Source organism: Gymnoscopelus microlampas (assembly GCF_963454915.1).
Source record: "Gymnoscopelus microlampas genome assembly, chromosome: 7".
In the NCBI taxonomy this organism is placed as follows: Eukaryota; Metazoa; Chordata; class Actinopteri; order Myctophiformes; family Myctophidae; genus Gymnoscopelus; species Gymnoscopelus microlampas.
This window is the reverse complement of record NC_139944.1, coordinates 14,719,191-14,772,748: the sequence shown is the minus strand read 5'-3', so window position 1 is coordinate 14,772,748 and position 53,558 is coordinate 14,719,191. Positions and strand designations below refer to the sequence as shown.

The 53,558-nt window shown below is 40.2% G+C and overlaps 2 protein-coding genes across 5 annotated transcripts; one reads left to right on the top strand and one right to left on the bottom strand.

Moving 5' to 3' along the window:
• Positions 1-11,834: 11,834 nt before the first annotated feature.
• LOC311048875 (uncharacterized protein) lies at positions 11,835-16,387 on the bottom strand. 3 transcript variants are annotated; one of them, XR_014601129.1, is made up of 5 exons: positions 16,165-16,387; positions 15,958-16,067; positions 12,614-15,670; positions 12,407-12,516; positions 11,835-12,119 (listed from the first exon to the last, which is right to left on the bottom strand). XR_014601129.1 is itself a non-coding variant. In XM_084062200.1 (3 exons), exon 3 carries the CDS (start codon positions 15,083-15,085, stop codon positions 13,004-13,006), a length of 2,082 nt encoding a protein of 693 aa, XP_083918326.1. In that variant the 5' UTR covers positions 15,086-15,670; positions 15,958-16,067; positions 16,165-16,387; the 3' UTR covers positions 11,835-13,003. The 3 variants fall into 3 exon arrangements, 1 of the variants encoding a protein (XP_083918326.1); XR_014601128.1 differs by having other exon boundaries at positions 12,407-15,670; XM_084062200.1 differs by having other exon boundaries at positions 11,835-15,670.
• A 21,419-nt stretch (positions 16,388-37,806) lies between these two features.
• Positions 37,807-51,286, top strand: LOC311049239 (nuclear GTPase SLIP-GC-like). Of its 2 annotated transcripts, XM_084062744.1 has the most exons (22): positions 37,922-37,992; positions 38,164-38,223; positions 38,449-38,533; positions 39,082-39,304; positions 39,419-39,634; positions 41,424-41,633; positions 41,717-41,892; positions 42,115-42,211; positions 42,420-42,513; positions 42,639-42,760; positions 43,056-43,223; positions 44,210-44,370; positions 44,489-44,606; positions 45,568-45,676; positions 45,766-45,899; positions 46,726-46,807; positions 46,927-47,008; positions 49,378-49,438; positions 49,526-49,621; positions 49,723-49,797; positions 50,437-50,488; positions 51,190-51,286. In XM_084062744.1, the coding sequence occupies exons 1-21, from the start codon at positions 37,932-37,934 to the stop codon at positions 50,479-50,481; spliced, it is 2,475 nt and encodes an 824-aa protein (XP_083918870.1). In that variant the 5' UTR covers positions 37,922-37,931; the 3' UTR covers positions 50,482-50,488; positions 51,190-51,286. The 2 variants fall into 2 exon arrangements, with proteins under 2 accessions (XP_083918871.1, XP_083918870.1); XM_084062745.1 differs by lacking the exon at positions 38,164-38,223 and having other exon boundaries at positions 37,807-37,992.
• The last annotated feature ends 2,272 nt before the right edge of the window (positions 51,287-53,558 follow it).

Here is a 53,558-nt window from a genome sequence, read left to right as displayed (position 1 = left end):
GATAATACAGACGCTAAATAGTCTCCGGAAAGTACACTCACATTTATGTTTAAAAAATAAGCTCAACTACGCCGCATCAAGGATTTTATTAGGACGGACCTATTTTGGGGCGACGTCTTTCCGGATTGTCGCGATCCGGTCGCCTGATGACGCGGATGACGCGCCTGGTGACGTAGGGCTACTTCCACTCCCGACCGGATCATAGACCCGAAAAGCTTTGCTTCCCAGGCTAGGCCCTACTGTATGTTACAAGCAAATGTGTAGTTTATAAATATGATATACATTGTATTTTGAATCTATATCTGTCATTTTGAAGTAGTTTAGTTTCTCCACCTCAGGCCTAGGGTAAACATATTTTATCATCTACATAAGGCTGTAGGTTTATTATAATCAGCTGACTTTCATGTTGGTATTCTTAAACTTCTTGAGCTTCTTGAGCAACATGGAAGGAGATGAGAATGAAAGTATTAAATAATATCTGTTTAGATATCATGGAAGGGTTAAGTTCTAAGAATAATCACATCTATCCCTATACAGTTCTATATCATAACCAGTGGTGTAGTGGGGATTTTTTTTTACAGGGATAGCGCTTTTTTAATGTTGCACATACACACACACACACACACACACACATTCACACACACGCACGCACACACAACGCACGTACGCTTATGGAATGTAGCTTCATGAACTGTTCTCATAATTGTGTTTATGCTTTCTGCTGCTAGCATAAAAGGCCTCTCCATCTTAATGTCTTAATAATATCCAACTTAACACATTAAAACCGGGAAAGCATCCGTGTCATTTTAGATTTGAGCTATATACTGTATAGCAACATACGTTTCTCAGAGAACTCTTAGGATTTAGAACAGTGGTTTAGAACAGTGGTTCTCAAACTAGCAGATCTACAAGCTCACAGAGCGTCACTTTGTGCCGCGCTGCAAGCTTGTACATCTGCTATCTTTGAAAAATCTTGAAAATGTTCATTTGTTCCAAAAATCATTTTGGGGGTCGTTGGCCCGAAAATATTTGAGACCTACTGGTTTGGAAGGAATGTGTAGAATTGGCCTCAGGTCTTAATGGGTTAATGTCCCTGTATCACCTTCTATGTGACGTTTCCTCTTTCAATGACAACTTCGCTGTTCTGTAGAGTCTTTGCAACATCAGTTCAGCATGTGTGGTTAACCCTCTCTCTCTCTCTCTCTCTCTCTCTCTCTCTCTCTCTCTCTCTCTCTCTCTCCGCCACTTTTTCTGAACAGGAAATGAAACGTGTATCTGATGCTGTGAGTGTGACTACAGTTCAACTACAAAACAACTAGACTAAATCTCAATCTACAGACAAGGACCGTTGACAGACAGAACTCATTAAAAGGTGAAACTGAACCAGAAAATCAAACACAATTACATTGTACAATAGAACTGTATATGACTTTATAGTTTAAGATGATGCTGGTGAAATATTTTAAAATGTTTTCATAAGAACAAAAGTCTATTGAAAGCAGTTTGTGAAGACAAATAATATATATCAGGTGTTTCACTGGGATGGGTGTGGCAGTGTGTGATACTGAATAATATAGACTGGGATCAGTTTGCTCTGCAGGGAGCTGATCCTCTCTGGGTCTGTAGAACGGATAAGGAAACAGTGGTGCATGTACTGTATGTGTGTGTGTGTGTGCAAATTACAGGATACAGTAGGCAGGCTCTAGACCGGATCAGAGCTCTGAACAGTAAATAGAAACTAGTCTTTCCACAACACTGCAGAAAGCCTGGTGACATGAGGTTAGAACAACAAGGCAGACATCGAGGCCTTGAGGCCTGTGAGGCACAACCCAGTGAGCTGCTGTCTGAGTTGCATACTGATGGGTGGCAGAATCACTTATAATATAACTTTTAAATGTTATCATACTAAGTACTTGAATATTGATAAATGTATTTTTGATTCAAAAACATCAACATGATTCAATTGAGCTAACTTAGCTTGACGAGAAGGATCAAGGAGAGTCAATGGGAATAAACATGTGTGTGAGGGGAGTTTCCCTGGGCAGTCCATGTGTGAAACTCCTGGTTTTGTGACTTGCCTAAAATGTATCTAAAGGCAAGTCACACCATGGTGGTTGATCAGATCTGTGTCAACTTTTCAGTGTGATCTGTGTACAGTGATTATGTGACGGTGGCCAGGCTGTCACATGTGACTTGCCACTTCTCTTTAGAATGCTGGCACCCTTTACTCTTTCTTCAATAATAAATAACAATCCACATTAAACTCACAATAATAAAATATCAATTGCACAATAAAGTGCGGGGTACGTAATTACTGTGAGAATAATAATGGTGATCAAAATACTGCAAGACTACGCCACCCTTTTGTATAAGAGGTAGGGTCCTCTGTAACACTCTCTTTCTTTAGGCTATTCACAGGTTCGAGTTTACCCAGGTAAGTATAAACACTTTTACAGGAGAACAACACTTGAGATATCCCTTGGAGAAAACTGGACAGAAACGGTTTGTATAAAAAGGTAAGTACTTTTATTATCCTATTACAGCGGCATCTGTGCCATAAAACAATTGAAAACATAAACACAAAATAACACTATACTAATAAAACCCTCAACCTCCTATGGCGCCCACTAACTAACTAAAATACAAATACACAGGTCACTTCCAACAATAAAGGCATAAATCACAGGGCTTGTGCAAAATATAGCAATAATATAAATTTAGCGATAATGGCCCTCATTTATCAACGTGGTGCAGCCCGAATAATGAGCGTACGGCGTAATCACCGCAATTTTCGGCATTTATCAATATATCCTGACGTCGGCTTTATCCTACGGTACGCTGAGATCTCACGTCTGGTCGAGACCAGTTGTTGACGTTGGCTGCACCCGTTTATTCCATTCTAGACCTGCGGAGCACCATTGTCTGACTGTCTGACAAGCATCTGGACACATATTCCACTCCTAGTGTATATCTACACTAAAAGCAAAGCAAAGCAAAAGCAAAGCAAAGCAAAGCAAAGCAAAGCAAAGCAAAGTTTGTTGTTTACCCAGGGTGTCGGACTAAGTACGAAACTTGTTTCCAGCCGGACCCTGCATGGAAGCCTTGCTCAAGGGCTATTCAGCGGTGATTCATGATTGATGTGATGAATTGGGGAATCGAACTAGGGACCTTCCGGTATCAAGGCCGCCCCTCTAACCACTAGGCCACCGCTGCCACTAATAAATAATGGCTGTGAAAATATATCATTTTATAAAGTAATTTAAACAAACTGCTTTAACAGTCATTCAGATAAGATTGTAGATCTGTCTGTATTGAAAATAGCAGATCTACAAGCTCACAAGCCAGCGACTGTTTCTTATTGGCTTTTCATGTCTTTTGTCGTATTCTGGTTCGTCTTCATGTCGTAAAATCGGGGCGTTTTGAGAATATTTTAAGGGCGTGTTATTTAAATGACGCTCTTTCAGCCGTGACATTTAGCAATGCTGGGACCAAGTGTAAGCTCGGATCAGCTGTGTAGGATGCGTTGATAAATGTGACTTCGACGTTGGTGTACGGCCGAATATATGGAAAAATATACGCCGGTTTATACGCTGCGTTGATAAATGAGGGCCATTGAGAGTGAGGTTGTGAGCACTCAAGAAGACAGCAGTCTTAGCGCCAGTCAGGAGGGGGAGGGGGGGAGTGGTGCAAGGGGTGAGGCTGGAGTAGAAGGGAAGGTGGCAACGGATGTGGACATGGGTGGTGGAGAGGACAGTGTAAAGGTGGTGGGAGGAAAAAGGAAGGCAAAAAAAATCTTGTCTCCACCAAAACCAAAAAAGGTGACAGAGGATAGAGGTGACAGTCTGGCAGAAAAGGGAGATGTCATTTCTGATGAAAGTTCAGACACTGAGGTTGGGGGGTGGGAGAATGAAGCATCAGAGGAGGAGCCAATTAACTATAAGTTAAGTTGAAAAAAACAAAAAATATGAGGGGGGTTAAAGTGGCAAGTTTTTTCCCTCGGAAAAAATCATTCATTGAATCAGCCAAGTCCAATATGAAAATATAGCTGCAAGCAGCGATAATACGGGGCCAGGAGAGAGAAAGAGAAATGATAATTCCTTTAACAGGTCAGTTCATGAAAGTCCTTGAAAATCCTCCTGTGAGCAATTAGGGGTTAAGAGTCTTGATCAGGGACAAATTTCATTTGACCTGGCCTGGAATCGTACCTGGGTCAACCAGAGCCTCTCGGGCTCACTAACCACTCAGCTATGGCCGACCCTCACAGAGAGAGAGAGAGAGAGAGAGAGAGAGAGAGAGAGAGAGAGAGAGAGAGAGAGAGAGAGAGAGAGAGAGAGAGAGAGAGAGAGAGAGAGAGAGAGAGAGAGAGAGAGAGAGAGAGAGAGAGAGAGAGAGAGAGAGAGAGAGACGGAATAGATTGAAGAGACAGAGAGAGAGAGACATGGAAACGGAATAGATTGAAGATAGAAACGGAATAGATTGAAGAGACAGACATGGAAACGGAATAGATTGAAGATAGAAACGGAATAGATTGAAGAGAGAGAGAGAGCCATGGAAACGGAATAGATTGAGTTATGTTTTTTGCAATTCAACTTAAATGAATCAAGTGAATCTGCATCAAGTGAGGCTTGAACCGGCAACCTTGCGATCGTTAGGCACTCTTAGGTAGCTGCAACACTACCTATAGTGCTATAGCTTTGTCCAGGCTGATGTTGTCTGTTGAGGATCACAAACTCTTGCCATCTGTCATGACCCAAGCCCCTGTTTCACTAACACAAAGATCACTCGTTGACAAACCATTTACCAATGAAGAAATTGTACATCTCCTCAGAACCAAAACTAGTGAAAGTAGCCGATCTACAAGCTCACAAACCATTAAAAGTTGTCAGATTGTACATCGGCTATTTTCACAATGAAGTATGTTATACATTGAAAAAACATACTCTCATTGCTATCTGAAAAGTTGTGAGATTGTAGATCAGCTATTTTCACAATGAAGTATGTAAAAAACACTCAATTAAGTATTTCATGTTATCTTTAACAATTGCAAATGTATTCATTGATAGTCATGTTGGGTGAAATGCAACTTAGATGAAGTCTGCACCAAGTGAGGCTTGAACCTGTGACCTTGAGATTGTGAGACATACACTTAAGCGGGACGCTATTGGACCAACAGACAAACCTCTGAAAAAAGAGATCAGACTGATCATACAGTTTCACGCAAATAGCTGAAAAATCCTGGGTTTAAGTGTTTTTCAAACTGCTCAAGATTGCGGACAATCTAAGGGTGGTGCTTACTGGTCAACGTGATAGATGTGTTCCTCATTAGTCAAGGCACATGTGTAAGCAGGTCTAATGGCTGTCGGCCAAACGAGGCATGACTTTTGCCTGTTTAAAGTTTTAATTTTCAAAAAATTGCTATAGCGCCCCCGTTTGACCAATTGGAGTAAGATTGGTTTCAGTGATATTTGGAATGGCCCTTTACATTTCTGCAAAGTTTCAAAGAATGGTAAGTCTGCATGTATGTGTTAGGGGCAGATGAATAATTGTCATAAAACTGCAATATTCATTGGCTCATTAAAGCTTCATTTTTTCACTTATGGAAAATATTTTGCAAGCGTTTTTTGGCATAGGTCCAAAGTTCATGTGTAAAAAGTTTCGTGCAGATTACTCATAAATCCCAGGAGGAGATAGGTTTTAACTGTTTTTCATATAATTCAAAATGGTGGGAGATCTAAAGGTCAGAGGTCAAAAGTCAGAGGGTGAAAGTTGTTAGGCATGAGGAGACGCATGTGTGCATTGAAGTTTCATGGCTGTAGGTCAAACAGGGCATGAGTTGTACCTGTTCAAAGTTGGCATTTTCAACTGAGTGCTATAGCGCCACCTTTTGACGAAAGATTGTGAGATTTATTTTTTGATCGTTTTTCATGACCATCTATCATATGGCCGAGTTTCGTAAAAAGCGTATGCACGGTTCAGCCAGAACTGGCAAAAACGGCAGAAGAAGAAACGGAAATATAGCTGCAAGCAGCGATAATATGGGGCCAGGAGAGAGAAAGAGAAATGATAATTCCTTTAACAGGTCAGTTCGTGAAAGTCCTTGCGGTCTTGTTTCCAATGAGGGCCTGTGAGCAATTAGGGGTTAAGAGTCTTGCTCAGGGACAAATTTCGTTTCATCGACACATTTGCTGACCTGGCCTGGAATCGTACCTGGGTCAACCAGAGCCTCTGGCTCCCTAGGCGGGCTCAGTAACCACTCAGCTATGGCCGACCCTCAGAGAAAGAAAGAAAGAAAGAGAGAGAGAGAGAGAGAGAGAGAGAGAGAGAGAGAGAGAGAGAGAGAGAGAGAGAGAGAGAGAGAGAGAGAGAGAGAGAGAGAGAGAGAGAGAGAATAGATTGAAGAGACAGAAACATGGAAACGGAATCGATTGAAGATAGAAACGAAATAGATTGAAGAGACAGAGACATTGAAACGGAATAGATTGAAGATAGAAACGGAATAGATTGAAGAGAGAGAGAGAGCCATGGAAACGGAATAGATTGAAGATAGAAACGGAATAGATTGAAGAGAGAGAGAGAGCCATGGAAACGGAATAGATTGAGTCATGTTTTTTGCAATTCAACTTAAATGAGTCTGCATCAAGTGAGGCTTGAACCGGCAACCTTGCGATCATGAGGCACTCTTAGGTAGCTGCAACACTACCTATAGTGCTATAGCTTTGTCCAGGCTGATATCGTCTGTTGAGGATCACAAACTCTTGCCTTCTGTCATGACCCAAGCCCCTGTTTCACTAACACAAAGATCACTCGTTCACAAACCATTTACCAATGAAGAAATTGTACATCTCCTCAGAACCAAAACTAGTGAAAGTAGCCGATCTACAAGCTCACAAACCATTAAAAGTTGTCAGATTGTACATCGGCTATTTTCACAATGAAGTATGTTATACATTGAAAAAACATACTCTCATTGCTATCTGAAAAGTTGTGAGATTGTAGATCAGCTATTTTCACAATGAAGTATGTAAAAAACACTCAATTAAGTATTTCATGTTATCTTTAACAATTGCAAATGTATTCATTGATAGTCATGTTGTGTGAAATGCAACTTAGATGAAGTCTGCACCAAGTGAGGCTTGAACCTGTGACCTTGAGGTTGTGAGACATACACTTAAGCGGGACGCTATTGGACCAAGAGACAAACCTCTGAAAAAAGAGATCACACTGATCATACAGTTTCACGCAAATAGCTGAAAAATCCTGGGTTTAAGTGTTTTTCAAACTGCTCAAGATTGCGGACAACCTAAGGGCGGTGCTTACTGGTCAACGTGATAGATGTGTTCCTCATTAGTCAAGGCACATGTGTAAGCAGGTCTAATGGCTGTCGGCCAAACGAGGCATGACTTTTGCCTGTTTAAAGTTTCAATTTTCAAAAAATTGCTATAGCGCCCCCGTTTGACCATTTGGAGTAAGATTGGTTTCAGTGATATTTGGAATGGCCCTTTACATTTCTGCAAAGTTTCAAAGAATGGTAAGTCTGCATGTATGAGTTAGGGGCAGATGAATAATTGTCATAAAACTGCAATATTCATTGGCTCATTAAAGCTTCATTTTTTCACTTATGGAAGATATTTTGCAAACGTTTTTTTGGTATAGGTCCAAAGTTCATGTGTAAAAAGTTTTGTGCAGATTACTCAAAAATCCCAGGAGGAGATAGGTTTTAACTGTTTTTCATATAATTCAAAATGGTGGGAGATCAAAAGGTCAGAGGTCAAAAGTCAGAGTGTGAAAGTTGTTCAGCATGAGGAGACGCATGTGTGCATCGAAGTTTCATGGCTGTAGGTGAAACAGGGCATGAGTTGTACCTGATCAAAGTTGGCATTTTTCAATTGAGTGCTATAGCGCCACCTTTTGACGAAAGATTGTGAGAATTATTTCTTGATCGTTTTTCATGACCATCTATCATATGGCCGAGTTTCATAAAAAGCGACTGCACGGTTCAGCCAGAACTGCCAAAAGTGGCAGAAGAAGAAGAAACGGAATAATGCGAATAACAATATGGGTCCATGCTGGAAGCCTGGCCCCATAATAATGCCAATAACAATACGGGTCCATGCTGGAAGCCTGGCCCCGTAAAAAAGAGGTAGAGGGGCTTTCACAGACCAAGAAATGTATAGGGTAAGAAAGTTTCTACAGAAAGTGAATCACGAAATGGTAAATGATGAAAAGAAAACAGTCTAATTTTGTTTTTGTTTTTTTTATTAGTTGGTTCATACTGTCAATTTGGGTGGTTGCCGTTTTTTCTCAAGCAAGAGATTTATTGGTTAAGAAAATTGGTGCAGAGTGTTAACACAGATTTGGAAATTGGACATTTATTACCTAAAAACATGATGGTGGTGATGCCTTTGGGTTCCTTCGCTGTGCTGGGTCCTCTTTTTCATTTAGTTTTGTCTGTAATGGACACGAAGATGCGTTTTTCTGGTGGAATGTGAGGAGGTGGCCAGGTGAGGAGGAGGCTTTTTCTAAGGCATGGACTCCGGTGAACTGGATAATGATGGAGCCTTCTATGTCTCTATGCTGGGGCTGGATGACTGGAGAATGGTGGAGCTGGCCACATGCATACTGTGGTTTTTGGAAGGACCGCTGGTTGGTGGGGCCAATATGGACCCATAACACAGTCCAACAGCAGGACTCACTCACAGACTGTGTGACAGCGGTCAGTGGAGTGGAACTGTTGGATGTACTGTAGCTGGTCAAGTCTCGGTGGATGTGCGAGCAGTAGCTGATCTGCTGGGGCTGATATCAGTTTACTATATGGATTGTGATACGAGGCAATGGTTTGAAACCGCAGATGAGGAGAATCCTTTCCCAGAGAAGGAACTGTGTATTGACTCAAAGGGCTGCTGGGGAGGCCTAATGGATATACAACGGTGTCAAAACCTTGACTTATACTGTACTGTTGATGACAAGCTACTGTGTCAAAGGACGGACTGGGTGTGGAGGAGGACTCAGTGTAGGGAGGGAATTCAGAGGCAGTGGCATCATTCTGTAACCCTCTGTATCAATGTTTATTTTTTCTATAATGTGACAGGATTGATCTGATTTAATGTTGGTGAAATGTTGCAGCGTTTTTAAGGAAAAGTGCCTGAAGCATATTTTTTTTTATTATTATACTTTATGTGAGAATATTTGAATGAATATATTGTGTGTGTAAACACAAGGCTTGTTAAAATAAAGGTTTTATAAAAGTCTCTCTCTCTCTCTCTCTCTCTCTCTCTCTCTCTCTCTCTCTCTCTCTCTCTCTCTCTCTCTCTCTCTCTCTCTCCGCCCAAACCACACTTTTTCTGAACAGGGAAATGAAACTTGTATGTTGCCGTGTGACTACAATCTACAGACAACGACCGTTGACAGACTGAACTCATTGACAGGTAAGGACTGAACCAGAAAATCAAACATGTTTATTGGTGTTACATTGTACAATAGAACTGTATATGACTGTATATTATACTAGTATAAGATGATGCTGATTAAATCTTTTAAAATGTCTTATTTAAGTGCAAATGTAGTCTCTGGAAAGCAGTTGGTGTAGAGTAGACAAATAATATTAGGGTTGTCCGATATTGGCTTTTTTACCGATAACCGATATACCGATATTGTCCAACTCTTAATTACCGATACCGATATCAACCGATACCGATATATGCGGGGATTATTGTGATTAGGGTAAGCTCAAATTTCATATCACACACACCATATACAGTAAGAACTCCTGTAACTTATTTATAAAGCAAAAAAAAAAAAAAAAATTCTTTTTCCAAAAACCGATACCGATATTTTCCCGATATCAATTTTTATGCTAATATCGGCCGATAATATCGGGAGGCCGATAATATCGGACATCCCTAAATAATATATATCAGGTGTTTCACTGGGGTTCATGGCAGTGCACGCTAGAGCTCTTCACGGGCCCCCGATTCCGAAAATACCCTACAGGACCCGAGACCCGTACGGGTCGGATCTGTGTTTTATCATAATCACTTGGTACCGGGTCGGAAAAGGCGCTATTACTATTATTAATGAAGTGCTGTTTAACTTGTGTGTGATGTTTTAGACAGACCTAGGATCAGGTTAGTGCAGCAGAGACATGAATGGCTGTGCATCTTGTGTGATGTTTTAGGCTGGTTTAAGATCAGAATACTGCAGCGCCAAAAAAACAAGTTGAGCTACGCAATGCATGCGCACCACCATACTGCAAGGCAAGCCAGCTGACAGGCTGATTACAAAACAAGTGTGCAAATCATGGATTCCTCTGACGAGGTAAAATGGTCATTGGTCAATAGGTCTGCTAGTATTTCATAAAGTCCACATTTATTTACAAAGAAAACCTTTTGTCAAGCATATTAAATTAATACCTCTGTGCATATGTATTTATTTATTTTTGTAGTTTCATATGCGCTTCTTTTAAGGGGTGTCTGGGTCGGGTCTGTCTCGGAATCTGGGAAAAAATCGGATATCGGAACAAATTTCACGGAGCCAATTAGGGTCCAGTTCTGGAAGAAAATCGGACCAAATTGTCATGGGTCCATGGGGTTCGATTCCATTATTTGAAAATAATTTTGGAACGGCTCGGAATCTGACCATATTTCCTGGGACCATTTTGGTTCGGTCCATTTTTTTTGATCCGTGAAGATCTCTAGTGCACGTTACTTAACCATATAGACTGGGATCAGTTTGCTTTGCCAGTCTGGGTCTGGAGTTCATACAGAAACGGTGCAGCATGTACACTGTGTGTGTGTGTGTGGTGTGTGTGTGGTGTGTGTGTGTGTGTGTGTGTGTGTGTGTGTGTGTGTGTGTGTGTGTGTGTGTGTGTGTGTGTGTGTGTGTGTGTGTGTGTGTGTGTGTGTGTGTGTGTGTAAATTACCAGATAAAGGTATGCAAATCTTTGCTTCGGGGGGTCCATGGAACAAAACACATCCGCGGCCTAATCAGTATGTTGCTATACAGTATGAAGTGGTGCTCAAATTTTTCCATGTCAAGGACCCCCACAATTATATATAATGGGCTGCAGACCCCCATCTCAAAATATGTTAAGGAAATAAAAGAGTAAAAAAGAAAACAAACAAAAGAAAACCAAGTGTCAACGATGCTACAAGAAGAGAAACATTTTTAGCTTTGCATCAATTGCACAGAAATAACTAAAAACAAAACAAAAAAGGCAATAAATACCATCTACTAATTGTTATAGTGTATTTATAACTCGTTTCATATTTATAATAATAATTTATCACTATTACTATTTAGTAATAATAGAAATAATATGTAATACCCTATGACATGATATATGTGTAATGTGATGAATTTGCATAAAGACAAAACCATTATAAAACAAATACAAAACAAATACCCCCACTACCACGTTTTACATGAAGTGGTAGTTTCATATATATAAATATGTTCATTGTTTATATTAAATTTAAATTGAAGATAATTAGATTCACATAAATATTAGTATACATACACACATAATATTAGTATACGTGTGTGTGTGTGTGTGTGTGTGTGTGTGTGTGTGTGTGTGTGTGTGTATGTGTGTGTGTGTGTGTGTGTGTGTGTGTGTGTGTGTGTGTGTGTGTGTTTTGACAGCAAATGACAAATGACAGCAGCAAAGGTCTTTAATCTGACCACCTGCATTTTATTTACATTAAATGTCTTATAATACAGAAGATACTTTGAATGTATAATTATACATATTGCCATTTACATTTGCCTCATTGCAGAGCAGCCGGTGGCCACAAACATCGACGAGCGCAAGACCTCATATCTGAATCAATCGTGAATTCTGGTAAAAAAAAAAACACTCTCCTAGAGAGTGTGTGTATATATATATTTATATAAATACGCTTTATATAAATATGCAAGTGTTATATAAATACACCAATGTGTTATCAGACGTTTACATTTCAATGACCCCTATAACCCTGAGAATGTACAAACCAAATGGACCCACAAGGGTTCATTTGGTTTGTACACTGTAAGCGCCCTCGATGTAAATGATGAAGCGGATTGGTTTCAACGGGTGTTTTTATTTCTCTTTGAAGCACCATGGATGAACACCGTGAAAACTATGAAAGAGGAGAATAAATACTTTTACAAATGTATCAAAAATATTTCATAGTTTCTCAACAATAAAAGCAGTGCATTTGAAATAATTACTTCAGTACAATTCAACAATAAAATACTTCATAGTCGATTGTATTCAGTGATTCAACACAAGCAAAGTCATTTAGCATAAACCCAAGCAGACATAAAGCAAAATGCACTAACCAAAATATCAAAGACCCAACAAAACAAACAAAGTAATTAAACCCAAAGTAAATAACAAATGAAACCCAAAACAAACAATCCTAACCTTGCTCCGGCTATCGAGGGGCTAATAAGTTGTTTGAACGCCACCTGGAACCTTCATTCATCATCGTCACCCATCATAACAGTTGCCTGTCAACACTGATCACAGCGGCACTGTGGAAAATACAAACTGCTCAGTACACTGAAGCTACACATGTCTGGATTCAACATTTATCGAAATAAGATGCGAGGCATTTCTAAACAAACATACCGTGTTGCTTTGTGCTAGGAGCACACACGCCGTCTTCCTCTCTGGACACAGACTGAGTGTGAAAGAGTGGAGGCGTGTGAAGAGAGCTAGTTTAAGTGCGTGCCGGTGCGGTGACAGGACGTTTCAAAATAAAGGTAACCAAAAGTACAGGAAGTGTCAAAGTAAAGGTATCCCAAAATAACGTAAATAAACAGAACTTCAAACCACAAATAATTGAAGTTAAAACAGCAAGTGTCCCCGACACTTACACTCCCCCCAATCATGTTACGGGGTAACTCATTCTGAGCGAAACATGATTCATAACAAAACCCATCGTTTACAGGCTTTATTTATTTGAAAAGCCCACTATGCTCCACCCCAACACGGTTCTTTTGGGCGAAGGGATTGCTGTTATTGTCTCAGGTGATGACCTTGAGAGGTGCCAACGCTATTGGGCAGTAATTTCCAATCAGGAGGCCGACTTTGCAGTCTTGAAGTGGCTCTCTGTGGCTCCTCTGTGGATGACATGAGAACGGGAACAATACTTGAAGTGGCTGAGGCTCTTTGAAACACAGTGTGCGTTGTAGCAGTATGGACCTCCTGATCCGAATGATTATCTGTGGAGGTGGACTCCGTCGCCACTTCTCCCACAGATTTCTTGACTCTGTCGTCATGTAGGCAGGTCGGATGTCGTCGACTACACACTCTGCAAGTATGTCTCTTCGTACATTCTTTACTGCCATGTCCCCGCCTTAGGCATCCGAAACAGAGATGGTTCTCAAAAATGTATGCCTTTTTCTCTTCCATTGGTTTATTTGCAAACACGGGACAGGTAGCGATGCCGTGCGCTTCCTGGGCACAGATGGGACAGGTGAATGAGGGTTTGAAGTTTGAGTAGTTATTCTGGGTACTGGTATGGAAAGCCCTGGTTTTTCTCGTTTGGTCATCTGTAGACTGCTGATGTACTAAAAAGGGAGAGGCGATGGGGTTGCAAACTATGTTTGCTTCTGTCTGGATGTACTTAACAAAACATGCAAAGTTTGGGTAATCCCCAGATTGATCCAGTTCCTTCACCACCACTCTGCTCCACCCACGCACAAACCAGTCAGGTAATTTTTTAAGTATTTTATGGTTTTCCTCACAGTCATTCAATATGGAGAGTCCTTTGATGTGTGGCATTGCTTCAAGACAGCTTTGTAAAAAGTCTGAAAATTCTCTGAGTGCAAAGGGGTCCTTTGGGCTGATGTTGGGCCACTTCATTACTTTATCCCGAAAGGCCTTTTGCAGGATAAATGAGTTTCCATATCTTTCTTGTAGAACCCTCCAAGCTCCCTGGTACGCGTCCTCAGAACTTCTGTAAAAGAAGCCTTCCACAGCCCTGAGGGCTTCCCCAGCTAAGTAGTGTTTTAAATAATACATCTTCTCGCTAGAGGGTATTGGCTGTCGATCTATCAATGCCATAAAGGCCATTCTCCAGTCCAGAAACTCCAATGGCTCACCGGAAAATATTGGTGGCTCTGGGGTGGGGAGACGATTTATACTTAGTGAGCTTATGAGTGATTGCGTGAAACTGTCTGTATCCAAAGTAGCTGCTGTATTAATGGGCGTTTGGGATGTTGTTGGCTTTGGGTTTGAATTAGGGTGGGGACGTGATGATGTGTTGGGGGGAGCAGAGGGTGGGTTGTTGCAGTGATCAGCAGTACCTTCGAACTGTTGGTAAACTTGAACCCGTGCTGCTGCCACTCGGATGTCCCTTTGCGCTTTAAGTTGCTCTAGCTTTATCTTTGCCTCTTGTAGTTTGGCTTCTTGGTTGTGGATCTCCTGCAATGCCTTGGCCGCTTCTTGTTTGGCGGCGAGATCTGCTTCTGCGTCGGCTCTTTGGGAGGAAGTGCTGGATTGATGGCTGGAGTTGGATTTCGAGTCGTCGCTGTGTACTATGGAAGAGGGCTTGGGAGGGTGTAGAGGATGAGTTCCACGGGACTGCGTACGGTTTTCGGCTTCGTCTGATGCGTTAGAGACAACTGTTTCTGTGTTTGTGTGTCCGAAAATTGAGCCATAGTCTCCTTTATTCAAGGCCATCCTGATGCGTGTTTTTGCGAGCTGCTCATTGAAGGGTTGATTAATAGTTTGTAAGTGTTTTTCCACAATTTCGTTTATTTCCGAGGTGACAATACCACAGGCGTCCATTTTCTGTACGATGTCAGGAGTGGGGGTACAGTTGCGTTGGATTGATTTGTAGCATTCATTAATTGCAGTGTGTAGGGTTTGAATAGCGTCTTTCATGTCACAAAGATCCTCCTCTGAACAAAATGTTTTCAACGCTGTTCGAATGCTTTTGGCAGATTGCACCCAGGTGTCATATGCTTTGGTAAATGCTTTCAGTGGTGCACTGGACGCTCCCTCTTCAGGTTCATCAACGTCCAGTGTGACACCTGTTGGCTTTTCTGGATTTATAGGCTGCTGCATGTTAACAGTCGTCTCAGAGGTTGACATTTTAAAGGATGGTTTGAACACTTAACACTTAGAGGGTATTGACATTCAGAGTATATACACACCATAGACCATGACACAAGGAAAACTCCAAAACAAACTTTGAACCCCAATAAAGAATGATATCAAACACATTAATCACAATTTATGTGAAATGACCCATTTAATGTTCAATGGTGCATTCAGTAGGCCAGCTCTGTTTGATTAACACCTTATTATACCAGAAATAACACATTCAAAAAAAAAAAACTTCACCTTTAAAGACACATTGGATTTTCCCAATTTTTTTGTTTTGTTTTTGTTTTCTTCTTTATTGTCCTTTTTTAGAACCTTCAGTCCGGGAGTGAATGTAGGTCAAAGGTACCTCTTAATAAGTATAGGTGCTGTGATGTGAGTGTGACAAACTTGTGAAGATGGGCCGGTGGATTGAAGCACAGGGTGGCTGTAGTTGAGAAGGAGGTGTCGACGTTGAGTTGCTTCAGGGCCAAGTTTTCACTGTAAGCGCCCTCGATGTAAATGATGAAGCGGATTGGTTTCAACGGGTGTTTTTATTTCTCTTTGAAGCACCATGGATGAACACCGTGAAAACTATGAAAGAGGAGAATAAATACTTTTACAAATGTATCAAAAATATTTCATAGTTTCTCAACAATAAAAGCAGTGCATTTGAAATAATTACTTCAGTACAATTCAACAATAAAATACTTCATAGTCGATTGTATTCAGTGATTCAACACAAGCAAAGTCATTTAGCATAAACCCAAGCAGACATAAAGCAAAATGCACTAACCAAAATATCAAAGACCCAACAAAACAAACAAAGTAATTAAACCCAAAGTAAATAACAAATGAAACCCAAAACAAACAATCCTAACCTTGCTCCGGCTATCGAGGGGCTAATAAGTTGTTTGAACGCCACCTGGAACCTTCATTCATCATCGTCACCCATCATAACAGTTGCCTGTCAACACTGATCACAGCGGCACTGTGGAAAATACAAACTGCTCAGTACACTGAAGCTACACATGTCTGGATTCAACATTTATCGAAATAAGATGCGAGGCATTTCTAAACAAACATACCGTGTTGCTTTGTGCTAGGAGCACACACGCCGTCTTCCTCTCTGGACACAGACTGAGTGTGAAAGAGTGGAGGCGTGTGAAGAGAGCTAGTTTAAGTGCGTGCCGGTGCGGTGACAGGACGTTTCAAAATAAAGGTAACCAAAAGTACAGGAAGTGTCAAAGTAAAGGTATCCCAAAATAACGTAAATAAACAGAACTTCAAACCACAAATAATTGAAGTTAAAACAGCAAGTGTCCCCGACACTTACATACACTCTCAGGGTTACAGACCTGTAAGGTTACAGACCTGTAAGGGTCCATTTAGAACCTCTCAAGGTATTCATTATATTGTCAAATATAATGATATTGTGTGATATAACAGTAATAACAACACAACTATAATAACAACAGATTATTGTGATTTACTGTATGTTACTGTTTTACAGTTCAAACAACAGCTGTAGACAGGATGGCCAGTGGAACCTCAGCTTCCATCAGAGGTGAGTTCTATTAAAACACATGAAACCAGCAAAATGACACTGGTTTAGTTACACCTGTGATCTTTATGAATATTATATTTATTCAGCTGGGAGACTGAACAAAACTGTCATTCATTACATTCCTCAACTATCACCTCGTTAGCCCTGCTATGGCCCTGTTTTTTGCTTTCCCCAAATGTCACCTGTCTACTAGCGTTTTTGTGTAAAAGAATTACGGCCGGCGTTTTTGCCGTTACTGCGCATGCATGCACAGCCACGTACGTGCGCATGCACGACCACAGGATCCCCAGAGTATGTAGTTAGCTTTTGTGCTAAGCGTTAAGGTCGTTTACTCACTGTCTGACACGTGCATGTGCAGCCATGTAGCATGCACAGTCTCTGCAACTTGAACATCAGTAGTGCAGGATGTGGTTTCTCTCTCTCTCCTTCCGCCCAAACTGCCACTTTTTCTGAACAGGAAATAGAAAGTTGCTGATGCTGTGTGACTACAGTTCATCTACTAAACAACTAGATTAAATCTCAATCTACAGACAGCAATCGTTGACAGACAGAACTCGTTGACAGGTTCACATGCTACATTGAATGTATATGACTGTACATTATAGTAGTGTAGATGATACTCTATTGGTGGGTCTATTGGTGGAGGGACATGTCGTGGGGACAGTGTTCTTGGACCTGAAAAAGGCCTTTGACACTGTCAACCACAGAGTCCTACTGTCTAAGCTGAAGCACTTCCAAATGTCTGCAGAAGCCTTACAGTGGTTTGAGTCATATCTGGAAGGGAGACAACAGTGTGTCAGGGTCAATGGGGAGAAATCACGATTGCTTCCTAACAGCATGGGAGTGCCCCAAGGATCGGTACTTGGACCACTGTTGTTTACAATGTACATTAACGACCTTCCAAAAACCTGTCCAGGTGTTAGCTGCCAGATGTACGCAGATGATACTGTCATCTATGTGTCTGCTAAAACAGCCAGCCTGGCAGCTGTGCACCTGACAAAGGAATTGCAGAACATTTCAAAGTGGCTTGAGTTGTCACAATTAACCTTAAATGTAAAAAAAAAACAGTCTCAATGTGCATCTCAATACGTAACAGGCCTGTTACAGATGCCTTTGAGGTACAAATCCAAAATGAAATTATTACTGAAACGAGTGAAATAAAATATTTGGGAATTATTTTGGATAAACATTTAAAATTTGACAGACAGGTAAAGCATATATGCAAGAAGGTTAAACCGAACTTAAACTGTTTTCGTCATATTAGAAGGGATTTATCATGTAAAACTGCACAGCTGTACATGCATGCTATGATTTTTTCACACCTGTCATACTGCATTACATCATGGTCACAATCTTCTCAAACTGTCTTGAAACCAATAACATCAATATACAAACAGGCTATAAAAGTCATGGATCAGAAACCGATGAGATGGCACCATTGTGGTATTTTAAGAAAACACAACCTTTTTACCTTTGAAAATGTTGTGGCTTTTTGTAATATCAAATTGTTTTTTAAATGTTTACATAATCATGTTTCACCTCTGTTTTCTGGACTGGTTGATAGGCGTCAGAGCTCTGGTAGAGCAACCACACGTGCATCTACTCATGGTGACTGTATTGTACCTAAAAGCAAAAACACCTTCGGGCAGTCTGCCTTCTCAGTAAAGGGGGTAAACCTCTGGAACTCTTTGCCTACGGTTCTACAACTAGAGTCGGATGGTAATGTGTTTAACAGAGAACTCAAATTATGGTTGAAATCAAATCAAATGTGCTCACACGTATAGTTGCTGACTGGTTATCTGAATGATTATGTCTTCTTTTGTTTGGTTGATGTATTGGGTCTAAATATTGATATTGATGATGTTAATTATTAGTGCATGTATGTATGTGTGCATGTGTATGTATGTATATATGTATATACATGTACAGATAGATATATATATTATTCCTTTTTGTACTTGATTGGGTTTTAGATTGGTATTACTGTATTTTAGAAAAGCTTCCTGTGGACAGGTGTTGAAAATTAGCACTCGTGCTATATACACTGTAAACAATGCATCTGGTTTTGTCCAATGTAACTGTGATGTCCATATCAAATAAATAAAACATAACATAACATAACATACTGATGAAATATTTTGAAATGTCTTCATTAAATACAAAAATGTAAAGTCTATTGAAAGCCGTTTGTAAAGTCATATCAGCTGTTTCACTGGGATGGGCATGGCAGTGCTCCCTACTGAACAATATAGACTGAGATCAGTTTACTGATCCGGTCTGAGTCTAGAGTTCATACAGAAAAAGAGCTGTGTGTGTGTGTGTGTGTGTGTGTGTGTGTGTGTGTGTGTGTGTGTGTGTGTGTGTGTGTGTGTGTGTGTGTGTGTGTGTGCGCGCAAATTACCAGAGACAGTAGACAGGCTCTGCTGTAGTTTCTAGTATATTCTAATAAATAGAAACGGGTACTGTGGAAAGCCTGGTGACACCCATAGACAGATGATGAGACAATGGATCCCTGGGCAGTGGGCTTATAAATCCTGGGCGGAGGCCCAGTAGGCCATCCCTGGTGACACGAGGTTAGAACAACAAGGCAGGCTGAGGCCGACAGTGAGGCTTTGAGGATGATGACACACACCTGAGTGAGAGTCAGAGTTGCATCAGTTATTACATAATTTTGTAGCGGATCTGATCACCTGCTGGTAGATCAGATCTGTGTCAACATTTCAGTGTGATCTGTGTACAGTGATTTCATTCCAGCTGGTTCATGTTTGTATGTGGAGTAAATGACAGACAGTGAGGAATGTACTCTGACTATCACTGTAACAGTTTTGTTATTAGTTATGTTTATGGTTTATTTACTTATTTCATTAAGTACTGTTGGTTGGTGCAATCTGCAGGACAGTGAACTTAACATGTTGAAGAAGTTGTACATCTGAGCTTTGAGGTATAGCCCCATCCCCCTTTTGTTGTAACCACATATCATTTTGTTAAAAACACATTTTTCCATTTGTGTGAGCCACTCCTGGGCAGACTGAAATAATAGATGCTTGTTGCAGATTGAGGAATAGAATGTCCACTCCAGGTCTGGTTAGATTTCAACTTAAAGATGTTTATTTTTCTTCTGTTTACAAATAGATACATTAAAAGAAAACTAAACTTGTCTTGTAGGCTAATAGAATAAAATTAAAGATCACAAAATAAATCTCCCGCACGCAAGCAAGGTCTAAAGACTGTGTGCTTCTCAGGCTGTCACGCCCCCTAGCATGACTCACCTCTCCTTATAAAGAGACCTGCGATGGTGCTTGGGTGGTGCAGTGGTAAAGTCCCTGCCCACCACCAAGCAGGTTGCATCCGGCTTTGTCAAGTGTCTGCACGAACACACGTACGGGGGAAGCCGGGCTGGGAGGGTGATACTTGTCATTGCATGTACTCCTACGGCCTGGGGCGGCACCTGTCAGCGGGGAGTGTTGGGCGGGAGGAGAAGGACGAAGGTTCTACGTCCTCCTGGTGGGGGCTCCTCACTGGCAGGTAAGCCAGTAGGATAACTCAGCAGTGACAACACACAAATGTGTGTGGGGAGGAAATAATTGGCATAACGACTAAATTAGGGAGAAAAAGGGGTACAAAATAAAAATTATAATAATAATAAATAAATAAAGAGACCTGCGGAGGGTTGAGCACACTACAGCCATTAGTAGACACACACCACTATACTGCCCTGCCAAGCCAAAGAGCAGTAACTACGTTTTTGGACACACCGACTTATTTGGGTTGCCCAAAGGTCAAATTAGCCTTTTTGATGTTGGGGGATAAACAATTACCTCAAGAACAGATGTACAATTAGTGTAATATCACTTATATGCCAATATCTCATTTGGCTGACCAGTTGAATGACTTTTAAACCCATTTTTCAGTGATTTTTGTTTTCGTAGTTACTGCACTCTGCCTTGGCAGGGCAGTATACAAGAAGGACAATAAATAAATACAACATTATTATTGAATATATAAACTAAACAATTGGCTCCTACACTGTTTGTTACAAGCAAATGTGTTCATTATAAATATGATACATTTTATGAATATTATAAGTAGTTTAGTTTCCACACTCCAGGCCTAGGGTAAACATATTGTATTATCTACACAAATAAAATACACATGCTATTAAGTTAATAATAATAATAATAATATGCCAGTCATATTGCTTCAAACTACTTCTTGAGCAACATGGAAGGAGATGACAGTAATAATAATAATAGCTCAGATTTATATAGCACTTTTCTAAGTATGTAAAGTTACTTTACATAAAGAAAAGGAAGGAACCAACTTTATAAAAAAAAAACAGTAAAAGATAAGTGCTACTGTAGATTAAAATGATAAAGCAGTGAAAGTATTAAACAATATATGATGCGTGCACAATCGGATTGGTGTTTTATAATAATTTATGATTCTATATCACGGCCAGTGGTGTAGTGGGGATCTTCACAGGGGCAGCACTATTTCAATGAAGTCACACACACGTACGCATACACACACACACACACACACACACACACACACACACACACACACACACACACACACACACACACACACACACACACACAATGTGATAATTAGTGTAGCTGAAGCTGAATGTGTGACTCCAGGCGCTAAATAGTTAAATCAGTAGGTCTAGTGTCAACACACTAATGTTGACATTCTGTCTGTCAGAGAACTATTACATGTTGGTTGATGGAGACCACATTTAGAGTCTGTTAGTCTATAGCAGTAGTTTTCAAATGTCATTTGTAGCTTCATGAACTGTTGTCATAATTGTGTTTATGCTTTCAGCTGCTAGCATAAAAGGCCTCTCCATCTTATTGTCTTAATAATATCCAACTTAATCTATTAAAACCGGGAAAGCATTCGTTTCATTTTAGATTTTAGCTATAAGTAGGTGGCCAGTGACTTTGGCCATTTTCCTTCCACACCTCCTGCATGGAGCGTGTGACCCGAGATCATGTTGGTTCGAATCCAGCACACAACACCAATGGTTGTGATAATTGTGGAAGTTAAATGGTGGATTTGTGGATAGGACTCTATATGAACAAACTTGTTGTATCAACAAAACGCATCGCATTCTGTTTGTGTGACATGCATGATCTGCAAAGGTTTTGAAAGTGAAACTGGCCAAAGTCACTGGCCACCTACTGTAGCTTCTCAGAAAACTCTAAGGATTTAGAACAGTTGAACAGTAGAACAGCAGAGACGTGCAGAGAGATTTGGAGAGGCAGGGGCTGGAATTTCAAAAGGGCACATGCACGGACACATGCACGCGCGCGCAGCACGCGTGCATGTGTCCCCCCTGCGCGCGCAAAGCGCGCGCGCGAAATTTTGCCGATATTCGGCGGATTCGGGTACTTTTTTACCCGTTTTTTATTACTTTATTTCGGTTTTAGGGTTAGGTTAGGGTTATAGATATATAATAAAAAACATTAAAACAAACTTTTTTTAATATTTTTTTTTATTGGTGGCTTTGGATAAAACATTGGTGGCTATAGCCACCGAAACCCCCGCCTAACGACGCCACTTATTCTTCTGTATAATGAGTACTTTTACTTAAGTAAAGAAATTGAGTACTTTTCCCACCACTGCTGCTGACACAGACAGAGAGTGCGAGAGAGAGAGAGAGGGAGAGAGAGATATATATAGGCTCCTGCTTGACAAGTAATTTCAAATTAACAGCTATGTATATATTTTTTTTGTCCATGATACATACCTAATCTGTCTCAAACAATTGGTCCGTGTTCTGCGTGCATTCACTGCGTTCAGTTGTGCCCTCAGTTAGGTCTCGATTGTGTATAATATACTTCGTTTGCCGGGCGGTATCGCGCACCCAAAAAATATCCGATCCACAAGCTCACAATGCCTGGCGTTGCGACGCGTTGTGAGCTTGTAAATCAACTATAATTCTGCGCGAGCACTGCACGGCACGGGGCTCAATTAAGTAAGCTTTACTGCAGGTGCGAGGCCAACGGGCGCGCAGGGGTTTCTACAGTTTACAGTCAGAAGAGACAAGGGCACTTTTTACCGACAGACAAAAGGGCAGGGGCTCAAGCCCCCTTTGATGTCTATGTGTGCACGTGCATGTAGAACAGTGGTTCTCACAAATGGCAGATCTACAAGCTCACAGCGTGTCATTTGGTGTCGCGCTGCAAGATTCTACATCTGCTATCTTTGAAAATCTTGAAAATGTTTTAAAAAATGTTGAATCATTTTGATCATTTTGGGGGTCGTTGGCCCAAAAATGTTTGAGATCTGCTGGTTTGGAAGGAATTTGTAGACTTGGCCTCAGGTCTTAATGGGTTAATGTCCCTGTATCACCTTCTATGTGACGTTTCCTCTTTCAATGACAACTTCCCTGTTCTGTAGAGTCTTTGCAACATCAGTTCAGCATGTGTGGTTAACCCTCTCTCTCTCTCTCTCTCTCTCTCTCTCTCTCTCTCTCTCTCTCTCCGCCACTTTTTCTGAATAGGAAATGAAACGTGTATCTGATGCTGTGTGACGGCCATAGCTGAGTGGTTAGTGAGCCCGCCTAGGGAGCCAGAGGCCTGGTTGCCCCAGGTTCCATTCCAGGCCAGGCCAGCATATGTGTCGATGAAATGAAATTTGTCCCTGAGCAAGACTCTTAACCCCTAATTGCTCACAGGTTCTCATTGGAAACAAGACCGTAAGGACTTTCATGAACGACCTGTTAAAAGGAATTATCCTTATTTATCCTTATCTACTAAACAACTAGACTAAATCTCAATCTACAGACAAGGACCGTTGACAGACAGAACCCATTAAAAGGTAAGGACTGAACCAGAAAATCAAACACAATTACATCGTACAATAGAACTGTATATGACTATAGTTTAAGATGATGCTGGTGAAATATTTTAAAATGTTTTCATAAGAACAAAAGTCTATTGAAAGCAGTTTGTGAAGACAAATAATATATATCAGGTGTTTCACTGGGATGGGGTGGCAGTGTGTGATACTGAATGATATAGACTGGGATCAGTTTGCTCTGCAGGGAGATGATCCACTAGAACGGATAAGGAAACAGTGATGCATGTACTGTATGTGTGTGTGCAAATTACAGGATACAGTAGGCGGGCTCTAGACCGGATCAGAGCTCTGAACAGTAAATAGAAACTAGTCTTTCCACAACACTGCAGAAAGCCTGGTGACATGAGGTTAGAACAACAAGGCAGACATCGAGGCCTTGAGGCCTGTGAGGCACAACCCAGTGAGCTGCTGTCTGAGTTGCATACTGATGGGTGGCAGAATCACTTATAATATAACTTTTAAATGTTATCATACTAAATACTTGAATATTGATAAATGTATTTTTGATTCAAAAACATCAACATGATTCAATGGAGCTAACTTAGCTTCTTAGCTTGACGAGAAGGATCAAGGAGAGTCAATGGGAATGCACATGTGTGTGAGGGGCGGTTCCCTGGGCAGTCCATGTGTGAAACTCCTGGTTTTGTGACTTGCCTAAAATGTATCTAAAGGCAAGCCACACCATTGTGGTTGATCAGATCTGTGTCAACTTTTCAGTGTGATCTGTGTACAGTGATTACATTCACGCTGGTTTAACGCTTATGGAATGAAGCTTCATGAACTGCTTTCATAATGGTGTTTATGCCTTCTGCTGCTAATATAAAAGGCCTCTCCATCTTAAAGTCTTATTAATATCCAACTTATTGTCCCATTCTTGTCCCAACTCCATTAGTGGTATGCCAAATACCACTAATGAAAATCCACTAATGAAAATGTAAGACTATTTCAATACAAATGAATGACAAGAATGTATTACACTGTTAATACATTTGATTCTACGTCCTCTGATATGTTTAAATGTGGCACGCAAAGGGACTTCTAGTACTGTGAGAAAGTTAGAAAAACTTGTGAGAATAGAGGTTTTTAATTTAGGAATTGAATATGCGCAGTTGTGTTCACATCTATCATTTGTTTGTTTCAAAATTTGGTGGAAATAAAATATTTAACAGGACGGCAAATCATTTTTTCATCCTTGGTATATAAAAATCTGAAACTGAAAAAATAAAGAAAAAACTTCCATCCAAAACACTAATGAAATATTACTTAAGTTAAGTATAGAGTGAACAATGGCAGAGGACAGTAAGGAATAAAATCAATTGAATGAACTATGGAGTTACATTTATGAGGCCGTGTAGAATTGTGTGTGTGTGTGTGTGTGTGTGTGTGTGTGTGTGTGTGTGTGTGTGTGTGTGTGTGTGTGTGTGTGTGTGTGTGTGTGTGTGTGTGTGTGCATGATTATGTGTGTGAGCATGATTGTGTGTGTGTGTGCATGCATGTGTTTCTTTCTTTTTTTAATAAAAGATTTCATCCCACAATTTTTGTAACCCATTTTTTCCACCCAGTGCCAATTGCCGTAGCGCGTGGAAGGAACACGTTATTCCAACCAGTTCCTTTCCCCTCCATCAGGCGCCCTGGCTGACCAGGGGGAGGCAGTACAGAGACCAGGATTACTGCATGTTTTTTGTGAGGGGACAAGGGGACACGGGGAGAACATGCAAACTCCACACAGAAAGGCCCTTTCGCCAACCCTTAGGGTATGGGCACCGATGGAGGAGAGAACACGCCCCCAGCGCCACCACAGCGTCCCTGGTGGGAATTGTACCCAGGACCTTCAAGCTGTGAGGCGACAGCGCTACCGACTGCGCCTCCGTGCCCCCCATGTTTTTCTTTCTAGACCCTCCTTTGATGAGGTTGATCAAAAAAGGAGAAAGGGAAAAGAAGAAAAGGGTTCATAGAAAGGAATACCAGCACTCACTTAAGTCCTTTTAGGCTCTTATTTATTTAGGTCATAGCTCCCCAGCAAGCAGCGTCAAACCGGACGTTTCGGCCCAGAGGCCTTCCTCAGCGTATAGTGACAACATCCTGTTTCTGTGTCATTTATAAAGGGGACCTTGGTGCCACGCACAGAGCGGTCCGGGTAACAACACAATAGGACAGCCATTTTTTAACAAAACTTTTTAACACTTTTTAACAAGCTAGGTCACCATTAAATAGTAAATGCATATACTCACACAAGAAGAAAAAGAAGAAAATTACATAGATCATTTTTTTAGCAGTAAGGCACCAGTTTTAAACCTTTGTCTGTGCGAGTCCCTCAGTACTCCTTTATAAAGACAGACTCAGATTTCAGTCAAGATTTACACATTTGTAGAAAACTGCATAAACATTTTTTAAAACATTTTTTAAAAATACCGTAGTATACACTGTGTCACTCGAAAAAGAGGCATTCAACTCATTAGTACCATTAATTCATTACTCAAAAATATAATCATAGCTCATTTCACTCTGAAGTGGTCTGCTCTGTCTATTTTTCACCACAATAAATCCTATAAGAAACAACCTAGTAAGAGTTCTTCATTTAAACCTTTAGGGTGTTCTGTTTGGAGAGAGTGTATCCACCATGCCTCTCGTTGCAGTAAACGTTTTTCACGATCCCCACCTCTTTTTAAGGGCAGTACTGCCTCAATACCCTGAAACCTTAAAGCACAGACTTCATGTCCCACCGCATTAAAATGTCTAGCTACAGGTGATTTTTCATCTTTATTCCTGATATTACTTTTATGCTCTGAAATTCTAACTTTAAGTTCTCTTTTGGTTTTACCCACATAGCACAGGCCACAAGGGCATTTTAGTAGATAAACCACAAACTTAGTTTTACAGGTGATGATGCTTTTAACATCAATCTTTTTTTTCCTGAATGTGGATGTAATACATGATTACCTCTGATCATTGCATTGCAATGAACACAGTTGTGACAAGGAAAGTTGCCCGTAGGCAAATCAGACATAAAATGTTGCGGTGGAACATGACAGTCTGCCCTCACTAGAGAATCCCTCACATTTTTGGCACGCTTATGTGCAAAGATGGGGGACTCCTTGAACATATGACCCACACTAGGATCACTCGATAACACATACCAGTATTTCTTAACAGCATTCTTAATGTCAATACACAAAGGGGAATAGGTTGTGGACAAAACTAACTTAGACTCCCCTGCACGAGCAGGTTTTGGAGTTAGCAAGCTGGACCTATCTTTCTCTCGAGCTCTCTGTACATTAACACATAGCACTTTATCACTATAACCCTTAGTTTTGAAACGATCGCACAAGTCCTTAGCTTGTCTTTCGAAGGCACTGTCAGTACTGCAGATTCTTTTCGTTCTCAATAATTGACTATAAGGTAAACTTCTCTTTAACCCCGACGGGTGATAACTAGAAAAATGTAAATAATTGTTTCTATCAGTTTGTTTTCTGTAGACACAAGTGGAAATCTCATCTAGCTCTCTCTGTACTAATACATCCAGGAATGACACTGATTCTCTACTAGACTCTAAAGTGAAGGATATCGATGGCATTCTAGAATTTATATAAACCTTAAACTCCTCCAACTGTTCCACTGACCCAGAAAAAAATGAAAAAAAACGTCATCAATATATCTAAACCAACATTTTATCCAAGGAGAAAAAGGATTGTTATTGTACACAAAGTCACACTCAAATTTTCCCATGAATAAATTGGCGTAATTTGGGGAGCAGGGACTTCCCATGCTCACCCCTTGACACTGTAAATAATAAGAGTTCTCAAATTTAAAATAATTCTTGTTTAACACAAGTCTAGTCAGCTCAGTGAGAAAATCAGTAGGGGGAGTTTTAGCTTCTCTCTGGTTCAAAAAATAAGTTAGGGCCTCAAGCCCTTCTATGAGGAACATTCGTGTACAGGCTAGTTACATCCATAGTACACAGGAGATCTGAGTTGAGAGTGTTATGAATCGAATCTAATTTATTTAAAAAGTCTGTAGTATCTTTAACAAAAGAAGGAAGTTTGACTACTAACTGTTTGATATGTAGATCTATATATTTGGACATGGGTTCAGTCAAAGACTGAGTTCCTGCTACTATAGGACGCCCCGGAATCGGTTCAACCAAAGTCTTATGTATTTTTGGAAGAGTGTAAAAAATAGGTCGTACAGGATGTATTTGATACATGAAGTCATATTCATTTTTTGAAATGAGTTGGTCATCCAGTGCCCTCTTAAGAAAAAGCTGTATTTCTTGTGCAAACTTCGCAGTAGGATCACTGCTTAAAGGTGTATAAAAGACACTATTACTTAACTGTTTTGAAATTTCAGCTCTGTAGGAAGTTTTATTCAACAACACTATCGCACCACCTTTGTCAGCATTATGTATAACGATTGTCTCATCTTTAGATAAATTAGCCAAAGCTAGCCTCTCTTGAGGAGTCACATTAGAGTTCACTTTTGACTGTTTGTTAGCATGCAAAACAGAAAAAACATTTTGTTCAACAAGTCTGCAAAAAGTTGCTACAGAGTGATTAAAACACGGAGGGATAAACGTACTTTTCGGTCTAAGTGTTCGTTTATTTTCAGAACTCTCAGGTTCTTTCTCACGGTTAGTTAGTAGTCCATGCGTTGTATTCGGAGCCTCTTTAACAAAGAAGGCTCTCAACTTGACAGACCTGAAAAATTTAAAGAGTTCTACTCTCGTTTGGAACGAGTCAGCTTTTTTGAGTGGAACGAAGGACAAACCTTTAGAAAGGATGGCGGTCTCGTGCTCGGTTAATGTTCTGTTCGACAAGTTGATCACGTTCTCCCCCTGCCCCCCCTCTTGGCTCCTCTGCCTTGGACGCTGTCTCTTTCCCCCTCTGCGGGTTGGCCGGTGTCTTTTTCGGCGGTCCATGATCTGGTTTGGATCCACCTTTGGGGTGCCCCTCGAAAAGGGACAGGTGCTGGTTGGCTCCTGTTGGTGTAAGATCGTCTCTGGTTGTCAGTTGCCAACTCGTCGGCGGATTGGTCACTCGAAGAGCCGTAATCTTCTCTCTGCTGCGTGTAGCGTGGCGTTTTCACCCCCGACAGCCACAAATAGACCAAATATTTTTTGTAGTCTAGAGTGTCTCTGCGGTATTTGTAGAGTTTTATCTCGGCAATCTCTTGCTCGTATGTCTCAATCATTGTCTTGCACTGTTCTTCAATTTATTTTAACTGTTGCGTGCTCAACATTCCATTCATAGTGCTTTTTAATTCCGTTAATTCAGAGCGAGTCTTTACAAGTTCGTCATTCGAAAACTCGATTAACAGTAGCATCAGGTCTAAAGAGCACTTGTTTAGTACCTCACACCACTTCTTGCAGAGGCTGTCGCTTTGTCTTCCCAGCGTCGGCTCTTTGTTGATCCTGAGACCCCTCGGGATTCGTTTGTTTCGCCAGTATTGCGATAGCGTGGACCCCTGCAGGTTCATCCGGGTCTCTTTTTGTAGGGGTTGTTCGAGGCGCCTGGACGCCGATGCGACTGAATCCACGACGAGATGGGTTTCGTCTAGTGGAAATAAGATGTTCTCCGAATCTGAGTCAGAGAACGCGAAGGTGGAAGCCCTCGCTTCGGTGAGTTTATCAATCTCTTGGTATGACATGATACTGTGTGCTGGGGGAGGTGCGTTGCTCCGTAAACAGGATAACTTGAAAAAGAAGAAGGAAGCAAGCACTCATGAGACGAGTTTTCGACGTTTCAAAGTACAGGGTGCACGGTTCGAGTAGACAATGTTCATAGAAAGGAATACCAGCACTCACTTAAGTCCTTTTAGGCTCTTATTTATTTAGGTCATAGCTCCCCAGCAAGCAGCGTCAAACCGGACGTTTCGGCCCAGAGGCCTTCCTCAGCGTATAGTGACAACATCCTGTTTCTGTGTCATTTATAAAGGGGACCTTGGTGCCACGCACAGAGCGGTCCGGGTAACAACACAATAGGACAGCCATTTTTTAACAAAACTTTTTAACACTTTTTAACAAGCTAGGTCACCATTAAATAGTAAATGCATATACTCACACAAGAAGAAAAAGAAGAAAATTACATAGATCATTTTTTTAGCAGTAAGGCACCAGTTTTAAACCTTTGCCTGTGCGAGTCCCTCAGTACTCCTTTATAAAGACAGACTCAGATTTCAGTCAAGATTTACACATTTGTAGAAAACTGCATAAACATTTTTTAAAACATTTTTTTTTAAATACCGTAGTATACACTGTGTCACTCGAAAAAGAGGCATTCAACTCATTAGTACCATTAATTCATTACTCAAAAATATAATCATAGCTCATTTCACTCTGAAGTGGTCTGCTCTGTCTATTTTTCACCACAATAAATCCTATAAGAAACAACCTAGTAAGAGTTCTTCATTTAAACCTTTAGGGTGTTCTGTTTGGAGAGAGTGTATCCACCATGCCTCTCGTTGCAGTAAACGTTTTTCACGATCCCCACCTCTTTTTAAGGGCAGTACTGCCTCAATACCCTGAAACCTTAAAGCACAGACTTCATGTCCCACCGCATTAAAATGTCTAGCTACAGGTGATTTTTCATCTTTATTCCTGATATTACTTTTATGCTCTGAAATTCTAACTTTAAGTTCTCTTTTGGTTTTACCCACATAGCACAAGTTGTGCCTACGGGCAACTTTCCTTGTCACAACTGTGTTCATTGCAATGCAATGATCAGAGGTAATCGTGTATTACATCCACATTCAGGAAAAAAGATTGATGTTAAAAGCATCATCACCTGTAAAACTAAGTTTGTGGTTTATCTACTAAAATGCCCTTGTGGCCTGTGCTATGTGGGTAAAACCAAAAGAGAACTTAAAGTTAGAATTTCAGAGCATAAAAGTAATATCAGGAATAAAGATGAAAAATCACCTGTAGCTAGACATTTTAATGCCGTGGGACATGAAGTCTGTGCTTTAAGGTTTCAGGGTATTGAGGCAGTACTGCCCTTAAAAAGAGGTGGGGATCGTGAAAAACGTTTACTGCAACGAGAGGCATGGTGGATACACTCTCTCCAAACAGAACACCCTAAAGGTTTAAATGAAGAACTCTTACTAGGTTGTTTCTTATAGGATTTATTGTGGTGAAAAATAGACAGAGCAGACAACTTCAGAGTGAAATGAGCTATGATTATATTTTTGAGTAATGAATTAATGGTACTAATGAGTTGAATGCCTCTTTTTCGAGTGACACAGTGTATACTACGGTATTTTTAAAAAATGTTTTAAAAAATGTTTATGCAGTTTTCTACAAATGTGTAAATCTTGACTGAAATCTGAGTCTGTCTTTATAAAGGAGTACTGAGGGACTCGCACAGACAAAGGTTTAAAACTGGTGCCTTACTGCTAAAAAAATGATCTATGTAATTTTCTTCTTTTTCTTCTTGTGTGAGTATATGCATTTACTATTTAATGGTGACCTAGCTTGTTAAAAAGTGTTAAAAAGTTTTGTTAAAAAATGGCTGTCCTATTGTGTTGTTACCCGGACCGCTCTGTGCGTGGCACCAAGGTCCCCTTTATAAATGACACAGAAACAGGATGTTGTCACTATACGCTGAGGAAGGCCTCTGGGCCGAAACGTCCGGTTTGACGCTGCTTGCTGGGGAGCTATGACCTAAATAAATAAGAGCCTAAAAGGACTTAAGTGAGTGCTGGTATTCCTTTCTATGAACATTGTCTACTCGAACCGTGCACCCTGTACTTTGAAACGTTGAAAACTCGTCTCATGAGTGCTTGCTTCCTTCTTCTTTTTCAAAAGAAGAAAAGGGAACACAAAAATAAGAAAGAAAAGAAAAAGAGGGGAGGAACAGGGGAAGAATGGAGGTGGGGGGGGGGGGGGGGGGGGCTCAGTCAGGGGGAAGAGTTTGTAGTGAGTTGAAGTAGGTTATAAATGGATCCCATTTATGGGAAAACATTGCGGAGTTGCCCTTTACTGAATATTTGATCTTTTCCAACTTAAAGGTAGAGTATGTGATATTCTTTGTTTAAAACAAAACGTTTTGTTAAAAGGTCAAAGCACTATATTCTGATAGTAATCATTGGAATGGAGTGTTTGTTCAGTAACAGGAGTCTCCATGTCTCTCCAGCTCTTTAATAAACAGAAAATACATGTTGAGGTAGGTGACAAAATCTCAGCCAATCAGGAGAGAGTACCCATTGATCAGCTTTTTTATAGAGTTCCAGTTCCAATTTTGTCTGCTCATTTTTTCCAATTTCCCTTGTTTACTGTATCCTGACTGAGTTCTATATCCTGATTGGATCAAATTGATATCCCGAAAATGCATTTTCTGTTTAATAAAGAGGTGGAGAGACATGGTGACACCTGTTTCTGAACAAACACTCTATAGCAATGAGTACTATCAGAATATAGAGCTATTTAACACTTATTTAACCAAAGAAAATCACTTACCCTACCTTTAATATATGACATTACATCCCTGAGCCACATGGACGTGGATGGAGCTTTGGAAGACTTCCATAAAAGTAGAATACAAAGTCTCACCAATAATAATAATAATAATACACTTTATTTGTATAGCACCTTTCATGCCATGAAATGCAGCTCAAAGTGCTTTACAGAGCAAGAATACACTTACAGTTACAACCAATTTAAAAATAAGGCAAAAAGAAAAGAAAAGCAAAAGCATAAAACAACATCTTACTATCTTACTCTCTTATCTTACAATCTTACTAACTTACTACTATCTTACTACTATATAATTGACAAAAGCTCCGAACGTTCGTCCGGGGTGTGCAAGCACAGGATCACTCCATTTGCCCCGAAACTTGCCACAGACTGTTGATCAGAGCTATGGCTATTTTTTGGCATCTTACCCCACCTCGATCAGTGATCGGACTCTCGGTCTGATTGATTCTCTGATTTGCCTATCAGACCCTCAGCCTGATCTGGTAGGTTGCCATAGCAACCAGATACAGGAAGTCTGACCTCTTTATCACATGACCGAGGTTGGGAGGTTGGGAGGATGTGACTAGAGGTTAGGACCGCAAAGCAAAGCGGGGAGGGAGGAGAGGGGAGGAGAGGAGCCGAGAGGAGAGGAGAGGCCAGAGAGGCCGGACTTCGTATGACGTGTGTGCAGAGCTATAATTAGGCCATGCATTGAATGTGAGATTGCAGTAGGGACAAACAAGGGTGAAAGACTCCTTCCTCCCAAGGATCCCTCACCATGACAGAAGTGAAGAGCTTCCCTTCACATTATGCAGACGCCAGTTCCCTGTCAGGTTAGCTTTCTCCGTTACCATCACTAAAGGTCAAGGCCAGGAGAATGACAGAGTTTGGAAGGGATGACAGAGGAAATGTTTGTAGACGATGACGAGTGGTGGTTTAAACGATGGTGCAATAGCAATGGTGTCTTAACTTTGAGCCAAGAAGACACCAGCCAAGTAAATAGGGAAGAACTTGAACAATACAATGTGGGCATGGATAAAGAGGATGATGATGTGAATCTGTTACACACACCACTAAAGCACGAGGAGGAAATTGACTATTTATAAGCGGCCCTGACATCTGATCTAGTTAAAATAATAGCACATTTTCATAATAGCAATTTGGAATCTACCATTAGTTTTTGGATACGATGTGGCAAAAAGGGTAAACAGTGGACCTTTTGCGGCCGTTCTACCGATTCCGGGAGACCTCGCAGTGGAACCTCATCTCGGCGCTGTATAGCAGAGTGAGAGGTTCGTAATGGGGCTAGTGTTAACTGTGCCACCCACTTGACTTATTATGACTTATATTTTTATAGTTATAGTGCTCAGTGTGAACGGCCCTTAACTGTCCCAACAGGCATTTTGTCTCCCGTGCTACCAACAGATATTCACACAGCAAACACTAAACTAACAGGTAAAAAAAAAAAAAACTTTCTATGTGGCATAACTAAAAACACTAGCCTGTGGTAGAAGAAAATAACAAAAGAGCCAAACATTGAATTACAGGCTGTAGATTTCAAAACTGGATACAATTTGATGTAGGTATGTAGCCTACAGTTGGCCTGTGAGCATGGTCATGGTGAGTTTATTTTTGAGTTTATTTTCATAGCCAGTGTGGCGGTTTCTTTAATACTCCATTACACAGAATTGTTGTGATATCCAACATGTGTGTGCAGTGAAGACATGTCTTCAGTCTTTCACTGAGTGGAACTCTCGCATTTAACATATGAACTCCATCCATCAACTTGATGCTATCTGGAAGATTGACTGGAGGTGTGGTGGTCAATGGGCGCCATCTGGTGGACACACGGGGGAATGTGTCAACACTGTCAACAGTAAAACATTACAACATAATGTTTCAGCAGGCCAGTGTTATGCCAAGTTGTGTTGCCCTGTCAGAATAATGATCCCTCTTCATAGGAGCGTGTTATCCTCTATTACTGTGATTTTCCAGAGGTCCTTGAACATAGAGTAACGGAGCCAATGTGTCACAAGTAAAGTCATCTGCTAGAAGAACCATCTGGCATGAGAAGTTGATTAAAATAGATTGCAAATATCGATTCATGAATTATGCAAATTAATCAGAATCTATCTATCTATCTATCTATTAGTGATGTGCTGGTCAGGATTTTTTCTTTTTACCCGATCTGCCTCTGATCCGACCTGCACCTGAACCAACCCAAAGAAATGTGTTAATTAGTGACCCAACCCACCTCCTTTGTGTCTGAGGCTTACCCATACCCGCCCCGACCACGCATCAATTCCACCTATCTATTTCTTGCATCATCTTGTCCATACAGTAGTGATAGTTTTCATTTTAGTTAGTGTGTCAAGTTACACAATGCAAACATAATTTAGATACATATTAGGCAGTAGTGGACAAAGTACCAGTATTTGAGTCAAAGTATAGATAGTCCTGGTCAAATATTACTCCACTACAAGGGAAGGTTACCCAGTCAAATGGGTAGGCCACTTGAGTTAAAGTACTGGAGTAGCTACTTACTTTCTTTTAAAAATGCTTAAGTATTCAAAATGGCAACCTCACAATCGGCTTAGTGGTTAATTCATAATGTACTTTTATGTACCCTTCCTAAATATGTAGTGGAGACAAAAAGTACAATATTTGTCTTTTAAATGTGGTGGAGTGAAAGTATCCTAAAATACAAATACTCAAGTAAAGTACAGATACTCAAAAAAAATGAACTTAAGTACAGTACTCATGTACTTTGTTACTGTTCACCACTAATATTAAGCCTAAATATATACACACACACATATTGATAACATTTAGAAGTTCTGTGTGTAGGAATCATACACAGCACCTTCAAGCACCTCATTTGATATGAACGATGTAATGCAAGAACATCTCTATGTTTTTATTGTATAGTATTACAGCTGCAATGTTGAGGAACAAAAAATAGTTTTAGTTATATTTGTTAGTTTTATTTGTGTTCTGTAACAATTATGTATAATCTTGAAATCTTGAATTTTATAGGCCTTCAAACGGACACAAAACAGTTGCGATTCTGTCGAAATGGACACTCAGTTTCTGTTGAACACGTTCCTATAAACAGGATTATGGAGGATGATGGGCTGTACAATGACAGCGCTGCAAGCTCTGACACCACTCCCTAACTGCTCTCTCCATACAGAGTTTTATGCCAAGCTGTTAAATATTCTTTTGTGATTCATTCCAGGTAGTTCAGTAGTACCGGTCAATGTACAGGCAGAACGTCAGAAGTCTTACTGCTCTCTCCATACAGAGTTTTATGCCAAGCTGTTAAATATTCTTTTGTGATTCATTCCAGGTAGTTCAGTAGTACCGGTCAATGTACAGTCAGAAGTCTTCGATCAAATATCTTGTCCGTTTCAAGAGCATTGTGTGTACAGGTACGTATTTTATATTTTATTTTTGTTGACATAATAGAGGTATGTTGACATTTGTGGAATTTATAATCTAAAGTATAGAATTTATTGAGGTTTCTCAATTTCATTCATGAATTGGATGCAAAGTGATCACGGTTTCTATCTTTCATTGTACTGCGTTCTTTTGTATTGCAAGACATTTATGTTTAAAGGAGAACTTCACCCATTTTCAGCCTTATCTTCGTATAATTGGTCCTCACTAATGCTCATTATAAGATGGTGACATCATCAATGAGGATTCCAAGCTAATAGAGACTCCAGCCTTTCCCTTCCTGAAAAGTTAGCATGGTATAATAGAAGCCATTGTTTTTGCATTAATAAAAGACAAAATAAAAAGTTGGAAATCTTGTCTGAAATCCAAACCTGCCTATCGATAATGTCACAGGCAGGCAGGTTTCTGAACGGTCTACAGCCCTCCTCTGAGACACAAGTAGACAAAAATGGTACCATATTATATTGAGCATTAGTGAGGACCAATTATATGAAAATAGGTGTTCCTTTTAGATTATGATTGCTATTTTTTATGTTTTTTTTTTTTTTCAGTTTCACCCCTTTTAAAACTTCTAGATGGCCAGTAAACCTGAGATTGCAGATCCCCCATTCAAACCTACATCACCAGTGTGGAAACATTTTGGTTGTCCGATAAGGGGTGGTAAGCCTGACGATACACAAACAATTTGTCGGATTTGTCACAAAATATATCCTCGGCCGGCGTCAGGCAGCACTTCAAATATGCGAGGACACATCAAAACTCGTCATCCTGACATTGATCTCAGTGGCGAACTAACAAAAAACCACCAACAGGTACAGCAACTTTTATGGGGGAGAAAAATACACAATGGGTGTGCGTCTTTGACAGCTTAACGGTAAATGATCAATATATTTTCAAGAAATAAACCATGATAAAACACAACAACTAAAATATGGCCTCTGGAACGAAACTCTACAAATGCGTCGGCATAGTTATGTTGCCACCAATCTGTTAGGACTAGTTGTATCCGCATATTTGTTATTTCTCCTGAGTTTAGTGGCAGATGTGGAACAATTGATGGTGTAAAGAAATGCAGTCTAAAGTTTAGATTGTATTTTTTTAAACTGTCAATTGTTACTGTGTAACTCTAAACATTATCCTGTGCCACAACTTCTGCTACGACAGAAAAGCTGTCCATCACCTGTAATAAAAAACATTATTACAGGTGATGACAGACCACAGTGCAGAAGGCAGGGGCGGCCTTAATGATCTGGGGGCCCGTTTCAAGAGCTCATATGGGGGCCCCATATGTACCCCCCCCCCCAAAACCCCCCCCCCCCCCCTTTTTTTTTTTTTTTTTTTAATTAAAAAAAATGTGTGGACTGAAGTTGGTTTGCTTCCACAATCCATAATGATGCATTTTCGAACTAAATTAATTAGGCTATCTGCACTTCCACCATGGACAGACAGCTAAAACAACTCACTCACATGATTCACTTGAGCTGAGCCCTGATTCAATCAGATCTACATCATCTTCTTGTATGAAATTCTTGGACGTCGGCCAGAAATTTTTTTTTTTGGGGGGGGGCCCTGAGGTTGGGGGCCCGTTTCAATTGAAACGGGTGAAACATAGGAAAGGCCACCACTGGCAGAAGGAGCGAGTGCATTCTCCGGCAGCGGCTCAGACATTTTCTGCAAGGCCTGTTTTTTAACCACATGAACCCTGACATTATAGGTGAACATTCAATGAAACTGGTGAACATTCGGCAAAAATAGCAGATCTACCAGCTTGTGTCCTTGCTTTTCAGCAAGGCCTGGTTTTAGCCACATGAACCCTAGTGTCCCTATTCTGGACCTGTCATAAAAAATAATCTGCTAATTTCGCTATTTGACGAACAACAAAGTAGGGTTTAAGATTACATTTACACAAATTGGTAGTTTAAATCTTTATTAAAATGCTGTACTGTTTCCATAGTATGTGTACAGTGATCGACAGCATGCACGAATAGGCGAACACGCATTGAACATGAACACTCAACCAAAATCAAGTGAATGATGTAAAAACATCATCTTCGCTTCCTGTGTGAATGCACAAGTTGAAAGAAATCTATTGTCAAATTTTGATATTATTCCTGACCATTTTTATACAAAAATATAATTGGAAGGTAGGGAGGGGAGTGAGTTTGGGCGAGAGGGAAGTGGAATACCATAAACCATTACAAAGGTCAAGTGATTAGTGATACATTTGTTAATGAATCACAGGTACACATGGAAGCAGGAGGTCTTAAAATAATTAAGACAATCAATCATAAAGCAGCTTGCATACTGGTCCATATTTTTCGTCCATGTTAAAAAATAATTACCTCACGCGCGTGTGTGTGTGTGTGTGTGTGTGTGTGTGTGTGTGTGTGTGTGTGTGTGTGTGTGTGTGTGTGTGTGTGTGTGTGTGTGTGTGTGTGTGTGTGTGTCTCTCTCTCCTAATCTCACTATGTTTCACACTTTTTTACCATTCATTTATAAAATGCTCAGTTAACATGTGTAATTACCTTCAGATTGGGGCCTCTACCAGTAATGTTGATATGGAACCGATGCAAGGTAAAGACCCCATTAACATTTTAATATAATATTAAAAAAATGCGGTTTTGATTGAAGGATTTTCCTGGAACAGATTAAAATATACACCATTGTGTATATGTTATGAATTGTTATGTTTGATGGCCATTTTGAGAATTGCTATACTGTATGTTTAAATGCATCCGTTTTCAGGTGAGCAGAATGCAATGCAACTAAGTTATAAACAACACCTTGGCAATGCAACAATTGACGGTATACCTGCACAGATGCTCTCTTACAAGTTTAACAGCTTTTCCTCAACATCCAATAATAAAATGTTATAATGGCTGAGAGTCATTTCAAGTACATTATGTAATCACTCTTTCAAGTTCAGTAACATGTCTGTCTATACTGTACTGTATACAATGGCTCTGTACTGTAGCTATCCATATATTGCTGATTCAGGTTGAATTTTGTTTTAATGTTCTACTCTTACAGAAGCTGAATTTTCTACGGTGAAGAATATCATGAAACATGTTCATGATGAAATCAGTCAGGAGACAGAGCTCAACAAATTTCTAAAGTGAGTACATAGCCTACTCCAACTAATATGACTTTTTGTTAAACAACAGTCCAGTGTCCTTGCCTAGTAGTAAGTAAAAGATTAAAAGATCTACTGTACAAGCTCACAACGTCAAATTAATGACAGAGGAAAGGCAGTGTGACGTGATTCACACTGCCTTCAACTTCACAGTCCTATACTCCCTTCGGTTCTTGGCGATAACGTACGCCAAACTGTCCCCATACCAGAATAATCTCCATACATGGTAACCTCTGTGAGCTGTGATATCACAGTCAGAGTGTGACATCATAGTCTCAGAATAGTCTCCATATACAGTATGGGCATGTTACGTTTGTGATGCCCACCGTCCACTGCATGTCCACTATGTTTGTGATACATTTGTGATGCCCACTTCTCCATGTTAATTGTGATGACAACCATCCACTGTCCGCTGTCCACCCATAAAGCAATTTTATTATAAGGATCTATAACTATTATACCCACGCACATGTAAGTTACGTGACGTTACCATGCCTAAAGTTGCTGTTGTTGTTGTTTTATCACAACAGAGAAAAGATTTCTGATTTAGAGAGGAGCAAAATGGAGCTGGTGGGTGTCTTTGGTAGAACAGGGGCTGGGAAAAGCTCCTTGATAAATGCCATTATCGGGGAGGAGGATCTCTTGCCTTCTGGAGGTGAAAGTGCTTGTACCTCAGTCATGATTAAAGTGCAGGCAAATATGATTCCATATGACTCCAAATACATAGCAGAGATCGAGTTCATCCCAGCAAAGGTAAAAATAACATGTTCTTGCTATACGTAAAGCTATCTTATTCTGTGCAAAATTATGCAAAAGTGATGTTATCATGTACTAATAATGAGATTTTATGAAATCTCATCTTCTCAGGAATGGGAAGATGAGTTGTGGGATTTTTTGAAGAATCCTGATTCCGAGAAAAATGAGGAAGGTGATTCTGACGATGATGATATTAAGGAAAAAATCTCAGCACTGTATGGAGAAGATGCTAAGAACTTTACAGTTGTTAAAGACTACATGGACAAGACTTTTAGAGAGATTCCAGAATTTCGCAAGTCCCAAAAGAAGATACTGAAATGTAACACAGTAAGTTAAGACAAGTTTGATTTATGATTTATTTTTCAGGATAAGCTCCACTATCTGTCACTCAGGCTGAAGAATGATGTGTGTGAGAGAGAGAAAGACCCAGGTTGAAGTCGGTTAGCAGCAGGATAGAGTAGCACCGGAGAACAGACGAGTCAGAGAACAGACTACATAAAACAGTGTTCAAGTTTAAGTCTACTCTGATTTATTCTAGGAAGTCAGACATAGGTTACAGATGCATGTGTTCACAAAAAGAGTGTCACATTGGGTGGTACATACATGAATTCTCGGTAAACAGGCATACAGTATGTCGTCATATAAGATCATGTATTCTTGGTAACCAAGGGTGTGTTTAGTTTCGGTTCTCGCTACCGTCTCTATTGCTTTTAGGCTCAATGGAAAGTACAAAAGGCCTGTGGTTAGTTTCACCACGGCTCATCAGTAGCTCACCAGTCACATACACACAAGTGGCAGTTAGGGTAAAGGTCAAATCCTATGTGCAGGTTGAGCAATAATCTAAAGATACATTCACCTAGGCCTCTCAAAAAGGGAACCATCCAGTATCGACTCTATTGTTCATTGGGAGGAAGGCACCACAGCAGCCAAATACACCTGCTCAAAATAATAAAGGGAACACTTTGATCCCTTAATTATTTGAGCAGTTTTTGTTAGCAGTATGTACACAGTTCATGAAAACTCAAAATAATTAAAGGAGACACACCATGAATTTAAAAAATATATTTGATATTTAATATCATATGGTGTATGTCCCTCAAACCATTTTCAAAAGGTTTGAGCCTAAATCAACACTCAGATATACTCATCCCAAGTCAATTCTCTCAGGCTTATAAAGCACTTTCAGCTGCAATACCAAAACGTCCTGTTGGGCAGAGGGGTGCTACTGAGCAATTCTAAATACTCAGAATACATCAAAATACATGGGCAGAATGTTTGGTGATGTAAGCAAACTTGCCATTCTGAGATGGCCTATTCAGACACGCCCATTTTGAAAATCCCAAATAAATAAAAAAAAAGTGAAATTCATGGTGTGTCTCCTTTAAGGGATCAAAGTGTTCCCTTTATTATTTTGAGTAGGTGTATTTGGCTGCTGTGGTGCCTCCCTCCCAATGAACAATAGAGTCGAAAAGTCAGAAGTCGAAAAGTACAATATGTGCCTCTGTTGGTATTGGAAATTGGAAATACTCAAGTAAAGTACAAATACCTCAAAATTAAGTACAGTACTTGAGTACATGTACTTACTTTCCACCACTGCCGTGTCCTAACCAGTTCCATAGACCGATGTCGAATTATTTAGGCAACAACTCCTCTGTCTGTCTGTGTGAGTGCTTGGTACTGCTGAGCAGTAAGTGCAGATTACTAAAAAGGGGAGGGGCATGCATGAGGAAAAATAACAGATCTTCAAGCTAACAATGCATCAAGTCGCGACGCGTTGTTAGCTTGTAGATCTGTTCTGAAAAAGTGTGACGTAAATTGCGTCACACCACATCCGGTGCTAGTGGAGAAATGTATTGCGTTTGAGTTTCATAATTCAACTGTACATCATGTAAGTACAGTAACATGCGGAAAGCAGCTATTGTTATAGACTGAGTTATTTGGAGCATGCGTCTGCTGTGAGAGCCTAGCGAACACAGACTCCACACTCCATGGGTGTCCTCCTCCATTGTTGTAGACAGATGTTGTAGGTAGATACTCTGCTCTGGTAGATATTTGTTCATTGCTAAAAGTTAAGAAAATAAAAATAAGAGTTAATACACCTGAATGTATGTTCCAGTCCTCAGAGCTCTCTGAAAAAATTGCAAAGTATACAAGACGAGACATTGAGGGAGAGACCGGATCGAACACAGGAACACGGTATTGGCCACTAGTGAAGTGTGTTACCATTAAAATACCAAATGCCAGCAAACTTCTTCAGCATGTTGCACTTGTAGATCTTCCTGGAACTGGAGACTGTAACAAGAGCAGAGATGAAATGTGGAAGAGGGTAAGTTATTTACAGTAGCTAAAAAACAATAACTTTTGAGCCCATGTATATCTGTGTAAAAGGATTCAATTATTTTCTTCTAGTTTGTAGGAGATTGTTCTGCTGTGTGGATTGTGAGTGACACAATTCGAGCAGATTCAGAGAAGGAGCCATGGGAGATTTTAAACCAGACCATCAGTCTCATTGGAAATGGTGGAGAGTGTCGAAGCATCAGTTTCATCTGCACCAAATGTGATGTTATTGATGGCAAATCCAAGAAGTAAGATGTTATGACAGGACATGACAAACATATTTAGTTGATAGAACAGATAGCTGATTCATTGTTAAAGTTTCTTATGATGGTGCAGCAGATTTCCCTCATGATAGAAGTTTTGATCCCATCGCTGGAAAGATTTTCATGGTGGAGATGTTTTTAATGTGTTTTCAGTGCTAAGGTTCTAGATAAAAATGAGTTATTACTGTAGGATTGTACATTTTCCAGGTCAAAAGAGGATAGACGTGATCATGTTTTGCAAAAAAACAAAAGAGTCAAGGAACTAGTACGAAAGAAATTCGTCAGAGAAAAGGGGGTCCTAGAGGTATGTTTTACAGACTGATATTAAGGAGCCTTTTTCAGGCAGGCGTTTTGGCGAGAAACATAGACTGAATGGGTGAAATGACAATTTCTGTAGAGGAATTGGCATGTTTTTCCCTGCATGTGTTTGGTATTTTGGGGACTCGCTGTATGCCGGTGTGGAAGGAGAGGTACACTAATTATTATTCAATTATTATTTAATTCCTTTTCAGAAACATTTCAGTGGTGACAGTGGCTTTTTCCAAGTGTTCACAGTTACCTCCAAAGAGTTCAACAGGTTAAAGTATCTGAAAGAAGATGACACTGGTAGGACAGGACTGGATTACAAATTCACAGTGATATTATAAGCAAAACATGAATTTTGTACTCTAGATTTGACTGCAAAATACATGTAAATAAAAATACAAAACATTTCACAAATCTTTTTCCAGAAATACCCCAACTTCAGCAATTCCTGAAAGATCTCAATGATCATCAATCAAAGACCAACTATTATGTCTCTGGAGCCTTTGGAATACTTTCTCTGATGAAAGCAGCGAATACATCAGAAACGGTATGAACATATGAACACACACAAATACACACACACACGCACGCACGCACGCACGCACGCACGCACGCACGCACACGTTACTATACTTGTGAGGACATCAAGATTAGGACAGCAATAAAATGAATTCCATTTTACCGTGCAATTTTCTACAAAGGGTAAACCCAGAACCTTCCATAATACAACCGCATACGCACGTGCACGTGCACACGCACACACACACACACACACACACAAAATGTAGGTGATATTGTACAACATTTTGGTTATAGTTCTGAGTGCCACATTTTTTTTTCAGGGTTCCCACAAAGCAGACGTGTACAAAGTCCTGAAAACCAGACTTCAGGATTGGATTGATGCAGTCGATCAAACCATGATGAAGTGTAAAGAGACTTTTGAAAGATGCCTTCATCAAGGCGTTAGACTGTCACAAGGATCATGTGAGAGCATCTTGAATGGTGTCACGGTGAGTTCAGTATTGGCTGTTTTTCACTACAAAGGGTAAAGCCCAATGCATACCTCCACTGACTAGGACAGCCGGAAAAAGTTTGGTTCGGCCCAGTCAAGAGTCAAGACTACAATATGATGTATTTCAGAGGTTCGGGTGGACGGGACCAGAACTAAATGTGGCTGTTACGGTGCCTCCAGGATGTTATAGCTACCCAAACTTAATTTGACTGCATTCCGCATTGTATCTGCATTCATTGTATTCAGTAGGCAGCTACCTTAATCCAGGACCTTCCATAACCTGAAACGTAGAGTGTTTGTTGAGTAACAGGGGTCTCCCCGTCTCTCCAGTTCTTTAATAAACAGAGAATACATTTGCAGGTAGGTTGCCAATTTCAGCAAATCAGGAGAGAGTGCATTTATCAGCTTTAATTGTATGGTGTTCCGATTCCAATTGTGTCCGCTCCTTTCTTTGTTTTGTCGTTACTTCCAATTTCACTTGTTTATCCTGTATCCTGTGTGAGTTCTCTCTCCTGATTGGATCAAATTGATATCCCGCCCTGAAAATGTATTTTCTGTTTACGACAGAGCTGCCTGGAGTGACAGGGAGACTCATGTCTGAACAAACACTCTATAGCAATGAGTACTATTAGAATATAGAGCTATTTAACAATTATTTTAACAAAGTAATTTCACTTACCCTACCAGACAATCTACTAGACAATCTACAAGCTCAGAATGTTGTGAGCTTATAGATCTACTATTTTCACTATTTGTGGAGGGGAAAAAAGTAGGTTCCTAGTACTCAGGGTTAGTACCACCTCCTGAGCAGGGCCCAAATAAGGTTCTGATAATCTTATCTGAAACCCAGCCGTAATGTATGGAAGCCAGAACCTGTTATACAGCACGTCATGGTTCACTTGGTTGCTGTAGTCGAAAAGAGCCATATAATATCTGTACCAAAATATGACCGTCTTGTAAACACAATTTTCTCAATTATTTCAGAAAGGAAAAATGGGCCATCATTTAAGTTTGAAGTCTTTAGTTCAGAACGATGGCATTTACAAAAAACTAAAAAACAAAAGAAAGACTGAAGTGAATCTCAATGAGAGATTATCTAAACATATGAGAGAAACTATTGATCAAGAGTTCAGCAAGACCTTCCCGTAAGTACCTACTGTCAGCAGACATCAAATCATTTCTTCCAGCATATTGAAATGAACAGGGAGAGGGAGGGCATGTGTAAAAGGACTTCTTTAACTCAATGCACATCATATATTTCAGGAATGAAGGAAGACCTGGACCCATCAAAGAGGCCATCAATAAATTCACTCTTGATACAGACAGACTCAGTGACGAGCACAAAGGGGTTGCATTGCAAATGACATTTCTAAAGACAGAGGTATAACAGCTCAGTTTGAAGTAAAAGATATCTATTATTTCTATTATTACAATTGGCATGTCTGGTGCTACGCATGCGCGGCTGTCTGGGCTGTTTGTCTGGGTCTCCGGTTGTTGCCACATACATGCAAAATAAGCGGACCATCATCCAGACCCACGATTTATCAGACCATTCATTAGGTGTTATCAGTCATACTGACCTACCGACAGGGATGACTTATACATAAAGGTTGTTATACTCAAATGTGTGACCCTATACAATATGGTCAAAATTTCCTTTTTTTCCCCTTTTTTTTCTATCGTTTTTATATGAGATTTCTACACAGATTTTGGTGTTCATAACTTAGGATAAAGTAGGATGCGGCCAGCTGGCCATGCAAAATGGCGGTGTCCCTGGATTTTTTTTTTTTTTTTACTGCGATCTTTCTTAACATGGAATTTGTTGTGCATGCACACACGGACGGTGAGTTGGATGCGTCTTTTCTTAATCAGATGAGTCAGACAAGCAGAACGCAGGCCTATCAGCATCACTGGACACCCTTTAAATGAAACTTAACGTGCATGAATGTACGTAAATAGCCCAAGGGACAAGGACTGACAGACACACAGATCTCCATATATGGCCATTATCTGTCACATCGGCAGTGGCACTTAGGTGTCGCACTCTAGAGGTTCGGGCCGCTATTTCTAGTACAGTACAAGACACACACACACACACACACACACACACACACACACACACACACACACACACACACACACACACACACACACACACACACACACACACACACACACACACACACACACACACACACACACACACACACACACACACACGTCTTTGTTCTTTTTTTTACCATGACAATAATTGTTCCATCGGCAGAATATGTAATATGTAATAGTTTATTTTCTTCTCTGTTAATGGCACGTTCAGTTAATTTTGATGTTCTTTTTAACAGGAGGAGAAATTAAAGATAAAACTTGCCAATGTCATCCGTGAAGACAAGAAAAACATCTACTCCAGTCTAACAAAGTCAATCCAGAAATCCATGCAGCCATGTTATGGCAGTAAGTAACAATGGCACATTACAAATGTGTCAAACTAAAAAGAATAGCAATATGTTCAGAATGATTTTTTTATTTCTCTTATACTGTAGAAGCAGCAGGACGCAGTGGAACAGGCATGCTGGAAAGAATGAAGCACGATATGTATGTGCATCTTTCCACATCAAAATCCACCATGTTTGTCAAGGCTAAGGAACGCATGCTGGATGAAGTGGAGTGTCTGAAGGTTTGTCTAACACTCATCTATCTCGGACACAGACAATGGCTTTATGAGCAGGGACACTCTGTAAACAGCAGGACATTCAAACCAGGAACACATCTGTGTAACCACTAACCATTATTTTATACTTTGGCTAATCAAAAATGGCAGATATACAAGCTCTTGAGCTTGTAGATCTGTTTTTTTTTTTTATATATATAGTTTGCTTCTGGGGGTCCCTGGCACAAAATATTTTTGAGATGGGGGTCTGTGGCCAAATACATATAATTTTGGGGGCCCTTGACATGAAAAAGTTTCAGAGCCACTGACATTATAGCAACATTTAGATTTTTTTTTAGAAGACATTTCTAGAATCCCCAGAAGGAAAGATTTGAGTTTTTAAAAAAAACGCTTTAAAGAATACAAGTTCAAAGATTTGCACAAATGTATGATTTTTCAAGCTCATAGCGCGGCACTCGGCACTGAGCTTGTATATCTGCTTTCAGATGGGCGTCCCCGGACAAATACATATTAATTTGGGGGAAATGTTTGAGAACCACTGGTTTAAACAACATCAAGAACAAGCCCAAATAAGCATTTTGTTTTTCCCCACACAGTATATCCTTTTCCAGGCCACATTAGCTGTGGGCTACTAAGATATATCTGGTCCTTGGTCTGCCCCGTGGTCTCCTCCCAGCACCCAAGAAGCATTTGTACTAGATGCCCGAACCATCTTGACTTTTGTTTTTCTCATAGAAAATGTTTGTAAATGTAATTTATATAAAATTCCACTGAACTGAATGTACTCGTCACACATGTCATTCTGGCACTGAATGGTTCATCTTCATTCTAGAATAAATTGTTGAAAACATTCCGAGACGATATGCTGACATCCATTGACCAGTCACTCAGGACAAATGACAACTCAGTCCCAGGTAACAGAAAGATTCCATAATCAACCAGTCGTATATATTGACATTTGAAATTGATATTACAAAATATGTTTATTTGGATATTGCAGTCACTAGTGACAATGTTAAACAATGTGTTTCAGATGTCACTGATGAGTATGAAGAAGTGAAGAAAATATACTATGATAAACTGAAGAGCTCCAGCAGAAGGAGTACAAATACAGGGTGAATTATTTGTGGGGGTTAGGTTAAGACTTTGACAGGGGCCAATTTGGAATTGCAGCTTCCTGAAGGTGTTTCTGTCGAGGATTAATGACTGTTTCTGTATCAGATAAGATATATTATATTTTTATATTTGACAACACAATCCATGAGCCAATCCATAAGAGACCGATAAAACCCCCCAATCTGACGCAGATCGGGCTTCGATCTGCAAGATATTGCTCGCTGTGTGCGAAAGGCTCTACGAGAGTATCTGGCAGCGATGATAGCTCTCGGCGATGCCTTCCCGAGTGTTTCTAGATATCTAGCAGGTTTGATATTTGGCTCTGTCACCGACTGGACATCATACAGTATCATACAGTATGAATGGGGTTGCGATCACTCTCCGAGGCGATCCGTGCTACAGCCAATGAGAGCACATTACAGCCACCGTGGCTAGGGGAGGGTCGCGGGACCTGACCGCAACAAAAAGTCCCCCAGCCCATATAGTACCACAATATTACCGTCCAGTCCTGTATTAAAGGACGACTTCACCACTTTTCAACATATCTTCATATAATAGGTCCTCACTAATACTCATGATAAAATGATACCATTTTTTTCCTACTTGGTCTGTGTCTCATAGGAGGGCTGTGGACAGTCCAGAAACCCGTCTACCAGTGACATCATCGTTAGGCAGGATTATTTTTTCCAAAAAGATTACATTTTTTTTATTCAGATTTTTATTAAGGCGAGAACAATGGGATCTATTATTGCATCGCAACTTTCCAGGAATACAAAGCCTGCAGTTTCTATTAGCTTGGATTCCCCATCAATGATGTCACTGGTAGACGGGTTTCTGAACTGTCTACAGCCCTCCTCTGAGACACAGACTGATTAGAAAAAAATTGTACCATTTTATCATGAGCATTAGTGAGGACCTATTATACTGTATGAAGATATGTTGAAAAGTGGTGAAGTCGTCCTTTAAGTTAAACATTATAAAACCGAATGAGAGAGTGAGCGAGCGTGCTTGAGGGGGGGGGGGGGGGCTGTTTGAGAGAGACAGAGAGAGAGGGGGGCGGTGTGCAGCCTGTGTCAGATTTTGCAAGAGAAATAAGCAACCAGGCTTATTGTTGGGCTTGAAATCAAGCCCAACAAAAGCAACTCGGCCACTTTAAACCTAAATACAAATACATTGGATATTTGAAAATAGCCGATCTACAAGTTCACGTTGTAGATCGGCTATTTTCAAAGAAAAATCTTGAAAAAAAAATAAAAATATGGAATATTTTCCAAATCCACACACACCTTGTATGGGGGTCTATGGCACAACATATTTTCAGAAGGGGGGGGGGGGGGGGGGTCTGTGGACAAATATTACTTTGGGGGTCCTTGAAAATGCCATGAAAATGTTTGAGAACCACTGGTTTAAACAACATTAGGAAACAAGGCCAAATAAGCAAGTACACTTACAAGCAACTTTACAGGAAAACAAGCCCAAAGTCGCTTATAATAAGCGGACAACACTGCTTCTGAATTGCATCGCACACTTGACTGGTTTGTTTCAGAGAGAGAGAGAGAGACAGAATGATTTAATGTCAATTGCATCTTGCGCATATATCACGGGAGCCTTGCACGTTTTCGTGAGATGTCGGTTAAAATGAATTGGAATAAAAACAAATGTATCGGGTCTGGATCGCATCCTGGTGAACTCCTGCAGTGTGTGATCCCTTGTCGGTGATCAATCGCTTGTGTGAAAACCACAACGATATATGACAGCCGATTTCAAGAAAGAGACTTGTGTAGTGTGAAATACATAACGATCATATGACATTCCGACCACTGTAAAAGGTGTGTAGCCTACCTGCCCTAAGAGAATTGAAAAAGCCAGAACCAAATGAGGGTACTTTTTTAGATTGTGTTTTTTTAGGTTGTTTTTCCAAAAATCGGTTTATTATTAACCTAACAGCACTACATTATAATCTGTGACATTTGGTGGGTAATGCATGCCCCTCCCGATAATCGGCGCGCCATATTATACCCCTAGTACCCAAGCCGAAAAAAAGAGAAGGAAAAAAAACTGAATACAATACGCTATATGATTTATGTTAGGCTATTTCAAGACCTTTAAGTGCTTAATCGTTTTATTCCCTCAGAGTCAAGGTGCTTGCTGAACCTGAACAGAAAACTCCCATGTTAAACATTAATGTTACATTTTTTTATTATTTGATTCCTCAATGAAAAACAGAGCCACAAGTGGTTAAAAGCCATTTGATGGATACAGATAGGAATGTTCGTCCTGTACGGATTTTCGAGCAAATTGATTGATAATGGACGTTTCACTTGTTGGCAAAAACGTAAATAAATAATGTTTTCGTCTGGTTCGTCAGATTGCACCTGGAGAGAATAAAGAAGAACCCGGAGGTCACAGTCAAGGACCTGCAGTCTAGGGTAAGATGTAGTTTACTTCAACATTTAATAGTCATAGTCAATGAAATAAGAAGAAAGAAGTTCATAATGTATTATTAAATTCTGAAGGTGCGGGAACTGGAGGGAGAGGTTGAAGCTGCACAGAGAGGCAGAGCAGATGCTGCCCGCAAATACGAAAGGAGGGTTAAGGAGCTGACAGACCAGGTACTGTATATCATATTTACTTCAATGACCATCATGCCATTGACAAAATTAATAGATTGCATGAAAATACAACTAATGTTATAAATTCACTCTCACTTCAGACTGAAGAGGACAAGAAGAATCTTGGCAGGCTGCAGATGCAGGTGAAGGGCTACAAGAGGCGGGCTGAGGAAGCGGTAAGACAAATATACATAGTGATGTATGCATTTTTAGTTGTGGTTGCCATGGGCATAGTGTTGATAGTTTATCTAATGGAATAACTAAAGGAATAATAGGAATCGCTTAATATAAAGTCAATATGACCAACAGCAGAGGTTTTTTCAGTGTCCATCTTGCTGCTTTCCACGAGTGGCATATGGAATCTCTAGCTTGACATGCTTCTGCAGTATGGCACGTGCAACGCGGAACTGCACTGCTCTGCACACATGGGTGTTGTGGAAGCTCTGACCTGTTACTGTAACATGGGTGCTGAAAGGTAAAGCAAGCTGCGCCACAATGCACACATGCTGCAGACGCAGGCAGTGTGTTTCAGGCATAATGGTAAAACATTTCTTAAAGCAATAGATTTTTCTTCCTATAAACTGCAATGTTGGGCCCAGAGTGCCAAACAAGAAGAAAAACACAGCTGATTGAGCCATTCAAATTAGAACCTGTCATGCATGTGGTCCCAAGGCACTCATGAACTTGCATGGGATGGGCCACTGTATTAGCCACAATCACACATTACAATTTCTTGAAATTGTCTTGTTTGGTCTATAATTGTTAGATGCTCTTTTAAAATATTGAGGCTTTGAACCATCTCTATCATATTGTAGGAGGAAGCAGCCAACACTCACCCGTCCAAGTGCAAAAAGTCGTGACTTCAAGGTAAATACATGTTCAATATGAAGGTTCATTATGTTGACTATACTTAAAGGGATATTTCACTTTCAAAAAAACTTTTGGTCATTTTATCATCTACTCAGGCTTTTGAGAGCCCCCCAGACCGTTTTTAAGTTGCTTGATTCAGTATTTAGATATTTGATAATCATTTTATCAGACACGCCCCCTTCCTATACAAACCCATTATAACTTCAAACTCCATTTTTAACCTGTTAGATTCATCAAAAACACCCGTCCTTTGTTCTGGTGACTCACCCTGCCCTCCTAATACATGAGGGGGCCGTGTTTATTCGATTACTTTTTTCATTTTATGTTTTTAATGTATTTAATTGCTTTCATTTTCCAAAAAAAATATTAAAAATAAATGAAAAGAGTTATCGAAAAAACACGGCCCCTCATGTATTAGGAGGGATCCAAGGAGATCCAGAAGCAAGGACGGGTGTTTATGATGAATCTAACATGTTAAAAATGGAGTTTGAAGTTATAATGGGTTTGTATAGGAAGGGGGCGTGTCTGATAAAATGAATATCAAATATCTAAATACTGAATCAAGCAACTTAGAAACTGTCTGGGGGGCTCACAAAAGCCTGAGTAGACGATAAAATGACCAAAAGTTTTTTTGAAAGTGAAATATCGCTTTAACTAAGATTTAACTAAAGATTCATGTTGAATATCTATTGTTACAGGGAAAAGAAGCCGCTGAAAAAGTTCTCCAATTCAAGTCCCTGTAAAAAAGTCATAAAATACGACCCATTGTATTCAATAAAGGTGGCAGCATAAGTGTTTTATTGTTTCTCGTCTTCATTACTTTGTCTTGTCAATACTTTTTATTGTGAGGTTCGAATTCGGTTCCAACTCACATGTCCACTATACCATTTTGTAAACCCATTGCAAAGATAAGTAAATGTATAGGCCTACTTAATATTTTTTTCAATACAAATCCCAGTATGCTTTTCAAGTGCCAAAACTTGATAACAATTATAAACCCTCTACACAGTTTTTCTAAATAAAAACTACAATATATTTTTGTCTAGAAAATAAAAGCCTCAACATAGTTTTTATTTTTATTTTTAAAAATAAAAGCACCAGACATTATTTTACAAAATTAAACCTACTTAGTTTTAAAAATATGTATTTACACCTGAAAACATATCTGAAAGGTGATGAACAACTTTACCCCTGTCCTGTGTTAATTGCACGGTGGCTTTCAGCCCTCCCGAGGTGGACAAATATGTGAGGGCCCATCATCGCTGCTTGCCCGAGCACTGCACCAGTGCAAAGCCCTATTGAAATGCAAGTGTACTTCTTTGCAGCACAAATGAATTGAGTTTTTGAGGGCCTAAACTTACAAAATGTGCGCAACTTTGCACACACATCACAAGTGGCAAATGTGTATGTATTTCATTTAATCAAAAAGGGGCGTGGCCTAATGTCTCAATAGCGCCCCCTACACAACGTTGAAGCCCCACAATATGGTTTCATCACATGACTGTAGAGGTAATGGGCCTGATTCACTAAGCCGTTCATAAATAACGTGTAAATAAAGTGCATAAACACGTGCGTCATTTCTCTAAGCAAAAACTGACGTGCAATTCCCAAAAGGGTGTGTAAATCCCTGAAATGTGCGGGTCACAGGTGTAGGCTATGTCATACTCAGTACCGCCGCTAGGCACACGCACAGCATGCACTGTGCGTAGGCCACCACGGTGCCGAGGGGGCACCAAAATGAGCCAAGGCGATCCTCATCTTATATAATAATAATTGAAGCAATGTCAGTCTGTCTGAAGTGCTTGGTTCTCCTCAGTGGCTGAAGCAATTGCTCTGCACTTGCACATGGCCATTCATCACAATGCCCACCGTGAGGAAGCCTGTTTTTCACTTTACCCAAATTCAAGCTGTTTATTAGCCTTTTTTGGAAACACTGTCTAACTCTACGACCACAGTTTTGGTCCCCCAGTCTACGGGATTGGGATCAGTGTTGCCAACTTTTGCGAGAGGAATACACAACCAGGTCTATGAAAACAAGCCCAAAAGAAGCGGCCACATGAGTACTTCAAACCTATATGTCGGCTATTTGAAAATAGCCGACATATATAGTGATGGAGTTATTTTGATTGATCATAATTTGTCTAGTGCCCTTAACCTGCTTTAAATGTCAAATTAATATAATAGCTGCTCATATTGGCTTAAACTCTGTCATGTACTATTCTGCTATTTCTCTGTCTATGCAAGGTCAAAGTAGTTACAGGCCTGTTCTGTGGCTATCAGTTGTTTTAAGAACACTGTATCTCGGTGTTCTCTGCGCTAACAATTCCTTCAGCGCCACTGAAGTCATCACTGACCAGTGACCGGTCAGACCCGAGGTCAACGTGTTATTCGAGACATGTGGACGCTGTTTGTTCAAAGATAAACTGTCACACCATCTTCATCATCTTCATCATCTACCATCATCATCCTCATCTGACAACGACGTAATCATCACTATCCACCAATAGTAGGAGGACACCTCTAACGGCTGGACGCTCGATGTATCTTCAATGATGTCATATGTTTATGTTACTGGACGCTGTTAAAGTCCAGTGCTTTCTCTGTTTAAGGCAGAGAGAGGCGACGACCGATGATGCGTGAACCTGCTGATACTGTAACCTTCCATTACTCTCTCTCTCTGAATAATAGACTTTCATTACATCCAATGGCTGCCTGTGTCCTGAGTCTGGTTTTTCTTTGTCGCCTTTGAAAGTTACTGGTACTTTGTATACATACTGATGTGATGTTTCGCCCTGCATTGGTATCTATACATCTGGGTGATAAGGAAAAAACCTACTTTATCAATTGGTCCGATCGAAGCCGGATATGTTTAAAACAGGGTGGACGGGGGGAACTGAGCTATTGACCGGAACTGTACGGTCAGACTCTCTTCCCCTGGCAGACCATGTTTTAATACGTATCAAACGAACCAGCCTTGGGTGTAACGATGTATCACTTCTATTCAGATGAAGGTTATCTTTGAACAGTATCACATTTTTTATTTTATTTATTTTGTTTTGGACCTGGA

What these genes read in the sequence shown, in the direction of transcription:
- LOC311048875 (XM_084062200.1), bottom strand. Translation starts at nt 15,085, where the DNA reads ATGTCAACCTCTGAGACGACTGTTAACATGCAGCAGCCTATAAATCCA.
- LOC311049239 (XM_084062744.1), top strand. Translation starts at nt 37,932, where the DNA reads ATGTGTAATTACCTTCAGATTGGGGCCTCTACCAGTAATGTTGATATG. An exon ending in GCATCTTGAATGGTGTCACG is followed by an intron (nt 43,224 to 44,209) that starts GTGAGTTCAGTA and finishes CAATTATTTCAG; the next exon opens with AAAGGAAAAATGGGCCATCA. An exon ending in CATGCAGCCATGTTATGGCA is followed by an intron (nt 45,677 to 45,765) that starts GTAAGTAACAAT and finishes CTTATACTGTAG; the next exon opens with AAGCAGCAGGACGCAGTGGA.